Source organism: Mus caroli, unplaced genomic scaffold, assembly GCF_978045245.1.
Source record: "Mus caroli unplaced genomic scaffold, Mus_caroli_1 scaffold_18, whole genome shotgun sequence".
Classification (NCBI taxonomy): domain Eukaryota; kingdom Metazoa; phylum Chordata; class Mammalia; order Rodentia; family Muridae; genus Mus; species Mus caroli.
Window position 1 is genome coordinate 73,014,878 of NW_028227273.1, and position 72,089 is coordinate 73,086,966.

Sequence of the window (72,089 nt, forward strand, 5' to 3'; positions counted from 1 at the left end):
TCTTAGAAAGCCACCATGCTAGGCTCCTACCTATAAGCACATTATAGAATCTAAATGGTGTCAGGTCTTGAAGCCTTCCCTTGAGATGGATCTCAATTTGGGCCAATCTCTGAAATTCCTTTCCCTTAGTCTCTTCTCCATTTTTGTCCCTGCAGTTCTTTTAAACAGAGACAATTCTGGGTCAGAGTTTTTGACTGTGGAATGGCAACCCAACCCTCCACTTGATGCCCTGTCTTTCTACTGGAGGTGGACTCTACAGGTTCACTTACTCCACTGTTGGGCATTTCAGCTAAGGTCTCTGCTTTTGGGTCCTGAAAGACTATCAACTCTCAGGTCTCTGGTGAATTTTAGAGGGTCCCTTCCACCTCCTACCTCCTGAGGTTGCCTGTTTCCATTCCTTCTGCTGGTCCTCAGGGCTTCACACATGTCCCACCCAATATGATCATGTTCCCCCACTTGCCTCCCTGTCTTCTCTTCCATCAAAGTTCCACCTTACTCTGCTCCCTGTGACTGCTCTCTTCTCCCTCCCAAGTAGGATTGAGGCATACTCACTTGGGTCCTTAGGCTTGTTAACCTTCTTGAGTCCTGTGGGTTGTGTTCTGGTTATTCTGTACATTTTTTGCTAATATCCACTTATTAGTGAGTACATGCCATGCATGTCACTTTGGCTTTGTGTTACCTTACTCAGGATGAAATTTTCTAGTTCCATCCATTTGTCTGCAAAACTCATGATGTCCTTGTTCTTAATAGCTGAGTAGTATTCCATTGTGTAAATGAGGCACATTTTCTGCATCCATTATTCCATTATGAGACATATGGGTTGTTTCCAGCTTCTGGCTATCAGAAAAAAAATGCTTCTATTCATATAGTGGAACATGTGCCACTGTGGCATGGTGGAGCATCTTTTGGGTGTATGCCCATGAGTGATATATCTTGGTCTTCCTGTAGATCTGTTTTCAATTTTCTGAAGAACCTCCAGATTGATTTCCATAGTGGTTGTAACAACTTGCAATCTTACCAGCAATCGAGGAGTGTTACTCTTTCTCCACATCCTTGCCAACATGTGCTGTCACCTGAGTTTTTGATGTTAGCCATTCTGATTGGTATAAGATGGAATGTCAGGGTTGTTTTGACTTGCATTTCCCTAGTGACTAAGGATTTTGAACATTTCTTTAAGGACTTCTCTGCCATTTGAAATTCTTCTGCTGAAAATTCACTATTTAGCTCTGTGCCCCATTTTTTGATTGGGTTGTTTGATTTTTTTGGAGGTTAGCTTCTTGAATTCCTCATATATTTTGGATATTGCCCTCTATCAGATGTGGGGTTAGTAAAGATTTTTTTCCCCATCTGTAAGTTGTCCATTTGCATATTGACTATGTCCTTTGCTTTACAGAAACTTTTCAGTTTCATGAGGTCTCATTTATCAATTCATCTTAGAGTCTGAGCCACTGGAGTTCTGCCATATTTAATCAAAATGAAGAACTTTGGAACCCAGCCCCATCTGATGCCTCTACAATACAACTTCTACTCCTAAGACCCTGTTTTCATTAAGGTAGATGAGACACAAAGATTGTAAGAGCCTGAGGATCAAGGAGTTTGCTCTGAGATTGCATTTCCTAGGAATGTCTTTGTTATCCCTAATTATACTTAAAGTCTCACAAATCTGACTGCTAAAAATAGTTGCTGAACAAGGATAACAACAATAGACATGTTACTGTGAGTGGAGAAATCTCCTGAGACTTCAGTCATACAAGAAGAACTACACAGAATTAGGAAATGCTGACAGAAAAAGAAAATATTTTTCCTGGGGTGATGCAAAGTAAATAATTATCGAAGGCAAAATTGCCACCACTGAACCCAAATGAAAAGTAACATAAAAAGTGAGTAGGTTCTATTTATATGTAATTTAAGAATATATGTGTATATAAGTATATTCATTTATATATAAATTATAGTATTGTATATGAATATATATGAATTATAAATGATATATCACATAAAATTATATATACATATAACTCATAAATTATATGCACTCATACATATATGTTTATATGTAACAAAAGTTAATTTAGAAGGGCCATGATCTTATAAAAGGAGGGAAGTTTTTTAGCATTTAGTAGGAACAAAGTGAAGAGAAAAAAATGATGTAATTTTATTATAAGCTCAATAATAACAATATTTTTTAATTGGCATTAGAAAGTTAATATATGTTCTCTTGTTCTGAATGTTGATTTTATGCTTTTCTTATTAAGTAGTTAAGTATATTCTGAAATTCACAGTCATCCTATTCTTAAAGAATTGTCTTCAAATAAGTACCACAGACTAAGTGAATGACCATAAATGCGTAGAGATATTTCTTCTTACACTCAGGTTTAATATAGTAGTAAATATTGAGAATAAATTTTTTCTTAATAAAAACATTTTTGTTTTAGAAACACTTTGAGAATAATTTAATATTTTACTATATGGAAAATTTGGTTAACTTTCTACTAATATCCTACTGCTTTCTACCAGGAACTTCTATAAAGAAAGTTCTTCAGTTTACCATTGACATTTTTTATTATTCACTTTACATCCTGACCACAGCTTCCCTCCCTCTTCTCTTCTCAGTCTCACCCTTACAAATGCCTCACCCCATTGGCTATACCTTTTCTTCTCAACGAAGAGGAGCCTAGCTTGTGTATCAGTCCACACTGGACAATCTAGTCCCAGCAGGACTAGGCAATCCTCTCCCACTGAGGCTGAACCAGGCATTCCAGGTAGGGGGAAACACTGATGGAGACAGCCACTGCTCCACTTCTTAGGGGTCTCACATGAAGACCAAACTGCACATTTGCAAAAAAAAGTATAGGGGATTGACGTCCAGCTCCTGCATACTCCCTGGTTAAAGGCCAAGGTTCTGTGAACCCCTGTGATTTCAGCTTACTTGGCTCTGTAGGTCTTTGTGTGGTGTCCTTGACCCCTCCAACTTTTCTCTTCTAGCCCCAACTCTTCCACAAGTCTCTCTAGTCTGAAATTCTCTTTCTTTGTTGAGTCTTTGGTTTAGGTATCAATATGGCTATGGTCTCATAAAATGAGTTTGGTAGTGTTCCTTCTGTTTCTATTTTCTGGAATAATTTGAATAATATTGGTTTTACTCTTCTTTGAAAGTCTGGTAGATTTCTGCACTAAAACCTCCTTGTCCTGGATTTTTTTTTAAGGGGGAGGGGACTTTTAACAGCTACTTCTATTTCCTCATGGGTCATAGGACTATTTAGACAGTTTATCTGATTTTTAACTGTAGTAAATGGTATCTCTTTAGGAAATCATCGACTTAATTTAAGTTTTCCAATTTTATATTGTACAGTGTTTGAAGACCTAATGATTCTTTGTATTTCCTTTTTGTCTATTGTTGCATCTCCATTTTCTTTCTTTCTTTCTTTCTTTCTTTCTTTCTTTCTTTCTTTCTTTCTTTCTTTCCTTCCTTCTTCTAATTTGGATACTGTCTCTATGTGTTTTAGTTAGTTTGGCTAAGAATTTGTTATTATGCTCATTTTCTCAAAGCAACAACTCCTGTTTTTATAGGTATTTTTAGTTTTTCCTTTTTTTCTAATCAGCCCCAAGTTTAATTGTTTCATATAATCTTCTACTCTTCAGTGGGTTTGGGTTATTTTTTTTTCTCAAGCTTTCCCATGTAACTTCAAATTGCTGGTATAAAAAATCTCTAATTTCTTTATGGAGGCATTTAGTACTATGAACTTGCCGCTTAACACTGTTTCATTATGTCCTATGCATTTGGGTATGCTGTGCCTTCATTTTCATTGAATTTGAGAACATCTTTAATTTTTTTCTTTATTTCTTTCCTGAGTCAGAGATCATTGAGTAGAGAGTTGTTCACTTTCCATGACTATGAAGGGTTTCTAGTGTTTCTGTCATTGAAGGCAGGCTTCAAGCCATGGTCATCAGATAAGATACAAGGCATTATTTAAATTTGCTTGTATGTGTTTCATTTTGCTTTGTGAGTGATTATATTAAATTATTAATATTATGAAATTTGGATAAGGTTCCATGAACTGCGAGAAATGTGTTTTTGTGGGTGCTTCTTGTTTTGTTTTGCTGGTGTTGAATTACTTGATTTCCTGTGGTTTTTTTGGTTGTCACTATCCTTTGTAGGTAGAACACCCAAGATACAATTTACAAAACACATGAAACTCAAGAAGAAAGAAGACCAAAGTGTGGATATTTCACTCCTTCTTAGAATGGGGAACAAAATACCAATGGGAGGAGTTACAGAGACAAAGTTTGGATCTAAGATGGAAGGAAAGACCATCCAGAGACTGCCCCAACTGGGGACCCATCCCATATACAACCACCAAACCCAGACACTATTGCATATGCCAGAAAGAATTTGCTGACAGGACCCTGACATAGCTCTCTCTTGTGAGTCTATGCCAATGCTTAGGAAATACAGAAGTGGATGTTCACAGTCATCTATTGGATGGAACACAGGGCCCCTAATGAAGGAGCTAGAGAAAGTACCCAAGGAGCTAAAGGGATCTGCAACACTATAGGAAGAACAATATGAACTAACCAGTACCACCCAACCCCCGCCCAGAGCTGTGTCTCTAGGTGCATATGTAGCAGAGGATGGTCTAGTATGCAATCAATGGGAGGAGAGGCCCTCGGTCTTGTGAAGATCATATGCCCCAGTACAAGGGAATGCCAGGGCCAGGAAGCAGGAGTGGGTGGGTTGGGGATCAGGGTGGGAGAGGGTATAGGAGGCTTTGGGGATAGCATTTGAAAGAAATATCTAATTAAAAAAGAGAAAAAAACCCAGAGAATTCATGAAATTTTTAGGCAAATGGATGGATCTAGAAGATATCATCCTAAGTGAGGTAACCCAATTACAAAAAAACACACATGATATGCACTCACTGATAAGCGGATATTAGCCCAGAAACTTAGAATACCCAAGATACAATTTGCAAAACACATGACACTCAAGAAGAAGGAAGACCAAAGTGTGGATACTTTGTTCCTTCTTAGAATGAGGAACAAAATACCCATGGAAGTAGTTACAGAGACAAATTTCAGAGCTGGGATGGAAGGAAAGACCATCCAACCACCACTTATTTCAAGTAATTTCAGTCACTCAGTTTTACAGCATCTCATATACTAAAAGTAGTGCTGAAACATATGAAATTTATATGTAAATGTAAGTGATTCAAATACTAATTGATCTAATAGTTGTGGATGTGTTAACATATACACAGAAAAGAGTGGCTATACTGCCCCACATGGTTACAGATACCTTTTCTCCAGATTTAACATATTAACATGACTTATTTTCTTATTATTCAGTATTTTTATGGTATTCAGTAACATATACAATATAGTATACCCTATTAAGGAAGTATCCAGTATTGTGAAACAATCAGAAAGCCCTTAAGTTCCTACTTAAAGATGGTATAAAATGTTTACAATGATAGTTAAAACAGTGAAGCAAAATTGATAGGGAGAGTGAAGCAGGGTCTATGGGACAAAAACGAATCTGATTTACAGACCTTTAAACTGGAAATTACTTGTGGGATTTCTCCAACTGTGTCTTTATGTTCATGAGCTATGAGTCCATAACATCGAACTATTGTATTTCCTTGAAGAAGACTGTACACTATCCCTTTAACAACATAAAAGTTGAAAGCTTCTGAACAGTCTTTATTTTGTATTCTATCACACCTACAGAATAACAAGTACATTGTAAACTGCCATGTCTCATGAGACAAGGGTTTATATAAGAAAGCAATGTATCATCAATGTTGTAAATGTGCCCCTAATGTGGACCCAAGCTCATATTTATTGGGCATCAAGTTATATCTGAAACATTGTTTGTAACATATGCAAATTTCAAGGGATAAAGGAAAGAAAAAATATATATAAATTTTACACTTTACAAGACTACAAATTATAACAGCAATAAACATAGTTAAGAAAACCTACTTTACTCATGGTTCTTGATTTTTTTCTTGATTATTTTATTTATTTATATTTCAAACATTGTCCCCCCCTTCCCTTTTTCCCCTCTGTAAACACCCATTTTATCCCCTCTTCTCTTTGCCTCTATGAGGGTGCTCCTCAATTCACCCACCTACTCCTGCCTCACCTCTTTAGAATCCCCCTATGCTGAGGCATCAAGCCTCCACAGGACAAATGGTCTCCCCTCCTATTGACACCAGATAAGGCCATCCATTTCTACATATGCAGCTGGTGCCATGGGTGCCTCTAGCTATACTCTTTGGTTGGTGATTTAGTCCCTGGGAGCTCTGAATGGTCCAGTTGACATTGTTGTTCTTCCTATGGGGTTGCAATCCTCTTCAGGTTGTTCATTCCTTACCCCAATTCTTCCATTGGGGTCCCCTGGCTCAGTCCAATGGTTGGCTGTATGTATCCTCATCTGTATTAGTCAGGGGCAGGCAGATCCTCTCAGAGCCTGTTACCAGGCTCCAGTCAGCAAGTGCTTCTTGGCATCAGCAATAATGTTGGAGTTTGGTGTCTGCAGATGGGATAGATGACTAGGTGGGGCAGTATCTGGATAGCCTTTCCTTTGATCTCTGCTCCATTTTTGTCCTTGCATTTCCTTTGAACAAGAACAATTCTGGTTTAAAAATTTTGAGATGGGTGGGTGGCTCCATCCCTCAACTGGGGGCTGTGCCTATCTGCTGGAGGTGGTCTCTATAGATTCTATCTCCCCTGTGTTGGGTATTTTGGCTAGTGTCATCCTTGTTGGGTCCTGGGAATCTCCCTCACATCTTCGACTTTCTAGTTCCTCATCCTCCACTGCTACATATTTCTGTTCAATTTCATGACCCTCTGTACTTCTCTCCCGTCTCTTCCCATACCTGATACTGACCCCCCTTTTCCCCTCCTCCTCTGCTCTTCCTTTCAGCTCCCTCCCTCTGTTTACCTCCTGAGATTATTTTTGCCCCCCCCCCCTTCTAATTAGGACTGAAACATTCAAACTTTAGTCTTTCTTCTTCTTAAGCGTCATATGGTCTATGAGTTGTATTAAGTGTATTCTTAGCTTTTTGGGCTAATATCCATTTTTCAGTAAATAAGTTCTATTGTGTCTGGGTTACCCCATACAGAATGATATTTTCTAGTTCCATCCATTTGTCTGCTACTTTCATGCAATCATATTTTTAATAACTGTGTAGTACTCCAATGTATGATCGTACCACATTTTCAGTATGCATTCCTCTGATGAGGGACATCTGGGTTGTTTCCGGCTTCTGGCTATTATAAACAAGGCTGCTATAAACATAGTGGCGCACATGACCTTTTATATGTTAGAGCATCTTTTATGTATATACCTAGTAGTAATATAGTTGGGTCTTCAGGTAGAACTATTTCCAAATTTCTGAGGAACCACCAGACTGATTCCCAAAGTGGCTTTACCCACTTGCAGTCCCACCACCAATGGAGGAGAATTTCTTTCTCCACATCCTCACCAACATCTGCTGTCACCTGAGGTTTTGATCTTAGCCATTCTAATTGGTGTGAGGTGAAATCCCAATGTTGTTTTAATTTGCATTTCCCTAATGACTAAGGATGTTGAATAGTCCTTTAGGTTCCTTTTGGCATTGGAAACTCCTCAGTTGAGAATTAGGTTTTTTTTTAGCTCTGTACCCGATATTTAATAAGGTTATGTGGTTCTCTGGAGTTTAATTTCTTGAGTTCTATTTTAAATAAGCCTGCTATGAACATAGTGAACATGTTTCCTTTTTTTTCTTTTTTACTATTTTCCTCATTTACATTTCAATTGCTATCCCCAAAGCCCCCTATAACCTCCCCTGCCCTGCTCTACTACCCACCCACTCCCACTTCTTGGCCCTGGCATTCTTCTGTACTGGAACATATAAAGTTTGCAAGACCAAAGGGCCTCTCTTCCCAGTGATGGCTTACTAGGCCATCTTCTGCTACATATGCAGCTAGAGACACGAGCTCTGGGGGTACTGGTTAGTTCATATGGTTGTTCCACCTATTGGGTTGCAAACCCCTTCAGCTCCTTGGGTACTTTCTCTATCCCCTCCATTGGGGGCCCTGTGTTCCATCCAATAGATGACTGTGAGCATCCACTTCTGTATTTGCCAGGCATTGGCATAGCCTCACAAGAGAGAGCTATGTCAGGGTCCTGTCAGCAAACTCTTTCTGGCATATGCAATTGTGTCTTTAGAGGACAGTTTCATACTATGCACATTTAGCAGGATAACAGCAGTAATCCCACCTGTGAGCATCCCCAAAATTGGTTCTTGATCAGACTTATGGTACCAGGCATGCATTTCTCCTTTAAAGTATGTATTAGACCCAAGCACTTTGTTACCACTGTAACATTTGTGCCACTATTGAACACATGGGCATATCTTGCCACATTAGTCATTCATGTACTTCACAGGTGTAATATATAGGTAAGACTGTTGACAACTTTTCTCCTCAGCAGTCAGATTAGGACCTTCCTGTATAATGAAAGCTAGTAATTAAGTAAGAAAACTCTTGGTAACTGTCAACTTGATTCTTCCAAGACCTGTAGTCAATATATACTGTTTACAGCGATAAAGTCAAACCATGAAATTCTGGTGTATAACCAAGAGCAATTTCAATAGCTTATATTGTTTGAGGGGTCTCCAGAACACTCTTAACCAACTATTTAAGGAAAGGTATCTTACTAGTAGCATTGGTCTAGTTGTCAGCCCATGGCTTCTTGGAGGAGCATAATTCTTCTCTGTAGTGTAACCACAGTGGAACTCATCTAAACACACACACACACACACACACACACACACAGACACACACACACACACAGACACACACCTACAAAGGAAGGTGTCACAAGAAAAATTTTATTGTAATCTGTGAGGGAGAACAAGGAAAAGGATGAAAGGAGATGGAGATACACACACACACAAACACACACATGAAGCTGATAAAATAGGTTTCTGTATGTCTTATCAAATATCTTTAATGTTATCTCTCCCTCTGCCCCCTCCTCTGACGTGCACTCTAATACCTCTCCCCACTGAAACACCTCTTACCTTTATTCTCTCTTCTTTTTTCATATCTGTGTTCTTCTATCTAGAAGTTTGGAAATTTTATTCCATAGGATTGTGATCAAACGCCAAATTTTCAATCAAATAAATGTAAATCATGCTGTCAGAGGAATCTCAAATGGTGAGGGAAAAGGACTGAAGCCCTGAGGGCCAGCAGAAAAAATGGTAACAGGAAACTTTGGGAGGTTGGAGATTGGGGGAACCCCCCAGAATCACCAGAGACCTGGGAGGTAAGAGACTATCAGGACTCAAAGGGACCTTAGATGGGAGAGGGAACTTACAGAGCCCACTTCCAGAAGGAAGACAGGGCATCAAGTTAGGGTAGGGGTTGCCATCCCACAGTCACAACTCTGACCCATAATTGTTCCTGTCTGAAAGAATTGCAGGGATGTAAATGCAGAGGAACCTGAGGAAAATGTGGTCCAGGGAAAGGCCCAAAGTAGGAGCTGGCTCAAGGGGAAGCCCCAAGGCTTGACACTATTACTGAGGCTATGGAGCACTCACAAAAAGAGACCTATCATGACTGCCCTCTGAAAGACCCAACAAGCAGCTGAAAGAGACATGCAGTTATTTGCACCCAACAAATGGACAGAAGCTGCTGACCCCTGTGGCTGAATTAGGGGAAAGCTAGAAAAAGCTGAGGGTGACCCTGTAGGAGGACCAGCAGACTCAATTAAACTGGACCCCTGAGATCTCTCCAACACTGGACCACCAACCAGGCAGCATACACCAGCTGATATGAGGACCCCAACACATATGTAGCAGAGGACTGCTGGGTCTGGGTTCAGCCAGAGAAGATATACCTAACCCTCAAGAGACTGGAGGTCCCTGGGAGTTTAGAGGTCTGTTTGGATGAGGGTTAGAGGATGGGGATATCATTGTGGAGACGGGGGTGGGGCAGGGAGGAGGTATGGGATGTGGAACAGTTGGGAGGTGGAGGGGGTTGGTGAATAAAATCTGAGTCTAAAAAAATAAAAAAAAATTAAAGGAAAGTAGCAGTGGATTTTCTTTTTAGTCATAAGCAAGGCTGGCTTTATATGACTTGAGTAGAGATGGCTGTTGTTTACATAACCTTACATACATCACCCATGGTCCAAAGGAAACTCCAGGGGTATCTGTGGTGCCTATTAGCGTATGAAGGCCAATGTTCCTTCAGTATCATAAGTACTTGTTACACATTTCAAAGTTCATGAGCATCTTACCTCCTACACTACATTACCTTCCCGCACCAACTCACAGACTGCTTTGCATCTATTCATTCTCCTTGCAGCCCTACCACTTCAGCTATGTGCCTGCTCACTCCCTCCCTCTCTCCCTCCTTCTTCCACCTCCCCCCCCTCTGTTTCTCCCTCTCCTCTCACTTTCTCTTCTCTCAGGATTTCCCCCTCTCCCAGTCCCTGATTTCTCAGGCCTACAACTTTCTCTTTCTGCTTTGGATTCCCCTGGACTCTACTACATGTCTCTGGCTGTTTTTTTTTTTTTTTTATATCTACAATGAAACCTTCCTCTAACCATACTATATAGTGGTCATGTCATCAATTTATACACATCACAGTGTAAATTCTCAGGATTACTACCAATATTATATTCACCTTGGGTTTGTGCTTTTCAGGATAGGACTAATGGAAGTCCTAGACATCCCAACCCCCAAATTTTTTTAATGTATCCTTTGATGACAGTGGCTGTTGGTATTCAATCCATGTGATGAGAGTTGATGCTGAAGGTGATCATGGCTGCATTATTGGCCTGCTATTCCACCTCCAGCCCAAAATCCTAGCCCTGATTTTCACATTTCCCATAGCTGGACCTGTAAGATACAAGGCTTGTGAAGAAGACAAACAAACAGGACCTACCTAGTCTGAACAGAAATGGAAAGTGCTTGAGGAGAAAGGTTATTATGCTTACTCTGATTTAAAATAATAAAATATATCCTGAAAATGTCACTGACTGACTGTAATTATGATGAAATGCTTCCCCTATTAAGCCTGCTATTAAAAGTTAACATCATCAGCCTGACATTTCATTGAGACAGGGTCTCACTAAGCAACTAGCTCTTGCTGGCCTGGAACTCACAAAGATCTATCTGCCTCTGACTCATAACTACTGGGATTAATGGCATATGCTAACAATGCCTGGCAATCCTGACTTGCTAACAAGACCCTTCAGAAAATTATCAACTCTCTCATTTGTTCATGGAATTCTCTGTAACACTCACAAATGTAAGAATCTGTAAGTATACTTGGGAAGTACACTGTCTGTTCAGTTTCATTATGAACTTTTACTTACTCTAAATAAACTGTGGATATATACTAATGAAAGCCTAACCTGTATTTCAATGTTCATGTTACAGATATGCATTTGCTTATGTCTGTTATTCTTTATCACTTAGCCATCAACTGCAATCAGTAAGAAATTTACTTCTCACCTGCACTCTTTTACTCTATTATCAGGGTAATATTTATGCTGAGATATTGGTAGTACACATAGTTACTGAGCTGATTCACAGGATGAGTATACTAAACCTCTGGTTTGTAATGTAGATCCCAGTAAGTCATAGGCCACTCTCAAGATATCATATGTTTCAGTATGTGTACCTTTTCATGAAGTGAGTTCCCAGTACATTTGCTTTGCCTTGTGAACTTTCTTTAAAATATCTCAGTATTCTTGGGACTGGAGAGACGACTTGGCAGTTAAGACAGTGGCTCTTCTTGCAGAGAACCTGGGTTTGGTTCCCAGCACTCACATGATGGCTCAGAAACATATGACTCCAGTTCCAGAGGATCAACAAATTCTCACCTCTACAGGCACCAGGCACACACATAGTACACAGACAGGCAAAGCACTTATACACACAAAAATTTTAAAATTCCAAAGCAATAACTCATTATTTAGACATAAGTGATACTGGATTGAACAATAAAATTTTATAAGACAACAAAAGCTAAAGTAAAATTTATTAAGTGCCACCAATTTAAGAGACAATAGGAATGTCTACATACCTGAATATTGAACTACTTAATTTGAAGAATTCACTTTGTTGTCGGGGAGGCTGGTGAACTGTTCATGGTTAAATCTCTGCCAGTTTCAAATGCATGGCTGAGTCTTTAAAAAGCTGAAATTTATACTTAAGCACTCACTAGTTTTATAGTTTTTCTTATCTTTATATAAGGTATAAACACACATGTATCATAGATCATGAAGAATGAAAAAGTATAATTCATCTGTAGAGGATGTGTGGATCAGAAGTGCTACCCAAACTCACAATGCAACTTCCAGAAATTTCTTAGTAAGAGTGAACAGAAATATACCAACTGAGAATATATGTGGCTGGGAAACACTGGGCTTCAGGTGATTGGTGCCTGAAATCCATGCTTCATCTCTCCCATTCAATCTCATGTTCAGAGTGTAGAAAAATGACAAGATGGTAACCAATGAGGTGGTTGTAGAGATGATTTTCTTTTTACAGACTGTGGCTGAGTTCTTGGAAATTCCGTTCTCCTTTATCATCTTTTTATTGTACAGTGTGCAGGTTGAAGCCCACAAATCTGACTTTGATAATTTTTATAATTTAATTATAGCTAACTTTTTCACAGTCTTATGTAAAGGGGTACCCCAGACAATGGCAGTCTTTGGACTGAAGGTTTATTTCAGTGACTTTGTTTACAAACTGCTTTTCTATCTCCACAGACACGGCAGGGGTGTCTCTTTGGAAGCATCTGCTTTCTGAGCATTTTCCATGCCATCAACATCAGTCCACTACTGCCAGGAGGACACAGGTTAAAGAAAAATACCATAGGTACATAGTCTTACCTATACCTGATCTGGGTCTTCTACTTCATTATAAATATTTTCTGTTATAAACATGATTGGGAAAGAGGGCAATAGAAATATTATAAGCCTAAAAGGTGCAGGTTAGATGCCTTACACTTCCCAAGCAGACCCACTCAGGACAGAAAGGATGACAATTTTTTTGATACAGGGTCCCACTATGTACCCTTGACTGAATTCAGATCCACCTGCCCAGGCACCCTACTGGCAAAGACTACATGGTACCTGGCTTGAGGCTTCAACACAGAGCAAAAGGATCCCAAATAAATGTGTTTAGATCTGTGATGTAGCCGTAGGGTGCCTTAGGAGAAAGTAGAAGTGATGCTGGAATAGAGTGGGAAGAAGTGGACAAGGGAGAAAATCCCTCATCCCCAGCTAAACTCCCAGACATAAATTGACCTGGACCTTACCTGGTGAGGATCCACACCACACTGGTGCATTATGCAGAGGTATGCACCCTGCAGGACATGCAAGGTCTGATGGAGGCTTGTTTTCTGACCTGTTGCCATTTTGGACAATGGGACCTGATGTCTTACTACCATTTTGATAAAGGAAGGTAGAACACTGTCCTTGTAGAGCATGTACCAGCTTGTGGTCTTCATCCAATAGTAGAGCAAGTTATTCTCCCCAGATATGTATAAGATGCCTCTTATACATCAGAGGCATATCGTTTGTGGGAGCTGAAATACTTTCAACCTCGTGTGCTACTTCTGGACCCTACTCATTAGTCATCTTCACCCCCGACGCCCCTCCAACTGCATCTAGGTTTCTTGAGTCAAAGCTGTTGAAAGGCTGAATAAAAAAGATACTGGCCATATCCAGAAAGAGCAAAAATCTGTGGGTGTGTACTATGAATGGTGCTATGAAATTGACCAAAGGATAACCTATGCAGATGTGGAGACTGAGGTCTGCAGGACAAGATGGGATGGTGGAACTCTACAGGATATCATCTGTTCTCTGAGCCAGATCCAGGATGAAGGTACCACAGAACAGAGTTTAGCTCCCACAGAAAAGTCTAGTTTTCTGAATAAGTAAAGTTTCACCTATGCCTAATACTACCTTCATTGGTGGGTATCTCTTAAGGACATGGAGGCTGCTGCTTCTGCCACTTGAGTACTGGGTCTAAGCCTGCAATCCCCTACTAAGCATTTCATAATCTCCATCTCTTGGCCAGGGTGACCTCCTCCTCATCCAGCCCTTCCTAAGGATCCACCTGATCCTTTGATCCACCTTTGACCCCCATGGTAACACCACCCAATCCTATAGCCATGTTTACATGTCCACCCAAGTGGACTTCAGTTCTGGGCCTCATGTCCCCTGCCTTTAAAGTCAATACCAAGAAAGGAAAGCTGGATGAGCGTGTTTAAGGCAGAGCCTCATAAATGTTACTGAAGAAGTCCCTGAAGATGCTGTTAGGATTAGGACTTAGGGCATGGTTTAGGGCTAGTACTCCTGCACTTCTAACAAGCCTGTAGACAGTGCTAACTATCAAGAAGATTCCAAGTTCTCTGGAATAGTTTGTACAAGGGGAAGGACTAGATGAATGTCAGACTGTGTGCCTAGTTCTCACCCATTCTGGTACATGCTATGGCGTTTGAGGGTAAAATTGGTCTGCTTTATCAGACTCCTACAAGGAACACGAGGGAAGAACTGATAAAAATTAGTCATACAATGCCACAGTTTCTGCCCATCCAGCTGAGACACTTCTCTCATGTTACTTCCCATGAGACTGTCCTTGGTAGACACTGTATCTCAAAGTCCCTTGTTTCTTTTTCAGGGGCTTTTGGCCTCCTACCGGCAGAGTCCAGCACAGCCTTGGTAGGGACAGAATGACATGGTTCCTGCCCATGACAGAGCCAGCAGGTATGGCCCTCCACAAGTATCAATGGCTGCTTGGGCATGAGGTTTGCATAATAATGTACATATTTTCAAGTTCCTCCAAGGTATGTCCTGTTGATGTTAATGACTCCATGATAATCAAAGACAGCCTGACTCCAGCAGGCAAAGGTGTAGCTAATGTCTCAGCAAAATGGTAAACATTGGGACCTTTGGGACAGTCCTTACAGCTATGGAACTCAAGAAACTTGAGTTTGAAAATATGTAATTTCTCAACTACGCAAAAATATAAGGAAGCAATATAAATTGTATAAAGGGTTTCTCAGGTATAAAGGAACAGAGGTAGCTGCACTGAGTCAACCTGTCAGAAGGATATCAAGGAAGGAAACAGATTTAGGGAGTGGTAATCAAAAGGCAAGATCCCACCCCCACCCAGCTAAGTTTTTTCTTGTTGTTTATACTTAAAAAAATGCAGGCAGATTCCTGAGGTCAGGGTCAGCCTGGGACAGAGCCAATCTAAATTTAGGTCTAGTCATGGTGGAAATGATAATCTCAGGACAAGGTCTCACCCAGCTAAATTTACAAAGACAGGCAGATCTCTGAATTCTTTTGCAATGTTAAAAAAGGAATATACTTGCTGTCCTTTGCTTAAAAGCCAAGGGATCACAGTCATGGAATGCTGATTCGTGGTATGTTCAAGAAAGAACCTGGAATAAATAACTGACGTGATATGGAAATTTAAATTAATGGGCTTTTGGTCTGCATGATGAGCTAGTAGAAAGCAATAGCAGTTCCTTACAACATTTTTTTCTTGTTTTTCAAGACAGGGTTTCTCTGGATAGCCCTGGCTGTCCTGGAACTCACTTTGTAGACCAGGCTGGAACTCAGAAATCTGCCTGCCTCTGCTTCCAGAACTTTTTTTATACTGAGAGCTGAGGTGTCTGTCTGGAGATTCTCTGGGAAACAAAAACAGCTCTTCTAAGAAATTTTTTAAAACAGGATTTCTGATTTTGGTTGGAAAAATCTATGGAGAGATAACATGGTGGTGCCCAGCTGGTTCTAACTTCATAAAGACTTCCTACAAGGCACTGGTGTAGGTGTATGCTGAGACTTTTCACAGGGCCCTAACCAAATCTCCTGGTAGGCAGGCTTGACCTGCAGAGGTACATATGGATTCACCACCCAAAGTGACGTCACAGGAAGTAGGGAGCTCCACACTCACAGGTATTATCTCAGTTATGCTGTACAAAACTCTGCTCTGCCAGTGCCTGAAAACCTGAACTGCATCACAGGACATTGCCCTGAGCAGTCTCTGGATACTGCTGTGTCTCCGGCTGCCCTCCTGCTGGATCCCAAGTGCACACTCTTGTGATAGCAGGAGTGATATCTGCAGGAAGGTCTCCTCAGAGAAAGCAGAGAACAAGCCACGAGGCAGTGGGCTTTCCTACATTCCAATTACTAAGACTAGAGGACCAAGTATTTCTACACCTTTATTTCTCCGTGTACAGTAGGGAAAGGAATAAAATAAAAATGGCACAATTGACACACAGAAAACATGGTTGGGGTTGGGAAAGGGTGGTGGTAAGTAGATGGGGGAGGGGTCCCCATTACAGCAGCAAAAGCCAGTGACCTAGGATGCTCCCATCTCTCCCAATATGGGCAGGAAGAACCAGCCCTTCTTTTCAGGCTGCTGTCCTGCAACAACTTGTACTGCTCCAGCCCCTTGGGAGGTGGACAGAGAAGTCTTCCCAGGCTACAGAGGAGGAACCGAACCGTGCTGGGGGAGGAGCCTGGGGTCAGACCATGCACAGGGAGTGACAGTCATTTGCCCCCACCACCTCCCTAAGGGAGGTAACTTTGTGGGGGTTGGAGGGTGGACACCAGAGGCCGGCAATGCTTCTTCTTCCAGCATCAGGCAAGAGAGAGAACTGGGGAAATAAGAACAATATGTCTCAGAACCACACCACATTCTCCAACCACACTTCTGAGTGCTGCCCCATTCCCAGGAGCCCTCACCCTTCTGCCAGAGGCTCTACACTCTCAGGCCCTTACCAGTCAGAGCCTCCTGGGCAAAGTACTTGACATCCACATCCTGGTCCTGGGTCAGTTTCTCCAGGATGGGCTTGACTTCACTCTGCAGGGTGCTGGAAAGTGAAGGGAAAAGAAGATAGTGAGATAGTCTTGCCTTGGATGGATGTGTGTGTGTGTTCAGGGGTGGGGTGGGGTGGGGGAGTGGTGTCCACAGGTAGAAAGAGGGCTCCCGTGAAGGTAAGTATCAAGACAGGAACACACCAAATCATAAGGCAGAGTATAGAACATGGACACAAAAAGCATACACATGGAAAATTCCTGTTTCCTAGGCTTGTAATCAAATAGTTAAGCAGGGAAAGCTCTTGGGTTAGCACAGGACGTGAGCAAGTCTGACAAAGTACAGCCCACAGGCCTTGAAGCTGAGCTAACAGATTCCTTTAGTGACTGAATCCATGCTCACTGAGGTATTGTATACTTAGTATGAATACAAAAATATATCACTCTAGATTCTTGCTCAGATAAGCCAAGACTACAAGACAAGGCCAGTAAGAGGCAAGATGATCAAAGGCTTCTTGGTTTTAAGGGGCCTAGAAGTGGCAAATACTTTTTATGTAAGGAGACATGGAGGAATATGCCTATTCTGTAAGGAAGGAAGACAGACCTTGGATAGAAAGGCTGTGGAGCAACTATGAGACATACAGGCATCAAATGTTGGCAGACTGCTCCTCTATCCTCCATATAACCACTGTCCTCGTTTCTACCTCCTAGAGTTGTGCTTGTGTTGTTATTTGCTTGCTTGCTTTGTTACTTTTTGGGAAGCAGGTCTTTCTATATAACTTTATGTGATCTCAAGCTACATACCCCACCCTGGTCTACAACTCGACCCTCAAGCATCAACCACCAGAGTGTGCTGGGAATTCAGGCAGCTGTGTACCACTGTGCCTAGCATGTATGGGCTAGCCAAGCACTCTGCATTCCCAGGCTAGCTCCTACTAAAACTCTGCTGATATAGAATGGCCTCATATTAAAAATAAATCCAGGGAATGAAGACTACATGTTTACCAAAGCTTCCTGTGGCAGTGCTTAATAGTTTCCCTAGAAATGTTAAGTATATTTCATTACAAGTATTTTTTTTTTTTTCTTCTTGTTTTTTGAGACAGGGTTTCTCTGTGTAGCCCTGGCTGTCCTGGAACTCACTTTGTAGATCAGGCTGGCCTTGAACTCAGAAATCCACCTGCCTCTGCCTCCTGAGTGCTGGGATTAAAGGCGTGCGCCACCAACACCCAGCCATTACATGTACTTGTTTTGTTATGAATTTTCAACACAAGCACAGCATTCTCTACATAGATAAAAAACTACATAAAAATTGGCTAATATAATTTTCTAGTAATTTCTTGCTTTTATATATAGAATTATCACCTCCTTTCCTTTCCTCCCCCCCCCCCTCCCCCCCCCGAGACAGGGTTTCTCTGTACAGCCCTGGCTGTCCTGGAACTCACTCTGTAGGCCAGGCTGGCCTAGAACTCAGAAATCTGCCTGCCTCTGCCTTTCTTTTTTCATTGTACTCTAGGGAGATGAATTCTTATTCTAAAACAGAGAAGATAGACTTTGTGGAGAGGAAAGAACAGGCAAGGGTCACAACGCATAAAGAAATCAGACCCTGGGTTCTATCTTTAAATATCTAAGATGTTTAGATCCCCCAGACCTCACCTGTTATCAAGAATGGGTCCTATCTTCTGTAGTGACTTGGCCACATTGAAGCGGACATTGGCGACTGGGTCCCCAGCCATACGAAGAACTGTGGGCAGCATGTGCTTGGTGGTGATATCCTGCCCACAGACCTCAGACAATACCTGAAAACCAGTGAATGGCAGAAGTACAGTTATGCAAGGCTTACTGCTAAGTCCCCATATATCTTCTGAATATGCTGACTGAGTCATCATCAGGACCCAGGAGCAACATGGAAGGTTATGGGTCTAGAAGCATGACTGTGGGGAGAGCTAACCTTGTTGCAGTTCTAAAATCCCTAACACAGTCTTCACTGGGGATGTTTCAGACTTTATATCTGGACTTCCATCATTCTCAGCATTTGAGAGGTCTGGATTTCTATCCCCTGAAATGCCTCCTTCATAATGGAATCTCAAAATTGTAGCAGAGGAAATAAGCAAAATGTTTACTTAAGATTTTTTTCTAACCCATCCTTTAGCTTCTAGCTTGTGTAGGATTTACATGTTACTAAACAGTATAACAAGTAAAATACAACTAAAATTGCGTAGTAAGTATATTCTGACACAGAATCAGAACTGTTCTATGCCCTCTATTATTACATTATTTTTCACATCCTGTTGAAAACCAACATAAATCTCAAAAGATGAGAAAACCAAACTATTAACTGGTTAGGTCCTGTTGTTGTATGACAGAAGCACGTGTTCTCCTTCCCAACCAGTATAGGTGCAGAGAATATGAGGCTGCTGCTCTCATACAGAAGCCTCCCAACCTTGGATCTCTCACCATGCAATCTTGGCCCCGTAGAGACCTGATCAAATACTGCAGATTCAAGCACTAGCCTGCAGTCCTCAGAAATTCATCCCTAGTCATGTTTCTATTCCCAAGCCAAACATCTGGGTAGACAAAGGGTCTTCCTCCACCTTCATATCAGCAGCACTCCCGTTCCCTGGGATCTACAGGCAGTTGGGGTGCTCACATTGATGCAGAAGAGTGTAGTCATTCGGTGCAGGTAGTTAGGGTCTCCAGACATGGCTAAGACCTTGGGGATGATAGTGGCATGGGCCCACTCCTTCCCGAACTTCTCTACTAACTTCTTAAGGTTGCTGGTGGCAGCCTCACGGATAGCATAGACTGCAATGGAGACAGAGCAAGGGAGGTGATTCAAGATGAAGGACTGAGCAGGAGGGCGTAACAGCTACACACATAACAGCAAATTCAGCAAAAACAGAAAATAGCACTTGCTATGTTTACCTAGTCTCTCTTTCTCATACAGCACCTTCTGGCCACCTACAGAGGCAGACACCATTTGCCTCATTATTCAGAAGGACTGATCGTTGAGGCTCTGCTCATGTAAATTACACCTTAATACATACTAATTAAAACTGGTAGGTAAAAAAAACCAGTAAATTTTTTAACCCCATTAATAAAAACAAGTAATGTGTTTCAGAAGGGCTGAGAGGCCATGGTAAGAAGTCTTCATGTTTTGGAATGAGTGTAAAGCTAGAAGATGGGAAGACACTTGGTATGTTTCAGCAGACTAAGGATTCAAACTCAGGTCTTCTGCACCCACCCATTACCTCAACCCCAATCTACACTATGGTTTCTTAACAGCAACATGTAAGCACTGACAGCAGAAGAATGTCCTAATTATCTTTCTGTCTTTGGGGCTAACCTATCCTGCTGTGTTGCTGGGGGAACTTACCATGATCCACTAGCCAGGCCATACACAAAGAGTTTAGTTTCTCATCAAAAAATTCCACACCCTGCGGAGAAAAATGATTGGTAAGGATTTGAGGGGGTGAGAGGAAGGATGGAAGGGAGGGCCTGGTCCCAGAGAATCATGCAATTCTCAACCCCACTTGATCTGCTAAGTGTTCTTGCTCTCACTGAACCCCACTCATCTGCTAAGAATCTAATTTCAGAGTAGAGTCCTCTCTGCATGGGCAGCTGTCACTGCCTACAAGGGGTATCTCCAAGTCTCTTGTTACAGCAACACAGCCCTGGTACTGGGGATAAGACTGGACCCTACACTCTTATCACTTCAGGACCAGCAAAACCTGGATGGATCCTCACTCACAAGCTGTCCAGCCAGCAGAGGCATGTATTCAATGATGGCCAGCCGCACTCGCCACTTGGCATCTTCAGCTAGTTCCACGATGGCAGGAAGCAGGGACTGAGAGAGCTGCCTGATGCCAATCACCTCGTTCACACAATCCAGGTTGGAGATGATATTCAGTCGGACTTCAGGACACTTGGAAAGAAAATAGGAAGGTTGAGAGAACATACTACATACAGCAACCGTAGAAGGCTGAGAGGAGCAGGCAAGAGCTCTTTTCTGGGTATTCCTATAACACAAAATATCCACCTCGTCTCAAGAGTAGCTGAGGCTCTGCAACGTGAAATGGGAGTGCTTGATAAACTGAAAGAAGTACCTAGTGTCTGGAACACAAAGGAGTAAATATGTTGGGAATATTTTCTATCATTCTCACTTCTCACTGACATAGAACCCCAGACCTTCAGACATGACTTCTTGATAGGATGATTTCTTGAGTAGGAACAGCCTATGAGTCATGGGGACAAATCTGCATTCACCACCATAGAAGAAGCCACAGTATAATCTACCAAAGTGCTCCATTAAAGAATGCCAATGGATGGCACCACACTAGTCTGGCTTCCCAGGACCTCTGGCCATCTCTCTTATCTCTCACTAACACTGGCTATATTTTCCTAACAGAAAGATCTCTTGCAGCTGCAGCACTTGCCTACAGATCAAATCCAATTCCCTAAACTGTTACCACAGTGCACAGGCAAGTATGGTGACCAGACTGGCTATGGCCAACAGAGCATGTAGAAGACACAAGCTAGAGCTATTTCAGTGGGACCTTTGGTGGGCCAGGAGACAAATTACAGCTGTGGCTTCAGACCAAGAAAGTCAGGCCAGCAAGGATAATCTCTCACAACAGGACCAGTTGGAATGATGTGAGAGGAATACTAGTCTCTACGGACAATGAAGCTTTAAACTATGGCCTACTTCTCCCAGTACCTAGTTTCTGAGTTGAATTATGGGACAATTTATCCATCTGTCCTCTCTACTGGCACATTCTATAGATCCCTGAAGATCACCATTGTCTTGGTCTTTGTTCAACACTCAGGGAACGGATGAGTGCAAAATTAAGGGCACATGAGGCAATGTCTGACAAGAACGAGTGAACAAGCAGACACTTACGCCTGTCATCAACTTATCAAAGCAGAGAGTATGGAGTGTGGTGCCAAAATTTTAAAATACTTTTGGATAATTTGATTGACTTTGAAATCCTTCCTGCCACTCTTACCTCATCCTTCAGCTGAGCCAAGAACAGGGGCAAGAGGTGTTCGATGGTGTTGTCTTTGCCCAGAATGGGAGAGAGGCCCATGATGACTGAAGCCAATGCTGACTTGACATGTTGGTTGGCATCTGACACAAGCTCCTTCAGAAGAGAAGGAAGGAGGGAGCCAAGGTCAGAAAAATCCCCTTTAATGACAACTGGCCACATAGATAGTAGCCCCAATTCTAAGACCACAGTCTTCTGCTTTTCATAGGCAGGGCATCTCAGGGCTGCACTACATTTAAAGAGATGGTTATGTAAGCCCCGATCCTGGGGCCATTGCCCTATTCCCCAAAATTCTGTGGATAAGGGAACTCTGGTCTCTGAGCAGTAAATACATCCCTTAGCTCTGAGGGTGAGTTTCAACCTTCAGACTTTGCCTACAGCCTAATCCATGACTGTTAAGCAGTTACAGTATCTCAAAAGGTCTTGGATCTGATTGTATCTAAAACCAAATCCTACAACCAAATACTCTATTACCTTGATGCAGGGCAAGATCTGAGTCATGATCACATTCTCCCGGCAGTCAGCTGAGAGATTTTCACAGAATTCTGTGGCAGGAAGAGGAAGGTACTAGTGAGATTTGATGCTCTGGGCCCATTTCTGCCTCTTAGAAATCTACCCATCTAGTTGTATTCTGGTTGTCAGCACCAACCTTTGACCTTGTGGGAGGCTGCGGCCCTCACCTCGGCCTCACAGTCCTTCATCAGGTTCTGGAAGGCAGGCACCAGATCTGTCTTGGTGATCTCAGGTCCCACTGCTTTCTGGAGCTGTACAATAGAGAAGAGAAGCAGAACTGAAGAGTCTGGCAATCACTCAGGGCTAAAGAGGAAAAAATGGAGATGAAAGCACCACATTAAGGTTAGGATGCAGCACAAGGGACATAGTTCCAGCATGATGACACGACCAACAAGTGAAGTCGTCACGTCTCTGATGACTTCTTCAGAAATAGAATGAGAGTTACAGGACATTCTGCACAGTATGTTTTCCATTTATTGCCCAGGTTATTTGAGGTTGGATTTCTCACTACTTAAACACAGTAAGTGGTCCCTGATTTCATCTAACATGAAAACATGTAAACATAACTGAATTTTATTAAAATTGCTACAAGAAGTTGGTATCATTTTTGCAATTAAAATGATTAAAAACAGTGAAGAGGAAAACACATGCCAGTAACAAGGATGTAGGAAAAGTATGTAGATGAGTTTGCTTCAACTTGGTTGTTGGAAGAACAGTTGAAAGCAGGATGACTCTACTACGAAAAGAATGAAGTAAACACCTTGCAGGGCCTTGTATTGTATTTATGAGCTGTGTGCTGTGGACAGACTATTATTTCCATATCCCATGAATCTGTCCTCCAAGTCACAGTGTAAGCCTACTTCTTTTACACAGCCAGATCTCAAACAACTTCACTAGACCCAGGAATACATTCCTTAGGGCTGAGTCTTCCGTGAGAGAGCTCTTGTCCATCATTTCTGCTCCTTTGCTCACTGAATTTCAGCACCCAGCCATGAATGCTACTTCTTACTCAGTCTCTTATCTCCTACATCCTCTGCACAGGCTTATTGTTTTGCTCTGAGTATCACAGAGCCATGAAGAGAAACAAAACACAAAATATTCCATTAGAACTAACTTTTTAAAAAAAAGATTTATTCATTATAAGTATGTGAATATACTGTCACACTCTTCAGACACATCAGAGGAGGGCATTAGATTACATTATACATGGTTGTGAGCAAACCTGTGGTTGTTAGGAATTAAACCCAGGACCCCTGGAAGATCAGTCAGTGCTCTTAACCTCTGAGCCTTCTCTCCAGCCCCGCCCCCCCCATCAGCACTTTCTATTGAGGCTAACTTTTAGCTTGCTCCTTGAAGACCAGGAATGTGTGCAATTAACTCACTCTAGAACCTCGACAATGCTAATAACTACAGACTTGGGAATATAGCACCAACAGGAGAGTACTTGCCTAACATGGTTAAAGAACTGGGTTCAACTTTCAGAATTAGCAAGAAGGGGTTGGTGAGGAGTACATGCTGTTGGCTAAGAAAATTTGGATCTCAGCACAAACTGCATATATGTCCCTGCTCTGACTAGCTTGTGGTTGCTGCCACTATCACTGGGGCTGTATCTTTCTCAGAGAGGTTATAAGTTTAGGGAAAATGCTTTCATGGAGTTGAAACTTGGCTTCAGAATCACTCTCATCACAGCAGTCTGACTTGAATCACCCACCCAGGACTGGCTCTGGGAGATCATTGGGTTTCTCAGGACTGTACTATCCATAAAAAACGGTATGTCAGTTCCTGTATGTTGCTCCCTCCTCCCCTCAGAGAGCCTCAGTGTCCACATCTGTGGAACTATGGCAACCTACCTCTGTGAACTTATCGGCCACCATGTAGCGAACACGCCAAGACTTGTCCTCAGCAGCCTGTCGCAAGGTGGGCATCACTAAGGCCTCCAGGTCCTCCTGTGGCAGAAGCTGGGCAATATTCACACATGCCTCCACTGCCAGCAGCCGCACCGAGTCCTAGGGAAAACAGCAGGGGGTAGGGAAACAGAGGCCCAGCGAGTCTTACGGGTGCACTCCCTTCCTAAGCTTACTTGCATTGTGAAAGCTGAGGACTGACTTACCTGCTCGTCAGAGGCCAGGTTAGAGAACATGGGAATGATCTCACTCTTGACATTGTCCAGCTCCAGCACCTTGGCAAATTCCCCCAGCTTGGAGGCAGCGGCCCGCCGCACCATGGGAGTGTCATCTGAGCACAGGTTCCGGAAGTACCTTGGATTGGATGGAGGTCCAGACTTAGAATCTTGGAAAGTCCTAACTGCTAGTGTCCCAGCACAGCACAGAGCACTGCTGGGTCTGCAGTAAATTCTGGTGCTGACAATGGTGACTTTATATAACTCATGACTTCTTTGTCTTCTCAGTTCTATAAACTATTATACAGACCAATGGCAATAGCAAGTCCCCACACAGCTGATTTGAGGTATCAGTCAAACAGTACAACACAGTACTACGAACGGTTTAAAACTTGCCTTCCATTTCAGGAGCAATTGCCTCATTAAGAGATACATGGGAAACAAATGGAGACATGCAGCATGTGGTATGAAGTGACATCTCAGAAACTTCTGCTTAATAGTTACGAGCAACAAGGCAGTCAGCAAATGAGGGGTCTAAACCTGGAGCAGGCTGGAAATAATACCAGACACTATTTGTTATACTGTATTCTGCTCCAAGCCCACCATGTGTAACTAATGGCAGGAATAAATTTCCATGAAGGCAGACCAGGCAAATTCACTGCTGAAGTACAGTGTCCAGTGATCACTGTGAAGGACAAGCCTCTTTGGAGGAGAACTGAGGAGGGAGTAGGGAGTCATCAAGGACATTAGACATTAAGTCATGGTAAGACTTAAAGGGGCTGAGGCTTAGAGGAAGGTTAGGTAAGGTGATGGGAGTGAGAACTTACTGTCGAAGTTCTGCCTTCACGGCACTGGATACTCGGGGGTAGCAAACTGAGAAGAGACCACAGGCCGAGGTGCGGGAGGTGAACCAGTCTCCACCCGCCAGCCGCTTTACCAGAGGCACAAAGTGAGCCTCTAGATCGGAAGGTGAGTGCTCATGAGAGATGGCCCGCAGGGATTCTACCGCCTTGTCTCGCACTACTGTTTCTTCCACTGTGGCCAGTGACTCAAGGGGTGGCTGTGATGAGAACACAAAGTTAAAAACCAGTATTTTTCTCACTGTTTCCACTGTGGAACCCTACCTCATGGCCTGACTGGAGACTCCTCTGATCTCTCACCCAAATTCTTGGGATAACAAGCTTCCTATAAGGATCTCTCAGGAGGTCCGTGCGTGTAGCTCTCAATGTCCAGTAAACACTGATAATAGGGCTTCAATACCCATGAACTAGGCAAGGCTATTGTATTGCTCACCTTTTTATCACACCTTCTATGTGAGTCTTGTAAAACAGTCTTAATACTGTCCTCATTAATCAAAGAGCAAGTACCAGAAGTATACATGTTATGCAAATTGCCTAAGCTGCTAACAGCCAAGATTACTTGGCTCTCCTTCCCTACACAGCAGGTCCTGTCAGGATCAGATTCTGTCTGTGTTCCCAGCTGTCATTCAACAGAGTACACTAATGGTAGGATATGGTATGGTATGGTATGGTATAGTAGGTCCTGGTGCAATCAAGCAGACAATCTTGACAATTCATCTGTGTCATTTACTAGTTAGGAGTCCCAGATGAGATGGTTTAACATCCTGATATTCTATGTGGTTCATCCATCAAGTAAACCTTCCAAACCAAAATGGTAGATGACACATCTTACCCAACCATGACAATCACAACACCTAACTGTGAATACTTACTATAGACAAAGTATTGTTTGTGGGCATGTAGGTCAGTTATCAGAGGGGATTTTAGTGGCCTCTAATTTACACAGGCAGACAGAAAGGTCTGTACTCTTCAGAGTCATACCAGTAAATAACATAACCTTGCATGACCCAAACTCACAACCCTACAGGTGGAGTGCTACTGAGTCCTAATGTGGTTAAGTATGCAGAATGGAAGGCAACTATTGATTAAAAGACACTACTAACTTGAGTTAAAGTTACATCCAAAGGTGATTCATTCTGAGGTCATATCTAGCCTTCCTAAATCCTGTTTCTTGGTGTCCATAGGCAGAACCACCTTTCTAACCCCAAGGTGGAGGAGGAGATTAAGAGACTTCACAGCTTTCACTCACCAGCAGACAGTGCACATACTCAGGCCCTCCCACCAAAGTTGTGAAGGTTCCCAGCTGTTCAGCCAAGGCCAAGAGGACCTCATCTTCATCATAAATGGTATCTGTGAACCAAAGATCAAGTCCATTAAAAACTCAAGCACAACCAGTAACCCAAGCTTCCAACAAGCAAACCCCCTCAGCTCCCTCACTGTCAGCACCCCTATCTCCCAACCTGCCATTTCTCTTCATCATCTACCTGGTGAGCAGAGTAAGCCCAAGCCCCATATCTGCCTTTTTTGCCCCATGCTAGGTGTGGGATGGTAGCTGAGTAGCACAACTATTCTAACCCTAATTGTGGCTTCTTCTCAACAGGGACAAAAAAGAGCACATGTATGCAGCACAGCATGTTCAGTGGAGCTTTAAATATGCAGGAACTCACTTTCAGGAACTGTCTTCAGCCAAGAAATTGTTTTCTACCCTTTTGGGCTTGGTTCAGCTACTGCTTCTTGCAGATTCCAAGCACCTATATTAGGTCAGATCCTTTTCCTGAACTCATTCTCTCCCCCTCCGACCACATTTACTAAGTACCCCTATCAGGAGCTTTGATCATCTGTGACCAAGACTAGATCTGGTATGCTCCAGCTCCTGACAGAACTAGAATGGCATGTGAATGAAGTGACAGGGAAACTAAGCCTGCTGCCCAAACTCAAAGGCCCCTCTCTCAAGCCCTGCCTCTGCTGAGGAAAACGCTGACCTCATCTGCTGTTCATCAGCATTTTAGCATTCTCCACCTTAGACTTGCCAAGATGTAGCTAAGCAGAGCAGCCTCAGGAGAAACCTAGACTAAGGCTACTGATACCTCAACCTCACACTTCCAGATTCAAGAACAGCAAAAACACAGCTGTTGAATATGCCCAGCCTGGGGCCTTTCCCTAGAAAACTACGTTTGTTGATTTTTTTCCTCAAGAAACTAGCTGAGGAGCCGGGCGTGGTGGCGCACGCCTTTAATCCCAGCACTCGGGAGGCAGAAGCAGGCAGATTTCTGAGTTCGAGGCAGCCTGGTCCACCAAGTGAGTTCCAGGACAGCCAGGGCTATACAGAAAAACCCTGTCTCGAAAAACCAAAAAAAAAAAAAAAGAAACTAGCTGAGGGGCTGGAGAGATGGCTCAGAGGTTAAGAACAGACTGTTCTTCCATAGACCCTGAGTTCAATTCCCAACAACCACATGTTGGCTCACAACCATCTGTATTGGAATTCAATGCCCTCTTCTGAAGAGAGTGACAGGGTACACACATAAAATAAATACATTTTAAAAATAAGCTGAATGTCCTATTGATATGAGCTCAGAGGCCTTCAATTTGTGCTTGCTGAAACACTACCACTGGTCTAGAAATGTGTCTGCCACTTGTTGTTCTAAACAGTATCTGAGCTCAGAGCAGAAGAAATCTGACATTACCTTTCTTTCTTTCTTTCTTTCTTTCTTTTTTCCTTCCTTCCTTCCTTCCATGTTCTCTCTCTCTCTCTCTCTCTCTCTCTCTCTCTCTCTCTCTCTCTCAAAAAATGCAATTTTCAAATAATACACCTGGAGAGTATTTTCCTACTAACTTAGAGAACTGCAATAATAATTCACACATACACTGTGATTTCTAACATTACAATAGAAGGAAAACAGCAAGACAGGCCTAAACCATGGCCTTCTGGCTACAGGGGCTTTGTTCTCAGACATTACCTTGGGGACTGGCTTGCAACATCTGTGCCTCCCCTCACACACTCTGTCTATATCCACACTGTTGCTGCATCTGACTCCCTCTGTATTTCAGCACCATGTCCACCTACAGGATTAACCCAAGAGGCTCCATATAGTGCAGAATGCCAGTAAAAGGCAACCCTAGGTGGCTCTCCTAGTGTCCCTATTCCTGATAGCCTTTTCATGGCACTTCCATTCCCTAGTCCTTTACATTGGTTATTCTCAACTGCACAGCTCAATCCTCTCAGAATCACCCACAGCACTTACTATACATCTATACTTCTTGTAAAACAGCCTTTCAACTAATGAGCTGAGCACAAGCAGTGGAGGGCAATCCTGGGATAAGGCTATAGCAGCTCATTTCAAACCTGGGGCTAAATGGCTTTTCCCCTATACCAATTTTTCATGTAACTACTCATCACAACATCCTGCTACCCCAACACTTGTATCCATGTCAGAATCCTAAATCTTTTGGATCTCTCTTATAGTTCATCAAAGGAAGACACATGGTTTGGTACCACATGCTAACGTCAGATGCAGATACCTATCTTGAGACTATGTGTAGTCAGACCTGTAAACTTGTCATTAGCTGTAGCATGTGACAAAGCACTGAATCTCCACAGGTCTCAGCTACCCATGTGTCAACTAGGCCTTGGCCTATCACTTCTTCAAGGTCATCTACAGGAGATGATCAAATACAAATCACTTCTGTCCGTAATAAATAGCACTTAGAATCTTTAGTTCCAACTCTCAGTAGACACGAGTACAGCAGGAGTAACATGAGAATAATGACACCATGGCAGCCACTGTACTAAGTACCTGGTGTGCACCTTTATACAATGAACTTGGAAAGAGCTAATTGAGCCCACTTACCACATGCCTTGCCCTGTCACTGGACCTTCACAGGAGCCTAAGTCTTCATTTAAGTTACAGAATCATGCTTGTTTTACCCATGAACCCTCTGAAGCAGATGGATGGGAAATATCTTGCCCAAAGTCATACCAAAGGAAGTCAGGAAAGGAGAGATGTGAAATCAGAACCCAATTCTGCACAATTAACTAACCCTGCTAATTATGGAACCTGAATATAAAATCTCCTTTAGTCACGTCCAAACAGAAAAATCTGATGGAAATTAGTCACTTCATCTTTCTATGCCTCAGCTTCCTCACATACAGATCAGCAACAGTAGCATTCGCTACTTTAAGGTGTTGCTGTAAGACTGAGATGAAAGGCACTGGAGATAGACATTTAAGAGTATAGGCACCACTCTAATATACATGCTAACTCAGTAGCACAAAACAGGAATCCAGTGGACAGCTGGCATGTGACAACTATGTAATAAAAGTTAATGATTATTGCTCTTTAATGCTCAAATCAACAACAAAAATTGGAGAAGATTATCTTCATTCTAGAGATGAAAAAAACAATCTGCTAAACTTATCTAAGGTCAACACTAACAATTGAAACTGTGATTCAAGCTAGGTTCGATTGCTTTGTCTTAGAAGACTACATTAAGGCTCCTGTAGAGTATTGCTCCATGCCACAGTGGCATAGGGACCACTTATAATGTATTAACTTACAGTGAGGAATCTTAATCACTTAGCAAAAAACACCCACCTGTCCTCACTGCATTGGGTCCCAGGAATGCTTACCTGTAAGGAAGGGCAGGAGCTCACTTCTGGTCCGTTCAACTCCAAGGGCCAAGGCAATCGTGGAGAGCTTCTTGATACTATTGAGACGAAGCTAATGAAAGGACAAACAAAGGGAGGGAGAAAATTAGGGACTTGGTAGCCAGATGGATGGAGTTCCACAGCTCAGAAACCATTAGGACAATCCCTGAAAAACTTGTTACTGTACATAAAGATGCTTCGTGAATAACAGTAGATAGTAAAATCCAACTATGCAATTCTGTGTTCCTAAAAGAAATATTTAACATTAGCAATGTTAGCAATGGAAGACAGAACTTCCCTTGGGTCTTTCCAAATTTAGATTAAAACAGGACTCTATTCCACCAACCCTGCCACTTTGCTCCATTGCCCAACTACTACAGAGAACACTTGAGAGGTGGTTGCAGGAGAGCAGGAGAATTATAAGTTCAAGGCCATCCTTGATTCCATACAAAGTTTCAGGCCAGCCTTAACTACAAGAAAACCTGTCTCAAGAAACAAACCAACAACCCAGGACAACAAGAACTAATAATCTAACATTACCTTATAAACAAAACAGCTGTGCATAGTGGTGCACCCCTGTGACCTGGGCACTCAAAAGACTGGGACAGAAAGATACTTCAGTTTGAGACCAGCTTTAACTACATAGTAAGACCACATCTAACCACCACACCTTCCTGCTGCTCCTGTAAGCAACACTAATTAAGGTGACTGTAAGTAGAAAGAAGAGACAGAGACAGACAGGCCAGTGCCAGAGGATCGTGATCAAAATGCATCATGTAGATGCAGCAACATTTCACGATGAAACCCCTATTATGTATAATTATTATATGTCAATAAAAACAAAAGCGAGACTAGTATTAACAGTTCTAAACCCCCCAGTTCAGTGGGCTGACCTACAATATAAAGGTATATATACTCAGTTTCCATGTAAGCATGTGTTTTTGCTTATGTTTCTGGCTTGTAGCTTCCCCCTCACATAGACCATAACAGCCAGAATGTCTCTTGCCACAGAAAGCCACATCTTCCCCATACCTTACTGTCCTATAGTAGCCATAAATGATGTATCCTGATTGTAACTATAAATACCATTTCAGAATGGCTTCTGTCACATACCCTAGAAGAATGAATGCTGCAGTGGCCAAGAAGAAGAACCTTTCTATGTTTCTCTCACCCAGGCAATTACCAAATAGGGTATGTGGGAAGCTTGACTGACAGCCAGCTGGTAAAGAAGCATAAGACCTAAGGCTTGCAACTGGAATCTGAAGATTGGGGGACGTTCTTAGGGATGAGACCTCAACTGTGGGATCTCACATTCCCCATGTTACAGATCACTGGCTGGTGGGGGCTGCTGCAGAATCGAATGCTTGTTTTCTAGTGAGAAAGTGCATAGAAATCTAATGCACTTTTTGGGATCATGGAGCTCTCTCAATTGTGGTGTGAGAGCAGAGGAAAAAATAAGCAGACTGTTCTTTCAACCACTGCATGTGCGGAACACACACCAGTCCTACCATCGTTCTTTGTGAATGTGAAAGAGGATCTTTGCTACTAGTGAGGGTTAGGATGAAATCATCCTCGATTTAAAGTTGGTCCTAGACCTTATGAGAATCCTTATAAGTAACAGAATGGAGAAGGCACGGTCATGTGGAAATGGAGGAAGAGGTTGGGGTGGCATATCCACAAGGCAAAGAACATAAAAGAACTGCCAACAGCTCCCTGAAGTTAAGAGAGAGAGATGGGGCAGATCTCCCTGGGAACCTCAGATGACCCAACCACACTGACACCTTGATTTCAGATTTTTGGTGTTTAGGACATAGAGAGGATGCATTTGCTGTTTTAACTCACCCTGCTTGTGATTTAATACAGCAGCCAACTGCCTGGCTAACACACATAACTGGTCTGTCTCTAAGTATTTACATGCCAGGTTCTCACTTGATTGTCTCTACCCTATCAATGTATATATGGCTATGCCTCTCCATTACACAAAACTGAGGCTCAGAAAAGAGACACTAAGCTAGAATAGCACTGGCAGATGACTGCGACAACCTCCCTGTGTGATTCTTTCTTTCCACCGGGTGCTTTTTTTTTTTCTATCTAGCTCCAGAGCTGTGTCAAGAATGTAATGAGATCATTTTGTGAAGAAGGCAATGCCTGAGAGATTAACAAACTCAATTCCCACAGGGAAACCCTTAGTGGAAGGAAAAAGAGAACACAGAAGACTGAGGGAGAGGTAGGAAGAGGAATGGACTCTATCAGCTCCCTTTTCAGACCACAGACAATTAGAAAGATGTCTACAAGAGACCTTGATCTTAGAAAAGTATGGCTCTTACATCAGGGGATTTTTATGGGGTCTCTGGGCTCACAGACAATGCTGAGAATCTGATAAAATGCTATTATGAAACCTACCTGAGCACAGCTGCAAAAGCCTGCATCCCCAGCACTTGAGAGGCTATATGGTAGGGGCATTATGTGTTCCAGGTCAGCTGAGGCTACAAAACAATACCTTAACTCAAAACAGAAATGTATATAGCAGTTTTCATTCCACGTCAACATGTTTTTGGAACAGTGGAAGGACCAAAGAGGAATCAAATCTCACTTTGGTAGTAAAAAGATCTCAAGTTGAAGTACTATAAATGCTCTCCCCACTCCTAAGCCCCCCAAAATCTATTTTCACTCAAACTATAAACTGTGCAGATACAGAATAATAAAAACAACAACCAAAAAACCCCAAAACAAACGAACAAACAAACAAAAAACCCACAAATATAGCAAATACTCCCTAGATGCTGGCAGTTAGCCTGCAGGTGCTCAGTGCACTGTTGAGTATCCAGAAACAAACTTGTTCTTTAAATTGCTGGTAAATGTTCCCAGCCTCACAGGCCAGTCTCTAAATCACTCAACTTGGGCTCACAGCACAACAGCTGCAATGGGAAGGAACCACTATGTAAACAAACAAACATGGCTTTTATTCCAGCAAAGCTTTACTTAATAAAGCTACTGGCATGGCTTTCACTCAAGCAAAACTTTACTTGCAAAAGCTGGCTGTGGATGGATATGGTACTAAGGCCATCTTTTGCTGACCTGTGTACTAGTTTTTAACATTCTTCCCTCAATTTTTTACATGCTTGTGCTACTCTTCCATCTGGACTATGGAAAATGCATGGGCCAGGGTGACAACTGGTGAGCAGTGAGCAGCAGCCCTAAGCACAATGGATGGTATCAGGGAGCAACCACCATTCCATTCATAATCTTCATGCCAGTAATAATAGCATCATGGATCATCTATAAAGTGTTCCCTGTATACTAAGGTAGTTTATTTATACTCTGCTCTGAGGTTCTCTAGAAAAACCATATTAACAGGTGAGGATGCTGATGCAAAACAAGAAGCACTTGATAGAAAGCAGCGAGTTCCCAAGCAGAACCTAAGCAGTCTGACTATCTGCACTGTCACTGTGGAAATAGGTCTAGGTGCTGGGGCCCTACCACGCTTCCTGTCCATTTGTGGACAGTTCTTTCACTCTACTTTTTCTGTCAACAGTGTGCATTGTTTTGTTCAGAAAGATGGCACTGTGAATGTTGGAGTAAAGTGGCAGAAAGCTGTGTAGCCCTGTTGCCTAATTCAAGGCTATGCTGTCATGAGGTCATTTTCATCCAGCAAGACCTCTGACAGACTTCTGATCTCCAGAAACATAATAAAACTTTATGTTGTTTTATACTAAACTTATGGTGACTTGTTACAGGATCCTGACAAAATTGGCACACTGACCTAAGCTAAACAAGTTCCTTACTGTCTCTAGGTGAAGATTTCATCCAACAGCTTCCCTCAACCTTAGCACTAAAATCTTTGTTTCCTACCTAAGAAAGATGGCCTATATACTGCAATCATGTTTAACAGCATTCATGACTTCAACCTACTAAAAGCAGCAACAATCTCCCAGTTGTGGCAACCAAACCATCCCTAGACATTACTAGACATCCTTGGAGCCAAAAAACTAGATCTATAGTTATTGCATATATACATATACATATATACATATACATATGTATACACACGTATGTACATACACATATGTACACACACACTCTCTATCTGGATTCATCTCCAACTCTTTAAACTTTACATTCTAGAAGCAGCCTCCCTCAACTAGCCTAATTCCTCACCCAACTGTCTAGAGGTTACACACTCTGCCCAGAATCTAATTGCTCCTTCAACAAGCAGGTACTGTTTCAAATTACAACAAGACTTTCCCATGCTTACTCTACATTTCTTATTTTCTCCTTAAAATTTTCCACAGTCAACATAATGCCTATTTATCTGTGACCACTCACAGCTACCCACAACTATCCAGAGCACCACTCTGAAGAAAGGCCCAGCAAACACTTGCTGATTCACCCTTTCAACATTGACAGGTCTCATCATTTCTTACATGTGGTAATATGCAGATTTAGTTCTGTTTCACATCTAGCCTTGGTACAGCAACCAGACTGCTTCTTTCTTGAGACAGGGTCACCAGGCTAGCCTTGAGACTGCCTTTGCCTCCTGAGTGCTGGGATTGCTAGCATGCATGCATCACTATACCAAGCTCTGGTCTGCTTTATGACCCCAACAACATTCCTCATGCTTCATTCAGTATGCCCAAAACCAGATTATTATTCCCATTTAACAGAAGAGAAACACAGACTGCCTGAATCAATTTGCAAAAATTGCAAGATCCAGGAGTACAAATCCAGTCTTGCCAACAATGGAACCAGAGTCACACATAAATACATAAGACTTAGAGGATAGGCCCACGTTCAGGAAGTTGACTGAGTGCAGCATGAACAATTGTATATAAAAGGAAAAACAGAAGGCTGTATAGCACAGTGCCACAATAGCCACACCCCCAAAATAATAGCTAACATTTATAGAGCCTTTACATACAGCCAGTTTTATTTTACTACTTTTCCTCGGCCACCGAGGGAAACCAGGGCTATTATTAGCCGCTATTTGTAGAAAACAGAAGCCAGGGGCGATGAAATAAGGTGCACACAAGGTCATTCTCAGGTGAGAGGATGCGGCCTTGAGGTCTGACCTCTTTTTCAAATCCACAGCAGTCCGACAACTCTGGGCCCTGGCTCATTCTTCTCCCATGAACCAGAACTATCATCTCTCTTGGCAGGCCGGCCTGGGACCAGGTCGAGAACGGGTGGGTCTGTGCATGTTACCCACCCCAGCTACGGCTAGTTAAATCTCTGGAGAGGATACTTTCACCGCCTCCTTCCGGAGAGCTAACCCAAAATGCAAGGCGGAGGTCGGTGAAGAATGGACAGAAATCCCGGTATCAGTCCCCAATCCCAGTATCAGTCCCCACTCCTTCCAGTTAAAACGAAAACATTAAAAGCAATGGGAACTCAACCGCGGTCGCCAGGACCCCTGAGGGCTTCTACTCAGCAGGTCACGCGCCCCCGCCGATTCTCTACAAAGAGCCATTCTGAGTCGGCCGCCAATCACCGACTGGCAGGTGGCAACAAGACCGCCACCCTATCTCGGGCCGCCCAGGCCCAGATCTGGGACGGCCGCGCGCACTCAGGTAAGACCCTCGAGGCTTGCCCTCCGCTTGGCCGGGCACCCAATGAAGGCTGCCATCTCATCGAACCTTACTATCAAGAAAGATGAGACCTGAATTCTGATTGGCTGCCGCTGCTTTCCGCCACTCCCGGAGAACCCGGAGCCATCGCTCCCACATTCCGCGAAGATCCCCGTCCCCGATCTCCCCCACACACTCTAACGGAAGGATCCCCGCACCTGAACGTCCTCATTGCGGAGTTCATCTATGAGCACCGCAATAGGATAGAGCGAATCGTCACCGTCGGCAGCTGCCATCTTGGCTCCCTGGCGTTTCTATCAGGCAGCAGCGAGCTCCGGGCGAAATCCGGGATCGGGCGGGGCGGTGCCGGGGAAAGGACGCAAAGCGGACGTGGGGGCGCCCGAGCCGCCCTACAGGGGCCGTCCCGCCGCCATTGCCGCACAAGCTCGCGTCTGTTTGGTCTGAACCAACCAAGTCCCGCCTACTTCTCATTCACCATTGGCCGGACGAATGAGATGTTTTTCCCGCAGGACGAGAGGAACCGGAAGTGAAGTATCTTAGTGACCAAGATTGTGCCCGCCTACGTCGCTGCTAGCAACCACGGGAACAAGCAGGTCTAGCTGCCAATGAGAGTCGAGGGTGGGAGGTGGCTAAGGGGCCCCTTCGGGAGACGCGGAGAAGACTTAAGCTGGAGTTGTGGGAGCTATGCGTGACGTAATGAAGGACATGCTTGTCTGGTTCTGCTATACCGGTCTCTGTAAAGGAGGGACTCCTAAGTAGGGAGATTTGCCTTGCTTGGTTTCTAGGACGCGGTTCTGGGGCTGTTGGCGTTCAAGGCTTATTACCCACCCCACCCCCCCTTAACCTGAAGAAATAGAGAGGCCAGAGCGAGTCTTACTTCATCCTGCTGGGGAGCTTCTAGGTAGCTAGTAAGAAATGAACAAGGTCGAAAGTTTTTTGAGGATGGACCCCTGCCTCATAATGAGCTTGGGCCCTGTGATTTACTTAGAAGGCGAATATAAAAGTATCACAATCCTTTCTCCTTAAGGTTGAAAATATGAAAGGGAAGAAGGTGGGCATAGCAGGATTGTTAGATGTTATCAAGGTTGTTAAAGCGTGGCTATTTCTATACTTGATTTTTGTTTTCTCCTTTCGACTCCCCTCGCCTCTCCCCTCCCCCAGGCCTCCCCCCCCCCCCATTCGTCCCTTTCCCCCTTCTTCCTCTCCAATTAGAGAGAAAATTGAGAAAGCACCCTCACAGGGAGTGGAAACAAACAAACAAACAAAATACCCTCACAGAGAGTGGGCGTTCCTAAGTAATGATGCAGATCACATTTCTCTGGCCCTGAATGGGAAACACTTGGTCTTGTGATAACGAACAGAAGGTATAGCCATGTGTGAAAGTGCACATGCTTTCAATCACGAAACTCAGGAAGCAAAAACTGGTCATCTTTCTGAGATTGACATCATCTTGGTCTACATAGTGACCTCCGGGACAGTCAAAGCTCTATGGTGTAACCCTCAAAAGAGAGCCATACCATTGCCTCATCTCATAAGAGTTAATCCAAATGGTCTGGCTTAGAAACTTACACGCTTTCATTTTTATTCAGTTTATACGCTACCTCACTAAAGGAGTTTGGCACAGTGGTACCATTGTCTATTCTTTGTGAGTGTATTTTTCTTTATGATCTCTCTGGCCATTCTTAAGTTTCTTCCCTTATTTTATATGAACTCTTCTATACTGTACTTTATGTGTTTCTGAAACCAATCAACAGAAAACTGGGGAACTCAGGGGAGGCTATGGAGAGGAATTCCAAACAGTGTCTTCTTGGACCATTTTTGATTTAACAGATCTTTATGGAAAAAACATCCCCTTGCCTGTCTCCTCTCCTTTCAGACATAGTAAAGTTTTCTAGTCTTATTTTGAACTGCCCTAGGTTAAACATTGTAGGAAGCACTGGATTTCTTAACAAGTACAAGAAGAGGGTAAGTTTAATTAGTTAGTACTAGGTTGTGATTGGTAATGGGCTTACTGGAATTTCTAATCAATTTATGTGAATTATGAAAACTCTAAAAAATAAGGTTTTATTTACCTTTTTGATTTTAAATTTGTATCCTTTATCTCTTACGCTGGAAAACACTAAACTTTTAGTGACATTGACATAGTCATATTTATGATTAATGATTACATTTTAGGATATTTAGAAATATTAAATGTTAATCGGTTATGCCATGGCCAACACAGCTGGACATCAACAGGGACTAGCAAGGAAGGTAACTGGAGACAGAGACACAAGACTCTAGGTTCAGTTTAAGAATGGACAATTTTTATTTTTCCCATTGTTTATATAGTGTTTAGCACATACCTGGAAATTCTAAGTAGAGTTTGAGAAACAGTCTCTTTGGGCCCATTATCTATATTCTGTCTTTTATATTTCACTGCCCCTGTTGGCATCTTTTACCCCAGAGGACATGCCTGCTACATTTTATCTCTGGCTTGCAGTTTTTCAGTCAGGAGACTACATCTGGATCATGGTTTGTGCTTGAGAAAGGAACTATAGACTATCTGGACCAAGCACAATTACATATAGTATGTAATAGAAATACATGTTACATAGGTTCTTTATATTAGGAAATTAGGTTAAAAAGCATATTATTATTAGTTTCAATGGTTAATAGAGTTATTAGTCATCCTACCAGTTCTTGTTTAATGTGTCTGTTTTGTTTTGCTTTTTAAAATTATCTACATCCCGAATGTTGCCTCCCTGTTGGTCCCCCATCACAGAGTTTTCCCCCAATCCCCACTCCCTTTTGCCTCTGAGAGGGTGACCCCCAGTGATCCTTTCCCACTGAGGCCAGACTAGGCATCCCTTTGCTACATGTGTTGAGGGGGAGGGGGTGGACCCTCCTATGTATTCTCTATGGTTGGTGGCTTTATCTCTGGGAGCTTCCCAGGTATCCAGGTAAGATGATACTGTTGTTCTTCCTATGGGGTTGCTATCTCCTTCAGCTCCTTCAATCCTTCCTATATTTTTTCCATAGGGGTCCCCAACTTCAGTCCAATGCTTGGCTGTGAGTGTCTATATCTGTATGAGTCAGCTGTTGGCAGAACCTCTCAGTGGACAGCCATATTCGGCTCCTATCTTCAAGAACAGCGTGGCATCAGTAATAGTGTCAGGATTTGGTGTCTGCCCATGAGTGGATCCCATGTTGGGCCAGTCACTGGTCGAGCATCTCTATAGTCTCTGCTCCAATTCTTATCTTGCATTTCTTTTAGAAACAATTTGGGGCTGAAAGTTTGTAGTTGGGTTGGTATCCTCATTCCTAAACTGGGGGTCCTGGCTGACTACTGGAGGTGGTCTCTTCAGTATTCCATATTCCCACTGCTGGGCATTTTGGCTAAGGTCCCTCACATTGTGTCCTTGGAACCTCCTGCATTCCCCACTATTGATTCTTTTACTTCCCTTACTACATTCATAGTAAACGCATACATTCAAACCCCAAAGCACAGCTATCATAGATTATTCTCCAGACAGTGCAGAGTAGTTCCACATGAAATAGTACTTCAGGTGTGTGTATTTACTGTGGTGAGAGGATGGAGGTGGGAATTTGGAGGCATAGAGAAGAAAGGAATTGAGTTCCTCCTCCCAGATATATCTAGATTTTTGTCAAGTTGACAAAAACTAGCTATGATACCTCAGCACCATCTAAATTTGAGTGTACACACCAGCGATCCCAAAGGTAGATAGACAGACACAGGATCAGAAGTTAAAAGGTTATATCTTTGGCCATATATTCAAAAGGCAACCTGGCTAACATGAGAACCTTGTAAGTAGAAAGGGGTAGACAGACAGAGAACATCCTGCCTGTTTAGCTTGAACTCATTATGGATAACTTCCTGTTTTGTTTTGTTTTTTTTCTGTGCCACCAATATCCATAATATGTGAGGATATCATTTTTTTTTTCCATAGCTGTCCTTAATAGGTCTCTGCCAGTATCCTTCTAGGAGTCAGTGCATTTTTCAGTCTTCATCTGGGAAGACTCTTCCTGCAAGTAGATTGCAATAAACACAGAGATCTATAACTGGACAATATGCAGAACTTGAGAGACTGTGGAACACTCAGTTCTAAGTGAGATGTCTTTACCAAACTCCTCCCTTCAAAGCTCAGGGATCTATATGGAAAAGGAACCAGAAAGGGCAGAAAGATTGTAATAGCCATAGGAAATGAATAATTCCAAGGAAACAGTATCTTCCAGATATAATAGGCTAATGAATATGTGAACTCACAGAGACTGAGACAGCATGCACAGGACCTGCACAGGCTCAAAGTCCTAGTACTGAGAAGGAAAAGTGACACAAAGTCCCACCCCCAAGCTATTTGCAAGTGATGCCTCCTAGGAATAGTTGACCAAAACAAAATAGACTCCATGCTTTTTGGCTTGTCCTAATTCTTTTTTTCTGTTTCATTGGGGTTTTGTTTGGTTTGTGTTGAGAGAGGGAAGAGGTGATGCCATCTGTTAACAAATAATTTGTAGTAAGTCTACCATGTATATTTTCATATGCATGTAAAAAATGCTAGCTGCCTACAGTATGTCTCAGCAGGTGGCAGGAAAAGCAGGAAGAATAGTGTTGGCTATATGGATGTGTTGATGGGCACATGATATTAATTCCCTAGACCATGGACTATTACTGTGCCATGTGTCCTGCCCTGCACAGATACAAATACTATGTAAATGTCACAGGATACTGTGTAATACAATTTAGGAACAGTGAGTCATTGTGCATTTCAGACAATGTGTAGCAATTTCCTCTGAGTTGAAATGTTTGCTGTTTCAAGGCTCAGGGAAGCTCCTGAGACTCAGGAGGTGAACAAACTTGACAAGATTAACTACTGCCCCTCCTCAGGGTTAGAGAAGCATTAAACAATTGCTGGAGGAATTGGCTCTGACTAGACCAACTCAAGTCAAATATTCTGACCTGTGGTGCCACCTACAAGCCATGCAGAAACTCCATGGTTGCAGCTCTAGTGAAATGAAACTCAGGTTGGGGTGGGAATTTTAGTGATACAGATGCATTTATTCATTCCTGCTCTTGAAAATACCCACCCCTACTCCCCCCGACCCCTGACATATTCCTGTAGGCAACTGCAATAAAGACTCACTGATTCACCCATGTTTGACTTTAGTAGAATCATTAATTTGTTACAGTTTCCCTATTCTGGGTGAGAAGATGTTTATAGATATGTAATATCATCCTGAAATAGGCATGGCCCATTGAAATGTCCTATGTGGGAAGAGGTATATAGAACACTTGAAAGAAATAAGATAGGAGAGCAAGGGCTGCTTTGGTGTGCCACAGCTCATAGCCCATCTTCTCCAGAAACCATATACCAAGGCTGAGGTTTGCATGTAGAGGTTCAACTGGAAAACCTGTGGTCCTAGCTGAGGTGGAATTAAGTGAATTTAGAGAGAGAAAACTTATACCATTGTCATTAGAATTAACTTAGGATAAATCCCCAAAGAATTTGGAATAAAAGGAGGATGTACACATTGGCTCTGGATGAGGGTGGATCTAGGAGTTGCACCACAGTACCCACTGCACTTTATGTCTTCTGTGTGACCTTCAGGAGTATGAGAACCTTGAACTACCCATAGGAGGATTATGGAGACAGTCTCATGGGTCATCTCAGGAGCTCTCTCTGCTACTTTTAGTAGGGCTTAAGCTTAGAACTCTAGATTTCAGATGTATTTTGAAAGATAAATAAAGCAATTTGTAGTATTTCTTTGGAAGATGTGGAGATGCTTAGAATGATGTCCAATTGGACTCGACATGCTCTAAAGAAACACTACATATTGGTTATTGTATCTTTCGATGTGTTCCTGAAATCTTGAGTTCCAAGAAGGTAATATCACTATTTAGAGAAACATTCAGCTTCTTTGCCTCCTGAAACTTTGTTCATTATCATATCTATCATTCTGTTATAAATTTATGTTATTGCTATGTTATTAAAGACTTCAGAAAATTTTAAGGGAATTTTCTTGGGATGTTAACTGTGCTCTTTGCAATATATACTACTAACATGCCTTTTTTAAAAGCTAAAATCTTGAGTTGGGGAGATGTCTCATTGTGTATGCTTGGGACCTCACTTCAAATTCCCAGAACACTGCCAGGCATGGTGGCATATTGTTAAACACGGCATCAGAGAAGCAGAAATGGAAGAATCCTTGGGGCTTGATGGCCACCTTGGCTAGGTGAATTTGCAAGCTCCAAGTTTAACTAGAAACCTTGTCTCAAACAATATGTTTGCAAGTCAGTGAGGAAGATATCTAATTAACTCTGGCTTCCACACATATGAACACACATCCATCCCCAAACATATGTAGGTATACATGAACATGTGCATATAATATAATATAAAATCAAATATTGCAACCTGCTAACACAGAATGGAAACCACTCATGACATGCTCTCACACCTCTCCATGGTTGCTGAATCATCCTTCCCAGCTCATGCCCCTCTTATCCACATGAATAAAAGGGATGAGGGCAGATTGACTTTATACTTTTGACATTACACCTTTGGATATGTAAATATGATGACCCCAGACATGGAGGAGATATTAAAGAATTATTGTACTGTACATATTAGAATGCACAGTAATCATTATGAATCATTAAAAACTAATGCATGGTTCGTGAAATCTAGCAAAAATCTGACTTTACAAAACCTACCAGACTCAAGATAATTATCTCAGAGGAAAAAGATTTACATGTAGAAACAGGTGTCTCATTGCCACAGGCCATGGAGTATGGTAAAAATTCACAAAGCCAGAAGAAGAACAGAAAAACAATGAGTTGTGAATCCACAGAACCTACAAAGACAACTCTGAGAATAAACATCCTCATGACTCCTTCCCTGTGTCTCTTCCATCTTCTCTGAAAGGAGAGATTTATAAGGATAGGAAGGGTGAGACAGGTAGGAGAGGAAGGCAGGGGCTGCAAGGAAGTTAATTAATTAATGAAGAAAAAAGAAAAAGGGACAGGGCCATTCCATAGCTTTACATGTGATTAAGTTGGGAAGACAGTTTCTCAGTTGCAACCTATGCATTTATAAACACAGAGTGTATGCAACATAATTACAAAATGAGAATGTTTTAAACAATCCAAAATAGATGAGAAAACAAAGTAAGTATAAGAAAAACTACAGAGTAGGATAGCAAGTGCATCTCTGTACACTTAACACATTAATCATATTAACAATAATCACATTAACATTTTAAAACATTTATGTTTATGTGTATGAGTGTTTTGCCTTCAAATATGTCTGTACACTGTGTATATATAGTGTCTGAGGGAGCCAGAAAAGGGGATTACAGATCAACTGGAACTGGAGTTAAAAACAGTTGTAAGCTGCCATGTAGGTGCTGAGAACTGAATCTGGATCTCCCTTAAGAACAGCCAATACTCTTAACCCCGTGCCATCCATAGCCCCTAGTAATTAAAAATTTATAAAGCCCAGTAGTGCTTTACTATATTCATTTGGGGGTTTTCGTCAGATGTAGGTAAGACAAAATATTACAACTTGATTAGTGAAAATATTTTTTTATTTTCATAAGCTAAATGAAAAGCATAAAATAATACCAGGCAAAGATTATTAAAGTAAGTAGAAGTTTTTTTTTTAATAAAATATTTTGAAACAATTTCCCAGAATACTAATTGATAACTATTCTGATCTTGATACAAGAACAGATTTTTTCATATATAAATGTACATGAACAAAATTATAATGTTCTCATTTGTGTAGGCACATTAGAGCCACTACTGTGTTGCATTGTGACCGCTTTGTATGACTTGTGAAAATGTGATTCAAACACACAAAGCTCTTTTAAAAAACATGACTTACAGGTCTCTCAGATGATCAAGGGAGTTTTATATTATTCATTCAGGCAAAGCTGAGACTGAGTGCATGGAAGTCTCCTTAGTACAAAGAGCCTAGTGGTTGGGAAACATAGAGTCAGTTGTAGACATGTTCCCCAGAAAGCAGCTGAAATTATAATCAAGAGATGTATAAGCTTGAACAATATAGGAGAGTGTGGCAAAGGAAACAAATGTGCTGACAAGGAGAAAGATGGCTTTCTTAATTCTAGATTCAGGAGAGAATCTGGAACACACCTTGTTACTGTGCATGTTTTGCATGCTCTGTTTTGTCTATATAGTAAGCTCTGTATCTGATAGCCCATAGCATAAGCCACACAGAGGTAGCATCTGGTCATATCAGCAACAGTATATGTTGTATGCCCATGGTTAGTCATGAAGAACAGCAGAGCAGTATCCAAAATCTTTGATATTTGTGATTTTTTTTTGTTCAACTTCCCAGGTATATAGGTAGGAAAATGACACTAAATATCATTTGTAGATTCAGCACAAGACAAAATATGCCCAGGTATCGAGGAGTGTTCACTTTAATCTGTGCCCAGCTAGAATCCCAAGGGATGATCATGGTGGGCTGGAAGACAGTCAAGAGACAGTAACTACACACACACACACACACACACACACAAACACACACACACACACACGGTGTGGGGAACATACTTCTAATCCCAATTCTGGCACTAAAGGAACATGTAGAATCATGAGACTTCCTAGCAAGCCAGCTTACTCTTCTTCAGTGAGATGCAGGGCAGTGATAGATCCTGTCTCAGAAGAAAAACTGCAGTGTCAGGGAGATATCTCAGGAAGTAAACACAATATCCACACAAATATGACAAATTGAGTTGGATCCCAGAATCCATATAAGTTGGGTAAAATGAGGTGTACCCTAGCCATCTTTAAGGCAAAATGTGAAACAGATAAAAACATCAGCTTGATGCTCCAGGGAAGCAAGCAGAAGCAGTGCTCTATCTTCAAAAAAGTTCAAGGTGAGAACAAAATGCTCAAAGTTTACACATACATGGATGTGAAGTGGTACATATCCACACTTAACACACACAACACTAAATTATTACAAAAGAACAAGCTCCTAAAAATTCATACGAACCAGAACTGCCCTCTGGCTTGTACATTCACATTCATATTCACATTCACACCAGTCTATGCATAGCATTAGCATGTGTACTTGTACACACACACACACATACATTGCAATAAAACCTCATGTTTTAGCCAAGTTCTTGATTCTTTGTTTTTTGGTTCCATTCATAGCTATTTTCAGCAGTTGGTGACCATGTGCTATAGAACAGACACATTTAAATGCTTACAAGTGTTAGCCTTATTCCTTAACAGCCCAGGTCTGAACTCAGGTCCTGATTTTTACCACTTTCTCAAGTTTTTTTTGCAACTGTTTAATTTTAGAGCTTTTCTGCTAAGATTCCATTACTCCATGAAACTTTTAAGGAGTTAGTATCAATTTAAACAAATACTCAGGGTCTGATTTAACTGCTAATGGCTAAATTTCCACACAAATTAGTATAGGCACATGCCCATAGCAAGACAAATAAGAGAGCAAGAGAAAAGCACACTGTCTTTTATCCCAGAAAAAGTACACAGAGACTGGCTAGATGGCTGAGAGGTTAAAGATACTTGCTGCCAAGCCTGGTGACTTGAGTTTAATTCCCAGATTTCACATGGTGGAAGTACTCACACACATATACAGAATTTTAAAGTTCAATGCCACAGATCATAAAAACTGTGCAACATGAAGACTGATATTTATGAAATATATAAAAGTCATATACAAAGTATATAAAATTAAATTATAACCAGTTTCTGTGCATAGTATTATGTACTCATTAATACCTTAATTAAAATATTGTCTTAAAGCACAATTTTTGAAATACATTAAAGGACATATAAGAAACCTGGAGTTTTAGGACAAAAAAATCTGATAGATTATACATTAAAGTATATTACTGAATTTGAACTCTGTGTGTGTGTGTGTGTGTGTGTAATTGGAAGGCAAATTGTGACAGGATCTTATGTAACCCAGCTGGACTTGAACTCATTATGTACCAAAGGCTACTTTGAAATGTTTGACCCTCCTGCCTCTGCTTTCCATATGCTGTGACCACACAGATGCAGCAATGTTTAAATTGGAATTTTATTTTAAAGCAGGGAGATAGCAACAAAAGTACTGACCCTGACAGATAACATACAAAGTTACTTTGTCTTTGCTGATTGTTTCCTGGATGCTTAAAGGGTTCATTATGAGTCTGCCCATAATCAACAGTGACTTCGTTATAAATGTCATCCACACAAAGTCTGCTCACAGGCACAATGATTCTAGGGGCTCTCTAGAGGGCCTCTCTTTAATACAAGTATGGAAGTACTTTAGACTTCCTTCTTCAGTCCTCACCATTACATATGTAATTTGTGTCAGGTACACCAAATATCAGATTCATGTAAACAATAGAAGTCATTATCATTCCAGACTCTGCCTTTTATATCGGGGAATGCTGTGGAAAAAAGAAACCTACCTCTGTTTACCAGGTTATTTCTGCAGTATTCACTTCTGCTTGTATAGCTGTATCTCCGAAACAAAGTTAAAGCCAGAAAAAGGAAAACATTAATTTTCCAGTATAAACAATTACCCAGACTCATGATGTCCCTCCTTTTTTAATGGACTCTGATGACTCCCACTGATTTCAGTTATTTTTTTCCTTTATGGTGTGTTCAGGGTGAATGTCAAGACCATGCCAGTGCTCTGTGTATCAGTGATCTTCCCTGAACTCTGAGTTATGGGTGTGTGATTCTGTACTGACCTCCTGTAAGAAATGCATGTAAATGAAGAAAATATCTAATAAAATAATGCCTAAAGAGAGAGAGAGAGAGAGAGAGAGAGAGAGAGAGAGAGAGAGAGAGAGAGAGAGAAATGCACTTGCCATTTGATCTATAGCAGTAATGAGAGTGACTGATGTGAAGGCCAGGGATGCTCCTATAAATTTCAAGATTGTACTTATCTCTACAGTTGAATAGTATTACATAGTGTATATATATTCCATTTTTTATTAGCCAGTCATCAGTGAGGGGCATTTAGGCTTTTACAAATATTCAGACATTTAATCAAAGACCATAGGAACAACTTAATATCTGTGTCTATGTCATTTGGATCTTTTTACACTACACTGCCAATTTTATCTCACACTCTAAGTGATGCTTTACTAAACTTTCTCCATTAAATGTAAATGTCTGTGTAGAAGGGAGATATATTGCCTTTGTGGCTGTAATTCCCTGCAGTGACAACCTACATAGTCTTATACCACTTTTCCTCACTTCTTTTCCAGCTTGATCTGTTTTCATGTTCAGTGTGGAACTGCACTTTAACCTATTGGTCACATGTCATATCCTTCTACCAGTTATCATTCTTTTTATTTTTTTCTTTCAGTCTCTTTTCCTAATTCTCCAGATTTCTCACACACAGCATATCAGTTATTTTCCTTATCACTGAGACTGGAAGACGTCACTAAGGCAAAAACTGAACAGAAAATTCCTAGAAATAATTGGCATTATAAAACCAACGATAAAAATAGATATTTACAGACTATTTCATCCAGACAAAAAAGAAAATAGATTCTTATCAGTATCACATGAAACTATTCCCAAAATTTACTCATAAACAGATACAAAGCAAGTCTTAACATATTTATTGAAGTATGAGTCAAAGGGAAAACATGATGTCATTTATACTAGAAGTGACTGTGCCTATTTGCACAAGTAGAATGCAAATTAACTGAGGAACAGTGTTATGCAAATATGTTAGGAAATGTTACAAATATTAGCTCAGTTATGGTAAGAATTCAGATCAGAGCCTCATTCCTAAAATACAGGTTATCAAGAGTTCCTTATTAATTAAAACACCTATTTTTTTTTTGGTTGGTTTTAAAAACTTATTTTGATTTATTTGTTTGTGCATGTATCTCCATAAATGTATACCTAATCTGTGCTAGTGCTGACAATACCAGAAAAGTATTGTCAAATCCCCTGAAATTATGTTTCCAGACAGTTTAGAGTCTCCTGAACAGCTGATCATCCAGTTCTGGTTTTAACAAACCAAACTCAAGCACTCTAAACTACTATCCTATCTCCCCAGAGTTTTTCCTTTAAATGCCAGAGAAACCATGGTTCCTCCTCGATGTTAAATTTTGAAAGTATATAAGAATAATCTAATCACATTAGTGTAAATGAGAAATATTATTGTAGGCTTGGGCATTTGAACACTTCATACCCAGGAGGTAGTGTGTTAGTAGAGTCTTGGAAAAATGCAATCTTGCTGAATGTGGTTTGTCTCACAGGGCAAGTTTTGTTTCTCTTAAACTCTGCTTATTTCTTGTGATTCAGGAGAGGGTCTCTTAGCTTTCTGCTCCTGTTGGATGCCTGCCATTTGTTGCCTTGCTTTCCTGCCATGATGGACTCTTATTACTATGGAACTGAGCACACAAAATAACTGCCCTTATCTGCCCACCATCATTGTATTTTATTACAGAAACAGAAAATTAATAGAGAAGTTAATATTAAATGGGATTGTTGTTGTAATGAAACCAATCATGATTTTCGTATGGAAAGGTACAATTGGAATATTTTCTAACATTGTACTAGATATTTGGTGGAAAACTATAGGGAGCACTTAATGGCCAATTATAGTAGTAACTATACTATATCACTAACCTAGGAAAGTTCAGTGTTTGGAGGTATGAACTTCTTCAAGTAACTTCTGAACAATGAATTGACATATTCACTCATTCCAAAGCATTTGAGAGACATGAGTTCCAGTATGAGTTCATACATCTCTGCATTTCACAGTCTGAAACTGGCAGTGAATAATTTGCAACCACCTAATCTTATTTCTTCTACACATCTGATATTCCTGTACTCATTTTGAAAAGAGATATTGCCAATATACAGCATTAAATGGTGTTGACAGTTTTGTTACAGTATAGTACCTCTATGAAATGAAATACAACTTTGTGAGGCTTTGACTTTAACTGATGCTTTTTAGCAAGGAGATTAAAAAAATTGTGTTACTACCTCTACAAACCAATAAATAAAACAAATCAGTACAGTTATTGTCAGGGTCTTGCACATCTCTGTCTGAGCAGGTTTCAGGCTGGAATCCCATGAACTACTTTACCAAATAACTTCAGAGCTGAAACACAGTGATAGGATCAGGCTTATATCTAGTAAATGGTTCAACCCATACCATCCACCATGTCATTATCCATGTGAGCTTTAGACATCAAGACACTTTCACAGTTTCTGCCTTCCACTTGACCATTCACATCTGTGCTGTGCCCTGCATTCTGTCATCTCTCTGAGGTACTTCTTCACTTTATCTGGAATAATTTTTGTCATTATTCTAAAGACTTCAGTCTTGACCCTTTTATCTTCAGTAGCTCTTGTATTGCCCATAAAATAATCATTTCTGTCTTCTTGTTCTATATCTGCCTTCAATTCAAATATCTCAATTCATAGTAGGCCAATGTGTCCTTTATGACAAACAACCTTGGACGCCTTGATTCTCAACTTTTAATGTACTTCAAGAATTTGTCAAAATAATAAATGTAACACTCCCTTAAATCCAGATACTTGAGCCATGTCTGATTACTCTATAATCTTGGCTCTTCTTACTAATCCCTTAAACTATCTGATGCTCATTGTCCTCCTTAGTTCTCTTCCCTTTCCTCTGCTCATTTCGACCAACTTCCATATTACCCATTTCTTGACCATTGGAAATTTTACAAAGACACACATATTTTTAACGATTGGTTCCCTGTTGATAGCACTGTTAGGAAGGTTGGGGAACCTTTAGAAGGTGAGATCTGATGGAAGGAGTAGATGATGAGACACGTTCTTGCTGTCCAAACTTCAGTATTAACCCCTCTGAGCTCTTTTCTTCTTTCTCAGTACTCTAAGTTCAAAGTATTTGTTCTTTTCTGTTCCCTCACATCCACAGTCTCAGCTATGTGGCTATGCCACAGAAATTCTTCTAAATGTGCTGCTACTGCCATTCCTGCTGCCAATGTGGCCAGAAGCTCCAGGTTCTTCTACATCTTAAGGAAACTTTAAGTTTATAAACACAGTTTAACAGGATAAGTAAAAAGACTATATGAAAAAGCAAAGCAGTTATTAGGCAAAGGACCATGAACAGCACAATTATAGAGCTAAAAAGCAACAACCTACTATATAGTAATTCTGACTTTACCAATTATCATAAATTTACATATGCATGGCTTACAATTTTACCAAAAAGTCTTATCATGATTTTTACATAAGAACTAATTATAAACGTTGTAAAGGTTGGTCTATTTTGTATAAATTAGAAACATTTTGGTGGATCGGTAGGGTAGATGTTCTCCTCCCTGGACCACATATAGGTCAACTATACAAGGTTCAAAGAAGCTGATGTACAAGGGTATTGTGATGGAGAGAGACTCCCTGTAGAGTAATTTTATGGTTTCATAAGGAACCATATTTTCATTGCCATTTGAAACTGCGTGAAGTTTCTCAAGTCTGAAATTATGGAAGCATCCAGGGCATTAAAATGTCAGTTCTTTTTATAGAAAAGGATACTCTTAGAGGGTAGTTCCTTCTCAGGACTGTGTAGAAGAAAAGTCAACCACCCCAGTGGCTTACTTTAGTGAAAGAAAAGCTACGCTATGCATTATCATTTGCTTATCAAAAATATCTTTCATAATCATTAACCTTATTTACTTGTGTTTAGACTTTCATCAAAACCTAGAGGAGACTTGACTTATTTGACATGTTTATGCACTTCTGGATTTTTTCTACATCTCAGACTTTATCCTATGCTTTAATTATTTACATACTTTGCCAGCTTAGCTCTGGACTGCTGAATTTTCCTTCTTGTAGCCACAACTCTCTGCATTTACCATCGTTTTAGTTCTTCACTATTTTCCCCACTTTAACATGTTTCATGTTGAACTTCATGGACACATGTGAAACACTTTTTCTATTTATGTAATTTTCTTTGCTTGTTTGACCTCTTCAACCTGCACATAATCTTAAGACATTCCTTAGTGATTCCCTTTGTCACTTTCTCACTTTGACCTTTCTCAGCTATCCTATGTCACTGTTCTAAACACCGCACTGTACAACAATTATCAAGGATATATTTGGAGAACTTGTGAACAAAAATATTTACACAAAGCAAGTTCTGAGCAGGAAAAAAACATAAAAAAATTGTTTTCACCTGCTTACCAGACAGATAGAAGAAAAATATCAGGTGATGACTTTGTGCATCTTCTAGGTCATTCTGCATAGCCTAGTGCCTGGTAGGTTATTGCTTTTCTGCAATTTCTTTATTTGCCAAGTGTTTGATTTCAATGACATTTCTGATCAAGTAAGGTTGGGATGGGTTTGAGATAAGGTAAAATGGCATAGCCTGCTTGTGACTATGTCTTCCATTGCCTTCTTAGCTAGAGAAACGCATTGGTCTCTAGCCAATTCCTCAACATGGGTCCAGATATAATAAGCCAGTGAATGATTTTAGTTGCATATGGCTCTCTTCTGCTGATTCAAAAATCCTTTACATAGTTTATGCTTACATAACTTTTGTTTTAGTGTATCATTATCAACTTTCTTTTCTGTCACCAGTTGATTATGTTAATCTCTTAGATGCCTGACTTATAACATACCTCATAGGTACTTAGGTGTGCATAGATAAAAGCATATCATAAACAGAATGTGTATGGATCCTCAGTTTCATACATCCACTCTAATCACATTTTTCCTACATGAAGTGGACCTGCGGACTGTCTCCTCAATTCCAATATCATAGATTATATCTCTTTGGGACAAACTTAACCCCTTTATTTATCTATGGGCTTCCATTTGTTCATGTTTATCTAGTCATCACAGAAAATATCATCTTTAAATCCTATAATGTGGGGCTGTAGAGATGGGTCAGTGGTTAAGAGCACTGAGTACTCTTCCAGAGGTCCTGAGTTCAATTCCCAGCACCTACATGCTCACAGCAACCATATGTAAAGGAATCAGATGCCCTCTTCTGGTATGTCTTAAGAGAGTGATAGTGTACTTATGTACATAAAATAAATGATTTTTTTAAAAAAAATCCTATAACACATGTAAAATAGCATAGGCTTGTTAAGATTCAATAACATAAGATATTTCTTGTTAAGTTTTGTAGAATTTAATGTCAAAACAAAGTCATTTAATCTGTCAGCATCTCAGTTCTCTAAAACCCTGAACCATTCTGCATTGTGATACAGACTAACTAGTTCTCTAAGGAAGACAACCTAGCTTAAAGGCCTATATTTACTGTGGCCTAAAGAATAATAAGTTCCATTTTATAGGGAAATGGTGGGGGTTTTGTTGTTTTTTAATAACAATTATTTCTAAACTGCAATTATTTTTAAACTCCATGAAAGTTTTAGATTATTCAAATCATCATCATCCATTGGCTGGAAGCATAAAATGTTTGCAAGAGAAACAAAGATACTTACTACTCAGGGAATGTGAGGCAACATACCACTACTCATGCCTTTCTTTCCTTAATATTTTCAGTGTTGGTGGTGGCTTCATGGAATTGAATGTACTGTTCACTTGAGGATCACCAGTAAAAAGCAATTTTATGAAGATCACTGCTAGCAAAATTATTACAACAATTTCCTTTAAAGGAAAATATTAACATTTTTTAATTGAACAGCTGAATAATTTTTATTCACACTCCAGAAACTGATATTAAACTAGTATTTCAATAAATTTGTTTTTGTAACTATGATAAAGACAGTGGAAGAGAGAATCTGCCTACATTAATAAATATACATGACTAACTCATTTAAAATATCATCTTTTAAGTACATCCACCACTATTTTCATTGTGCTTCTTTCTGGAAAAGTTCTCCAAATTGGTCACGCTCTCTTTGGAAAATATTTCAAGAACTGAAGCCAAATTCATTTAGTTTGCCTTAAAAGCAACCATACCTAAAATTGCTGCCAACAGACACTATTTTTGCATGACTTACTACATTCATCTCTGATATGTATACTTCAGGTATTAGTTTCAACAATATCAAAACCCAAATGCATAGGGAACAAATTCCCTCAGAAAGACGACTTCCTATGGCATTACTTATATTATGGCAAAATATGTTGATATTTTGAAGGAGATGAGGAACTTAAAATTTAGATACCACTGGTAAGATACCATATCATCTTTATACTTGTGATAAAATCATGAGGATTTTTTGATTCCTTATTCAAGAAAAGCAGAATCTTGGCACAATGGCATCATAACAAAGGGGCCCAAAGAAGGAAAACACTTGGAAATGATGGCTGTGATGTTCACCAGCCACTAACCAGGATTATATATGAGAGCAATGCAACCTTGTGAGATAAAGAAGAAGGCATTAAAAACCTAGAAATGTAGACATTAGGACCAGGATGTTCTGTGTGGCTCTGGACTCAGGGGATGTTCTGGAGCAAACATCATTGTTTCCAATATGTTGAATTTGCTGCTTGTCCTTTTTTACAGAATGACAATCATGTCTCTGCTGGACCAGAGGAAAAGGATAGAGAGCAACCACCAACCAAAAGAATGCCATATATGGGCATGTGAGATAATCATAACCCACAGTAGAATAATTTTCATGTGCTGTGTTTTCTCTGTTCTCCTTGGTGCACATATGCACAGGGAAAATCATATTTACTATCATGTAGAGAATACTGCAAAGGTGATGTCAATGAACTTTGGAGCTTTTATTTTAAGATCCTTCCGAAAAGAGTTCCAGTGTTGATGTTGATTTCCTGGAAGACACTCAAGAGGCAGGCAGTAGCAATGGACATGCCCAGTCTTTGAATATGCAAAAGAAGTTTGTGGCCAAAATTATCAAAGAACCATGTCGTCCCCAAAGTTCCCATTGTTTCTAGTACTTCTTTTGAAAGACTGATCAAGGAGTTGGCTGTGAACCAGTGTGTGAGAATCAAATTGGTGGTCTTTAATGTCTGTTCAATGTAGTAATGGATAGGACAGCTGGAAATAAAAGAGTAAAATTTCCCAGAAATCCTACTATGCTCTGAAGTAAAAACATTATTCCTGTTGCCAAATCCTTGAGATCCATCCTATCATTAAACACTTTTCCACATAAAAATGTACTTTGATCAAAATGGTGACTTGAACTTTCTTTTTTTAAAATTTTTAATATTTTTTATTACGTATTTTCCTTGATTACATTTCCAAAAGTCTCCCATACCCTCCCCCCCCCCCCCCACTTCCCTACACAGCCATTCCCATTTTTTTGGCCCTGGCGTTCCCCTGTACTGGGGCATATAAAGTTTGCGTGTCCAATGGGCCTCACTTTCCGGTGATGGCCGACTAGGCCATCTTTTGATTTATATGCAGCTAGAGACAAGAGCTCCGGGGTACTGGTTAGTTCATAATGTTGTTCCACCTATAGGGTTGCAGATCCCTTTAGCTCCTTGGGTACTTTCTCTAGCTCCTCCATTGGGAGCCCTGTGATCCATCCAATAGCTGACTGTGAGCATCCACTTCTGTGTTTGATAGGCCCCGGCATAGTCTCACTAGAGACAGCTATATCTGGGTCCTTTTAGCAAAATCTTGCTAGTGTATGCAATGGTGTCATTTATGTGAATTGTATGTGTTCTAGATTGCAAAGCTATTTCGTGCAACATAACAAGACTATCTCAAAAATATTTTGCAATCGGTATTTTGATGTAACTGCTGAACTCTTTAGATATAGCAAGTTCTTCTGCAACTTTAAAAAAGAAAATGTCAGTATGAGAGTAAAGCCAAATTGCCCTGGGAGAAGCAATGACCAGAGAGTAGAAATGAAAAGGAAGCTCACCTCTAAATTCCATTAATAGATGGCTACTTAAAAGTCAGAATGGTGGATAAAAAGACTTTAATCATACTCTTCAGCATAAAAGAATTCCTCTGTAATTTATCCTCTGAAATTTAAACCAAAAACTAAAATATTTTCTCTGAACATGGTGAATATTCTCTATTCTTACATAATATATTTTTCTTATGTAGTAAAAACAAACTACTCATATAGTTTAAGTAATACATTAAACATTAGGCAGAGAACTAGGTTTCATCAAATTTCATAGAAATAGCCACAGGAGTAGGCATGCATGCTTGTTCACAAGGAGAAAGATCTCAGAAGAAAAGAGATTAACACAGCAAGTGTTAATGTAGAGTACTCATAGGAAACTACAGAATAGAAAGAAAACACATGAATGACATCAATAGAAGTCAGTAAAATATGAGCAGTTTTCTTTCAGTCTCTACTCCAGTTTTGTCCCTGCATTTCCTGTAAATAAGAACAATTCTGGGTTAAAAATTTTGAAGATGGGTGGGTGGCCCCTTGCCTCTACTGGGAGGTATGGAGAGGTGATCTCTATAGGTTCCATGTCCCCACTATAGAAGAGTTAGAGGGAGTACTGAAGGAGTTCAGGGGATTGCAACCCCATATGAAGAACAACAGTGTCAACTAATCTGAACTCCTCAGAGGTTCCAGAGACTAAGTAAAAAACCAAGGAGTAAACATGGGCTGATCCGTGACCAGGGCACATAAGTAACAGAGGACTGCCTTGACCAATCTCAGTGGGAAAGGATGTACTTGATCCTATGGAAACTTGATGCCCTAGGGAGGAGTGATGCTGGTGGGGGTGAGGTGGGGCAGGGAGGAGTGGGTGGAAGTGGGTGAGGGGGTGGTGGGAGAGCACCCCCTCAGAAGCAGCGGGGGGGGGGGAGAGGGGACTAGTCAGGGGGGACAGCATTTGGAATATGAATAAATAAAATAATTTAATTAAAAATGAGTACTTTTTTCCAGTTTTTTTAGTAGATATTTTCTTTATTTACATTTCAAATGCTATCTTGAATATTCCCTGTACCCTCCCGCCATCCAGCTCCCCTACCCACCCACTCCCACTTCTTGGCCCTGGCGTTCCCCTGTACTGGTCCATATAGTTTGCAAGACCAAGGGGCCTCTCTTCTCATGATGGCTGACGAGGCCATCTTCTGCTATGTATGCAGCTAGAGACACAATTTATAATAGCCAGAAGCTGGATAGAACCCAGTTGTCCCTCAACAGAGGAATGGATAAAGAAAATGTGGTTTATTTACACAATGGAGTACTACTCAGCTATTAAAAACAATGAATTTATGAAATTCTTGGGCAAATGGTTCTATCTGGAGGATATCATCCTGAGTGAGGTAACCCAATCACAAAAGAACTCACATGATATGCACTCACTGATAAGTGGATATTAGCCCAGAACCTCAGGATACCCAAGATACAATTTGCAAAGCACAAGAAAATCAAGAAGAAGGAAGCCCAACGTGTGGATACTTTATTCCTCCTTAGAATAGGGAACAAAAAAAAAACACCTATGGAAGGAGTTACAGAGACAAAGTTTGGAGCTAAGACAAAAGGATGGACCATCCAAAAAATGAGTACTTTTAAGAAGGAAGAAACAAATGAAGAATATCTGATGTTTCTGTTTTGTTTTGTTTTGGTTTTTTTTTTTGTTTGTTTGTTTTTCTAGACAGAATTTCTCTGTATTGCCCTGGCTGTCCTGGAACTCACTCTGTAGACCAGGCTGGCCTTGAACTCAGAAATTTGCCTGCCTCTGCCTCCCAAGTGCTGGGATTAAAGGCGTGTGCCACCACACCAGGCACATCTGATGCTCTTATAAAATCCACTGTTTGGTGTGAAGTTGTGTATAACAAAAGATACAGTAAACCATGAATTAATCATTCTGCTCTAACAGCCTTGCTTTCAAACTTCACAATTCGTATGTAAATACCAACTTCTACTTTCAGACCTGGTCACAGATCACAGGGTGCTTTGCCCTGTTCCTAAGTGAAAGACCAATGTATTGAAAAAACAAAAAACAAATACAAAGGCTTAGTAAGTGTTCATGCATTGTGATTCCTCTTAGGCAAAGTACAATACAGCTCAAAAGTTGTTCATTCTCTTATAGGTTAACATACATCTATACCCATGTTCCCATAATCCCACCCCCACCAAGAACCCAGCAGGACTCTATTACAAGTGACGTTGATTGTATAATGATAATTGGTCAACTTTGTATTTCTACTCATCTGGTGAAGGACTTCACAAAGCGCCTCACTTTGTAATGTAGACTGTACTGGAAATTTTTGCAATCCTCTAGGTTCAGCCTCTGGATTCCTGGAATCTAGGAAAAGTATAATACAATAATGTAGCCTAAACATTAAGGTATTAATAGGTTAGGGAGATGGTTCAGTTGGTAAAGTCCTTGCTTCGTACATGTGAGGGCCTGAGTTGAATCTAAGAGAGTCATTTGAATCTCCAGACATTTATTTTAAAAAAAATTTGCGGTGAGTAGTAGTATTGTTATTCAAGCACTGGAGTGGAAGTGTCAGGAAAATTCACAGGGCTTCCTGAGCAACCAGGCTAGAATATTCAGAGAGTTATAGTCCAGATGTAAACTTTGTCTAAAAAAGTAGCATAATAAGCATCTTTAAATGTGAAAAGTATCTGGGTAAGGATAACTATGACTTAGAATATACATGCACACACACACACACACACACACACACACACACACACATACACACACACACACACACACACACACACACACAAAGTATTTTCCTGAACATGTGTACCTTCCCACAGACAAATACATATATACACATACAGAAAGGAGAAATTAAGTTGTTATTATTATTAAATCATACTTAAATTTACTAATTCTTTGATTAAGTCAAACAATTAAGATTTTGGAAAGAGGGCTGGTGAGATGGCTCAGTGGGTAAGAGCACCCGACTGCTCTTCCAAAGGTCCAGAGTTCAAATCCCAGCAACCACATGGTGGCTAACAACCATCCGTAATGAGATCTGGCGCCTTCTTCTGGAGTGTCTGAAGACAGCTACAGTGTACTTACATATAATAAATAAATCTTAAAAAAAAGATTTTGGAAAGAAATTAAACCATGTGATATTCATAAAAATCTAAAAAACTAAGTTTTCATTGCTTGTGTTTCCAACTTCTGAATCCGATTTTTAGATATAGGCACTTTTCCAGATTTCCTATCTTATCTGGCTCTGCTTTCCAGACTAAATACAAACTGCTAACCTGACTCTTTCTCTGTGTAGAATCTTCTGTTCACTGTGTACTTTGTAGCATCCTGAAATCCTGTACATCTCAACTGTGAGAAAAAGGCTGTGACCTAACATGCCTTGTAAACTGTAGTTTTCATTTTACTTTAGTGACCATGATAGCTGCGTTGGGAGTCAAGAACTTTTCAGGAACTTTTTTGGTAGGTAGTTACCAAAAATAATTATGATATTCTCATGAGTATCTCAAAACACAGTGTTTGCAGAGGCTCTTACATGCTCATGGGCTCTGAAGGATGGCAGTGATAGAAGATCCAAAAAATAACAAGGTCTTGTGTGTGAGTCTTGAAGAGAGATTTGTGTATCACTGGACTCCAGCAAGTCTGAATTCTTCTACAAAGAGTACAGTTGATTATAAATTATCAGATCCCAATGCTACTCAGTGGTAGCATATTGAGCCAGTGTCAATTAGGAATTCAAGAATATCTACCGAAGTATCTGTAGAAGGAAAATTACAATGTTATAATATGCTCTAGAAATCTTTGCAATCTTTGTAATACCACTTACAAATTAACTAGAATGATGGAATGGAAATATGCTAGGAAAACGTACAAATATCACCTGGCTATTTCATGAACTCTGAACACAGTCCTCTTTAAAGAATGAATGCATACTATCTATCCTTAACAGATGAAATCAATATATTCATTAAATACTTGACAAGCAGCGTCTATCTTCCTTACACCAAATGAAAAGTAGAGTAGTCCACAGTTATTTTTGCTGATTACAATGTGGAATATTAATCTTTTGTGATTAGAAAGAAACAGAAAAAGTTTACTATTTAATGTCTTTCCAGTAGGCAGTCTTCTTTGAAGGTTTTAGGACAACAAAGACAGAGCTAAACAATACACAAAGGGTATTAATATTTCTGACTGACCTGTAAGCCTTCAGTTTCAGAACTCACTGAATTTCATTGAATTAATTCAATAAAGAAGTACAAACCTAAAAAAAAAATTCTGCTCAGGCTCAAGGTTTGTTAGGTGAAAAATGTGTTTGTTTGAGTGAGAAATATCCCCTCACTGCCTCAGAAATTTCAACACTATGTTTCAGTTGCTTATGCTGTTTGAAGAGTATTGGATGGTTCATCCTTTGTATTGAAAGTGCTTCACTTAAGGCTTTGATATTAAAAATTTCGTACACTTCTAATTGGCTTTTTCTATTTTCTATTGCTTTTGAGGATGTGATTACTGTTTACTTGTTCCTGCTGCCATGCTGGCCACTTGCTTCTCTGTCTCCCCACCATGGTCACCTAATGCAACAGAAAAAACACTAATATGTAAATTGGTATCAGATCAATGGATGGTTCTGTGAAGCCCCAGCCATGTTGGTAGAAGAAATTTAGATCAGAAAAGCAGCTGAGTGCTATAAGTAGAACATAATGGTGCATTCCAGTTAGAATTGGAAAACTTTATAGAAATGAGAAGAAAGTGGACTTTAAAGGCTGACTCAGGAGGTTTGACCAGTACCCAGAGACTTTAAAAGTAACTGCGTTAAAAGACCTTATTGTAATATTTGGCAAAGAATATGGCTGTATTGTGTCTACATCCTAAGAATGAATATGAAGCAGAACTTGAGAGTGGTGGATTGATTTGTTTGGCCCATGAAATTTAAAGACAATACAACACTAACTCTAAAACAAAATTATAATTATTGATGACCTATTTAATTTGTCACTGAGTAAGAGTAGATGGTGATGAAATACAAAATGTACAGTTTGGAGAGGAAAAAGAGTACAAAGAAGCTTGCTACTATAGCCAATGCACAGTCTAAATGAGAAACTATAGTTGATAAGGAGATTAAGGGCGCTAGAGAAAGGTCTTCTGATCCTAGAGAAAGGTCTTCTGATCCTTATGGAAACTATGAGAAGATTGCTATCAGGACAAAACTCTACCCAGCTAATAATCAAGGAGCAAAAAGAGAAATATTGGGAGTTTGCTTGGACCTAGGAAGTAATTGCTTCAAAGTTCCAAAGATCTAGCAAACAGGTTAGATGATCGAAAGGGTTCATCCTAAGCTGGTAATCTGATTTGGTTTTGTCTTTAATATGACATTATCTGTGAGGACATGGCAAATGTAAGAACAAGTGGTTAACTGAGCCTTCTTACAATTCTTTTAAAGACAGGGAGGATATTCAGTATGTGTCAGGGAGGCCATAAAAAAAAAAGAAGCCTTTTCTTAAAGTTGTGAAAGTTGAGGCTGGATTGTAATGTAGATCATATGATGTTGGGGATGTAAAAATATTGAAACACTGAGCAAAAGAACTGCAGAGAGGGAATAGGACTAAACCATAGAGAAAGTTCTATGTTCTTCGGGAACAAAATTCAAGGTAGGTATTGATTTTAACCACTTAAACCTAAATTCCTGACACTAAATATAGAACCACAGGCTTTGGTGATAACCCTGCTGAGTGTCTTGCTTTGAAATAATATTTTCTCACCATGCCCTTCTCCTTATGGTTGGAATTGAAATTGAAGTGCTTATTCTCTATCAGTGTGTTTTAGAAGCATCAATATGATTTTTTGATATTATAGGAAACCATCAATAAGAGATCACTATGCATCTTTAAAAACTTGAGATGTTGGATTTTGAACTATATTGAGACATTTAATGTTTTACAGAATGTATTTTACATCAGAAGATGTCCATGAACATATGGATAACAAGAGAAAAAGCCTAGTCATTTGACTGGTAAGTACTCACTATAGTCTTTGTCATGTGTATGTTTGGCAGTTGGTAATAAACTCTTTGTGGAGTTTATGAAATATATGGGTGGTAGATCTTTTATAGTCATGGTATTTTACCATAGAAACAAAGGTTACTCATACTCATGCTGCTGTTCTTTCAAAACCCTTTATTTTTCTGGACTCACTGTCCTCACTTCCCTTTTAACTCATCTTAGCTCAGTAACTTTTACTGATATGGCTTGAATAAAAGTCCCCCATGCAATAAGTGCTTCAATCCAATCCAGGATTCGAAAATGATGGCACCATTAAGAAATTTCTTGAAGGTTTGGGAGCTAGTATCTACATGGAAAATACAGATTATCTCTTAGTAGGACCATAAGAACAGTGACTTCCTCTTCTTCTTCTTCTTCTTCTTCTTCTTCTTCTTCTTCTTCTTCTTCTTCTTCTTCTTCTTCTTCTTCTTCTTCTTCTTCTTCTTCTTCTTCTTCTTCATTATTATTATTATTATCATTATCATCATCATCATTAATCTTTAAAATTTTTTTTGATTTATTTTTTACACTCCATATTCCATTCCCCACTCCCCCCCCCATTCACCCTCCAACTGCTCCACATTCCACTACTCCTCCCCACTCCTCCCTGTCTTCACATGAATGCCCCACCCTCCACTTGACCTGACCTCTAAACTCACTGGGGCCTCCAGTCTCTTGAGGGTTAGGTGCATCGTCTCTGAATGAACATACACCTAGAAGTCCTCTACTATATGTGTGTTGGGGGGCCTCATATTAGCTGGGGTATGCTGTCTGTTTGGTGGTCCAGTGTTTGAGAGATCTCAGGGGTCCAGATTAATTGAGACTGCTGGTCCTCCTACAGGATCACCCTTTTCCTCAGCTTCTTACAGCCCTTTCTAATTCAACAACATGGGTCAGCTGTCTATTGGTTGGGTGCAAACATCTGCATCTGACTCTTTCAGCTTCTTTCTGGGTCTTTCAGAGGGCAGTCTTGATAGATCCATTTTTGTGGGCATTCCATAGCCTAAGTAATAGTGTCAGGCCTTGGGACCTCCCCTTAAACTGGATCCACTTTGGACCTGTTGCTGGACCTTCTTCTCGTCAGACTCCTCTCCATTTCCAACCCTGTATTTCTTTCAGACAGGAACAATTATGGGTCAGAGATGTGACTGTGCAATGGGAACCCCATCCCTCACTTTATGTCCTGTCTTCCTGCTAGGGTGGGCTCTATAAGTTCCCTCTCCCTCTCCCTAGGTCATTTCATCTAAGATCCTTCCCTTTGAGTCCTGGGAGTCTCTGACTTCCCAGGTCTCTGGTGCATTCTGGAGCCCCCCCCCTATTTCCTGAGGTTGCCTATTTACATTCTTTCTTCTGGCCCTCAGGGCTTCAGACCTTTTCCCTCACCCAATACCAGATCAGGTTCCCCTCTCTTCCCCACTTCCCCTCAACCCCATCAACTTTCCCTCCCAGGTCTCTCCATCCCTCCACCCTTACTTGTGATTACTTTCTTCTATCTCCCAAGTGGGACTGAGGTGTCCTCACTTGGGCACTTCAGTTTGTTGAGCTTTTTGAGTTCTGTGGACTGTATCTTGGGTATTCTTTATGTTTTTGTTTTATTTTGTTTTCTCTCTTTTTTTTTTTTGGCTAATATCCACTTATTAGTGAGTACATACCATGCATGTCCTTTTGGTTCAGAGTTACCTCCCTCAGGATGATATTTTATAGTTCCATCCATTTGCCTGCAAACCACAGGTTGTCCTCGTTCTTAATAGCTGAGTAGTATTCCATTTTGTAAATGAACCTAATTTTCTGTATCCATTCTTCTGTTGTGGGACATTTGGGTTGTTTCCAGCTTCTGGCTATCACAAAGAAGGTTGCTATGAACATAATGGAACATGTGCTCCTGTGGCATGATGGGGCATCTTTTCCATATATTCCCAAGAGTGGTATAGCTAGGTCTTCAGGTAGATCTATTTCCAATTTTCCGAGGAACCTCCAGATTGATTTCCAGAGTGGTTGTACCAGTTTGAAATCCCACCAGCAATGGAGGAGTGTTCCTCTTTCTCCACAGCCTCTCCAACATATGTTGTCACCTGAGATCATGTTTTGATCTTAGCCATTTTGACTGGCATAAGGTGGCATCTCAGGGTCATTTTGATTTTCATTTCTCTGATCACTAAGGACTTTGAACATTTCTTTAGGTGCTTCTCAGCCATTTGAGATTCCTCAGTTGTAAATTCTCAGTTTAGTTCTATAGTCTATGTTTTGATTGTGTTGCTTGGTTTTTTGGTGATTAGCTTCTTGAGTTCTTCATATATTTTAGATATTATTCCTCTATCAGATGTGGAGTTAGTGAAGATTTTTTCCCAATCTGTAGGTTGCTGATTTTTCTTATTGACTATGTCCTTTGCCTTACAGAAGCTTTGCAGTTTCATGGGGTCCCATTTATCAATTGTTGATATTAGAGCATAAACCATTGGAATTCTCTTTAGGAAATTTCCCCCTGTGCCAATGAGTTCAAGGCTCTTTCCCATTTTGTCTTCTATTAGATTCAGTATACCTGTTTTTATGTTGAGGTACTTGATCCACTTGGACTTGAGCATTGTACAATGTGATAAATATGGGTCTATTTTCATTCTACATACAGACATCCAGTTTGACCAGCATCATTTATTGAAGATGCTTTCTTTTTTCCATTGTATATTTTTGGCATCTTTGTCAAAGATCAAGTGACTGTAAGTGTGTGGTTTTTTTTCCTGGGTGTTCAATTCTAATCCATTGATCAACATGTCTGTCTCTGTACCATTCCATGCAGTTTTTATCACTATTGCTCTGTAGTAAAGCTTGAAGTCAGGGATGGTGATTCCTCTACCTGTTCTTTTATTGTTGAGAATTGTTTTTGTTATTCTGCATTTTTTTTGCCTTTCCAGATGAATTTGAGAATTGCTCTTTCCATATTTTCAAAGAATTATGTAAGGTGGAATTTCATGGGAGTTGCATTCCATCTATAGTTTGCCTTTGGTAGGATGGTCATTTTTACTATTTTAATTCTGCCAATCTATTAGCATAGGCAGTCTCGCCATTTTATGAGACCTTTGATTTCTTTCTTGAGAGACTTGCAGATATTGTCATACAGGTCTTTCACTTGTTTGGTTAGAGTTACCTCAAGATATTTTATACTATTTGTGGTTATTGCGAAGGGAATTGTTTCCCTAATTTCTTTCTCAGCCTGTTTATCCTTTGTATAAAGGAAAGCTACTGATTTATTTGAAATAATTTTATATCCAGCCACTTTGCTGAAGTTGTTTATTAGCTGGAGAAGATCCCTGGTAGAGTTTTTGGGATCGCTTATGTATACTATCATATCATCTGCAAATAGTGATACCTTAATTTCTTCTTTACCAATTTGTATTCCCTTGATCTCTTTTTGTTGTCTTATTGTTCTAGCTAACACATTGAGTACTATATTTAAGAGATATCAGGAGAGTGTGCATCGTTGTCCCCAGTTTCAATGGTATTGCTTCAAGTATGTCTCCATTTAATTTGATATTGGCTGTTGGTTTGCAGTAAATTGCTTTTAATATGTGTAGGTATGGGCCTTGAATTCTGATCTCTCCAATACTTTTAACATGAAGGGGTGTTTTATTTTGTCAAATGCTTTTCCTGCATCTAAGGAGATGATCATGTCTTTTTTTTCTCCTTTGAGTTTGTTTATATAATGGATTACATTAATGGATTTTCATATATGAAACCAATGTTGCATCCCTGGGATGAAGCCTACTTGATTGTGGTGAATGATGGTTTTGATGTGTTCTTGCATTTGGGTTGCAAGAATTTTATTAAGTATTTTTGCATTGATATTTATAAGCAATATTGGTTTGAAGTTCTCTTTTATGTTTTGGTCCTTGTGTGTTTTAGGAATCAGAGTAATTGTGGCTTCATAGAACAAGTTAGGTAATGTTCCTTTTGTTTCTATTTTATGGCATAGTTTGAGGAAAATTGGTATCAGGTCTTCTTTGAAGGTCTGGTAGAATTCTACACTAAATCCATTTGGCTTTAGGCTTGTTTTGGTTGGGAGATTTTTAATGACTTCTATTTCCTAGTGTGATATGGACCTATTTAGATAGTTTATCTGCTCTTGATTTAACTTTGGTATGTATCTGTCTAGAAAACCATCCATTTCATCTAGAATTTCCAGTTTTGTTGAGTATAGGCTTTTATAATAGGATCTGATGAATTTTTGAATTTCCTCCATTTTTGTTGTTATTTCTCCCTTTTCATTTCTGATTTTATTGATTTGAATACTGCCTCTTGGCCCTTTAGTCAGTTTGGCTGGGAGTTTATCTATCTTGTTGATTCTTTCAAAGAATCAGGTTTTGGTTTTGCTGATTCTTTGTATTGTTTTCTTTGTTTATATTTTGTTGATTTTGGCCCTGAGTTTGACTATTTACCTTTTACTCCTCTTAGGTGAGTTTGCTTCTTTTTGTTCCAGAGCTCTCAAGTGTGCTGTTAAGTTGTTAGAATAAGATCTCTTCAGGTTCTTTACCAGGGCTCTTAGTGCTATGAACTTTGTCTTAACACTGCGTTTATTGTGTCCCATAAGTTTGGGTATGATGTGTCAATATTTTCATTAAAATCCAGGGAATCTTTAATTTCTTCCTTTATTTCTTTGACCAAGTTATCATTGAGTAAAGAGTTGTTCAGTTTCCATGTGTATGTGGGTTTTCTGTAGTTTTTGCTATTATTGAAGATCAGCCTTAGGCCATGCTGATAGGGTGCATGGTATTATTTCAATCTTCTTGTATCTGTTGAGGGTTGTTTTGTGACCAATTATATGGCCAGTTTTGGAGAAGGTACCAGGAGGTGGTGAGAAGAAGGTGTATTCATTTGTTCTAGGGTGAAATGTTCTGTAGATATCTGTTAAATCCATTTGGTTCATAACCCCTCTTAGTTTAACTGTGTCTCTGTTTAGTTTCTGTTTCAATGGCCTGTCCATTGGTGAAAGTGAAGTGTTAAAATCTCCCACTACTATTTTGTGGGGTTCAATGTGTGTTTTGAGTTTTAGAAAAGTTTCTTTTATGAATTTGGGTGCTATTGCATTTGGCACAGAGATGTTCAGTATTGAGACTCTCTCTTGGGTCCTTGATGAATATGACTTATCCTTCTTCATTGCACTTGATAACTTTGTTTGAAAGTATATTTTATTTCATATGGGGATGTCAACTCCTGCTTGTTTCCTAGGACCATTTGCTTGGAAGACCTTTTTTTCCATTCTTTTACTCTGAGATAGTGCTTGTTTTGTTGTTGAGGTGAGTTTCTCATATGCAGTAAAATGTTGGATCTTTTTTGAGTATCCAGTCTGCTAGCTTATGTCTTTTTATAGGTGAGTTAAGTCCATTAATATTGAGAGATATTAAAGAGAGATGACTGTTGGTTCCTGATATTTTTGTTTTTGTAGGTGGCTTCATGTCTTTTGGCTCTCTGCTTTTGACTTTGTTGTGAGATGCTTCATTTCTTGTCCTTTCTTTGGTGCAGGTACCTTCTTTGTGTTTGAGATTTCCTTACTTTCTAGGGCTGGGTTGTAAATAGGTATTGTTTGAATTTGTTTTTGTCCTGGAATATTTTGGTTTCTCCATCTATGTTGGTTGAGAGTTTTGTTGGTTCTAGTAGCCTGGGCTGGCATTTGTGTTCTGTTAGAGTCTGCATGACCTCTGACCAGGCTCTCCTGGCTTTCATAGTCTCTGTTGAGAAGTCTGGTGTAATTCTGATAGGTCTACCTTTGTATGTAACTTGGCCATTTTCCCTTGCAGCTTTTAATTTTCTTTCTTTGTTCTGTGCATTTAGTGTTTTGATAATTATGTGACAAGAAGATTTTTTTTCTGGTCCCATTTACATGGTGTTCTATAAACTTCTTGTACCTTTATGTCCATCTCTTTCTTTAGGTTCAGGAAGTTTTCTTCTATGATTTTGTTGAAGATATTTTCAGGTCCTTTGAGCTGAGAATCTTCATTCTCCTCTAATCTGATTATCCTTAGATTTGGTCTTTTCACTGTGTCCTGAATTTCCTGGATGCTTTGAGTTGTGAGGTTTTTATGTTTTGAATTTTCTTGGACAGTTGTTTCAATCTCTTCTACAGTATCTTCTACATCTGAGATTCTTTCTTCTATCTCTTGTGTTCTGTTGGTAATACTTACATCTGTAATTCCTGACCACTTTCCTAGGTTTCCCATTTCCAGGTTTGCCTCCATTTGTGTTTTCTTTATTGTTTCTGCTTTCACTTTTAGGTCTTGGATCACTTTATTCAACTCCTTCACCTATTTACCCGTGTTTTTCTCTATTTCTTTCAGTGAGTTACTGATATCCTCCATAAAAGAATCTAGTATCTTCATGAGATAGGATTTTATGACAGATTCCTGATTTTCAGGTGTGTTGGTATATTCAGGGTATGCTGTGGTGGGAAAACTGGGTTCTGATGATGCCCACATATTTTGGATTCTGTTGCTTATGGGCTTGCTCTTACCTTTCACCATCTGGATATCCCTGGTGTTTGTTGATCTGGGTGACTGTATGGAGCCTGTCTCTTTTGTCCCTGGGTTGCTTCAGGTCTCCTGGTAGGCTTGTGGCCCTGGCTGTATCAAACCACCTGTGGGGCCTTCCAACTGGGGGCTCTTCACAAGGGCAGAGAAGCTGCTGATATGTTTCCCTGGCTGCAGTAGATCTCCTGGAAGGTCTTCAGACTGTTGGGGTTTCAGTGGAGCAATCAAGCTGTTGTCCAACTGCACTGAGTGCAGCCGATTCTCAACTGCTCTGAGAGCAGCAGATCCTCAACTGCTCTGAGTAAAGGGGGTCCTTAGGTGCTCAATTGCTCTGAGTGCAGTGTGTCCAACTGCTCTGTGTGCAGAGGATCCTCTAGGACGTATTGGGATATGGAGTCTTCATGGGAGTAGATGAACTAGGGGTCTGCCCTAGCAGCAAGGACTAGGCAGAAGGGGTGGAAGGGATGGAAGGGATGGAAGGAAGGGGAATGGTATTCAGGAGGGCAGGGGTTTTGGTGAGTTTTGGGTCCCAAGTCCACCATGGTCCCAGCAGCAGCTCTGGGACTGGGGTGTTGGGGTTAGTTCTTACCAACTGCTCTGAGTGCAGAGGGTCCTCTAGGATATATCGGGACATGGAGTCTTTGTGGGAGCAGATCAACTAGGAGTCTACCCCAGCAACAAGGGCCAGGCAAATTATTAATCATTTTATTCATTTACATTTCAAATAATATTCCCCTTCACAGTTACCCCTCCACACACCCCCCATTCCATCCCCCTCCACATTTCTCTTTGCATCTATGAGGGAGCTCCTCCACCCACTCACCCACTCTTGCCTCAATGCTCCAGCATCTCCCTACACTGGGGCATTAAGCCTCCACAGGACCAAGAGCATTCCCTCCCACTGATGTTAGATGAGGCAATCCTCTGTTACATATGTATTTGGAGCCATTGGTCCCTTCATGTATATTTTTTGGTTGGGGGTTTAGTCTTTGGGAGCTCTGGGTGGGCCAGTTAGTTGATATTGATCTTCCTATGGTATTGCAGTCCCCTTCCACTCCTTTAGTCCTTCCCCTAACTCTTCCATTGTGGTCTCTGGGTTCAGTCCAATGGTTGGCTATGAGTATCTGCATCTGTATTGGTCAAGTGCTGGTAGAACCTCTCGGGGAACAGCCATACCATGCTCCTGTCATCAAGCACTTCTTGACATCAGCAATAATATCAGGGCTTGGTATCTGAAGATGGGAAGGGCTGCTAGATTGGGTGGTCTCTGAATGGCCTTTCCTTTAGTCACTGTTCCATTTTCGTCCCCATCTTTACTTTGGAAAGGAACATTTCTGAGTTAACAACTTTGAGATGGGTGGGTGGCCCCATCCCTCAATTGGGGGCCATGCTTATCTATTGGAGGTGGTCTCTACAGGTTTTCTCTCCCCTTTGTTGTGTATTTTGGCTAAAGTCATCCTCATTGAGTCTTGGGAGCCTCTCGATTCCCTGACATCTGGTACTTTCTAGTTGCTACCTTCCGATCCCCATTCCCCACTGCTACATATTTCTATTCAATATTCCGACTTCTCTCTTGTCCCTTCCAATACCCGATCCTACCCCCTTTTATTCTCTCCTCTTCCTCCCTCCATCCCTGGTCCCTCCCTCCCTCTACCTCCTGTGATTATTTTGTTCCCCTTTCTATGTAGGATTGAGGTATTCACACTCTGGTGTTCTTTCTTCTTAAGCTCCATATGGTTTGTGAGCTTTATTGTGGGTATTCTGAGCTTTTGGGCTAATATCCACTTATCAGCAAATACATAACATGTGTGTTCTTTTGTGCCTGGGTTATCTCTCTCAGAGTGATATTTTCCAGTTCCATCCATTCGCCTAAAAATTTCATGTAGTCATTGTTTTTAATAGTTGAGTAGTACTCCATTGTGTAAATATATCACATTTTCTGTATTCATTCTTCTGTTGAGGGAAATCTGGGTTGTTTCCAGTTTCTGTCTGTTATACATAAGGCTTATATAAACATAGTGGATCATTTGTCCTTATTATAAGTTGGAGCATCTTTTGGGTATATGCCCAGTAGTGGTATAACTGGGTCTTCAAGTAGAACTATTTTCAATTTTCTGAGGAACCACCAGATTGCTTTCCAAAGTGGTTTTACCAGCTTGAAGATGCTCCAGTAGCATAATTGCTTAGCATGCAATACTTATAGAACACTGCCTCTTAACCCCTGGCAGTTATGTTGAGCTCTTTCAGAGCTCCATGGTGTTTACTTAGATTTCTCCTATCATTTCCAGTGTCAGCTGTGCTACTTTTTTCTAGAACTCTTTCAACCTTGTGACTGTGGTTGGAATATCCTTTATTGTGTTCTACAAAAGCAGGATACTCCACCTGTCAAACCCATGCAGAACAGCATAGGTAGGAATACATCATTGGTTGTAAATCTTTATTACAATTAATGTTATAAAACAAGATGAGGACAGGAAACAAAGATGGGTAGCTTTTAAGGTTAATAAAAGAACAAAGTGAAGACCCACTTTACATTACTAGAAATAAATATTACCTGTAATATAAATATTAAACCAGTTAAATCTAGGCATAAGTATGGCTCCCAATTCTTCTTTTTAAGTCAGTCATAAATATAGTGCTATGCCCTAGTTGCAGGTACCTAAAGACCACTGAGGAGCCTATTCCAATGTAAAACTCATAGGTTCTTCATTATGAGCTCAGGAGCAAGGCATCCCAGACTCTCACCATGGAAGCAGCTCATAGTGAGAGCCCAGAGTATAGGGGTTCAGGGTTTTTATTGTGGTTGCAGTAAACATGGGGGATTTCCTTATGGGTCAGTAAGTTAATAGTTTAAAAACTGCATTTCTGGCATAATCTGCAGGAACCAAACATGGGGTCAAAATCACTTGACAAACAGGATGGTTAAGTTTTCTATTCTCTGCAGGATGTCTTTATACACACACACACACACACACACACACACACACACACACACACACACACACACAGACAGACACACACACACAGACACACACACACAGACACACACACACACACACACACCTTGGCCCTGTTATTGTAACCGCAATGGCTGTTGCTAATGCGACTTGGGTGGGGGTGGGAGAAGGGATGTTGTAGGATACTTGCTCAGGAAGACTCTGATTTTCTTTCTGGAATTGGAGTTTAGGCCCTGGTCTCACACAAAATGGAGTTTCTTCAAAATTGGAGTTGGTTGGGCTTTACAATAGGAAACAATTGCAAACCTTCAATTGTTGCACCTTCCTATATGTTATCAAGATTTCTGGCAGGTGTGCTCACTTCGGCAGCACATATACTAAAGAGTTCTAGCAGGAGTAACAAGCTGAGGTGCTACTCTGCATCATGATTTAGCATGTAGAGGTCAGCTATGGGAAGTTCAAGGTGGCCAGGAGAGAATTTTTTGGTGAATGTCACTGATCTCTTTTGACTGCAGATTAGAAGAGCAAGGCTCATACCTTGAACATCTCTCAACATAATGCCTTATAATAATATTTAACAGTGTTCACCACATCATCAAAATTTCTACAGAGAGTTGTTTCCCTGGAACCTGTTTCTTTTTATATATTCAATTTCTTCACGCAGTATGTGTTGAGATATCTCTCTGTCTCTGTCTTTCTGTCTCTTTGTCTGTCTGTCTGTCTCCCTTTCACCTCCTATCTTTTTTAAAGTGTTCCTGCATTTGTTTTATTTACAGACATCAGTATCCTCATTCCTATCTTCTTGGATATCTTGTTTTTTAGTTCCTTTAAAGAATTGAGATCTACCCCGTTTTCTTAACCATAAGGAACACTACTTCAGATTCCTTTGAACAAGTTATTGCTTAGTTATTCAGAGTACAGCACCCTGCTACATTAACCTTTATTTTGCTCCTATAGGTGCCAGATGAAAACCCAAAACTGTTTTAGAGTTTGCATTAGAAAGACAAGTAGCTTTCCACAACCTTTTTACATTTTTATCAGTTATTACAAATTTCATAGAATACATCTTCATCATATTCAACACCTCCCCTAAAATTCTTTCAGAACTACCACCACATCCCTACCTCAAACTTTTAAATTCTTTTATTTTTAAACTTATTACGTTCAATTTGTGTTGCTCAAGTACTCTTGGTTGTATTGCTGACCATGAATATGCTCAATCTACCTGTGTCTACACTGTTAAACAAACCAACTCTCTCTTTCTCAGCTACTATCAAAGGTCAACAGTATTTCATTTAGTGCTAGGACTTCATGTCTTTCTCCTCCTTATCTCCAGTGCTAGGATATTATTTGATTTCAGCTTGCACAGTTTATTGTGCATGCCATCACAAATAACTGTGAGTACATTTATGTAACTGCAAAATCCTTGAGTCATAAAACATGAAGAAATCAAACATGTACTGACTTGTAAGCTGTACCTATATTGGTTAGCTTTCTTCATGCTAGAAGGTAGCATCCTCTTTACTGGAGAAAAAGTGAATAGATATCATCCAGCCATATGGATGATATTTTTAGCCTATGAGCTAAAAAACCTCTTGGCCTGACAAGATAGGCCCATTTATTCAACAGTGGCACAAATATGGCAGAAATAACCAAACTAATTATGATATTCTCAAAGGAATACTCAATGAAATGGAGTCTATGACTAGCACAGTGAATGTGGTTGAGAACCTGTGGCTAGATAGACCATAGTGTCTAAAGAATAATATACTACTATTAATCTGTGAAATGGTCATAGTATTAAAATCATCTCCCTTTTAATTATTACACTGATATTTTGAAGGACAATAGTGACTAAATTCTTAGATACTCTGAATTATTAAAATATATAATTTGTACTTTTATTAAAAGATTATTGTAATTATATATTCCTCATCTAAGATAAACAGAAGCGGGAAAGAATGATATCACGGCTCATGACAAAGGGGCCTACAGTAGGAAAGCACATAGAAATGATAGCTGTGATATTAACTAGCCACCAACTAGGATTCTGAGAAAAGGTAATGAAGCCTTGTAAGATGGAAGATAGTGTATAAAAAGTGAGAAATGTGCACACCAGGACTAGAATTTTCTGGGTGGCTCTGGACTCAGGAGAGTTTC

At 40.5% G+C, this 72,089-nt stretch overlaps 1 protein-coding gene and 2 pseudogenes across 1 annotated transcript; all 3 read right to left on the minus strand.

Moving 5' to 3' along the window:
• Positions 1-16,224: 16,224 nt before the first annotated feature.
• Positions 16,225-35,969, minus strand: Ppp2r1a (protein phosphatase 2 scaffold subunit Aalpha). Its single transcript, XM_021186416.3, has 15 exons — positions 35,797-35,969; positions 29,997-30,087; positions 26,619-26,719; positions 25,337-25,569; positions 24,501-24,648; positions 24,241-24,396; positions 22,527-22,641; positions 22,352-22,422; positions 21,839-21,973; positions 20,584-20,757; positions 20,209-20,269; positions 19,483-19,637; positions 18,489-18,631; positions 16,800-16,891; positions 16,225-16,675 (listed from the first exon to the last, which is right to left on the minus strand). Exons 1-15 carry the CDS (start codon positions 35,872-35,874, stop codon positions 16,659-16,661), a joined length of 1,770 nt encoding a protein of 589 aa, XP_021042075.1. The 5' UTR covers positions 35,875-35,969; the 3' UTR covers positions 16,225-16,658.
• A 16,844-nt stretch (positions 35,970-52,813) lies between these two features.
• On the minus strand, positions 52,814-53,674 carry LOC147000498 (vomeronasal type-1 receptor 4-like; annotated as a pseudogene).
• An 18,014-nt stretch (positions 53,675-71,688) lies between these two features.
• The window catches only part of LOC110284253 (vomeronasal type-1 receptor 4-like), a 1,077-nt pseudogene continuing 676 nt past the window's right edge, over positions 71,689-72,089 (minus strand).

Coding starts and splice junctions, on each gene's coding strand:
- Ppp2r1a (XM_021186416.3), bottom strand. CDS start 35,874: ATGGCAGCTGCCGACGGTGACGATTCGCTCTATCCTATTGCGGTGCTC. Junction 24,397..24,500: donor ACCTGGCCTCTGACGAGCAG/GTAAGTCAGTCC, acceptor TGTTTTCCCTAG/GACTCGGTGCGGCTGCTGGC. Junction 20,270..20,583: donor CTCTGCTGGCTGGACAGCTT/GTGAGTGAGGAT, acceptor TTTTCTCCGCAG/GGTGTGGAATTTTTTGATGA.